General features: G+C 48.4%; 2 protein-coding genes and 2 long non-coding RNA genes across 6 annotated transcripts in view; 3 read left to right on the forward strand and 1 right to left on the reverse strand.

The window, feature by feature from the left end:
- The window catches only part of LOC136480995 (noroxomaritidine/norcraugsodine reductase-like), an 8,706-nt gene extending 2,780 nt beyond the window's left edge, over positions 1-5,926 (forward strand). The window contains exons 2-4 of the mRNA XM_066478396.1: positions 4,802-5,009; positions 5,560-5,666; positions 5,762-5,926. Coding sequence (XP_066334493.1) covers positions 4,802-5,009; positions 5,560-5,666; positions 5,762-5,926 — 480 coding nt within the window. The remainder of the gene's footprint in view (positions 1-4,801; positions 5,010-5,559; positions 5,667-5,761) is intronic.
- Positions 5,927-24,667: 18,741 nt separating this feature from the next.
- On the forward strand, positions 24,668-46,980 carry LOC136484297 (tropinone reductase homolog At1g07440-like). The gene is made up of 4 exons (XM_066481542.1): positions 24,668-25,054; positions 25,134-25,359; positions 45,749-45,855; positions 46,628-46,980. The coding sequence occupies exons 1-4, from the start codon at positions 24,767-24,769 to the stop codon at positions 46,790-46,792; spliced, it is 786 nt and encodes a 261-aa protein (XP_066337639.1). The 5' UTR covers positions 24,668-24,766; the 3' UTR covers positions 46,793-46,980.
- On the reverse strand, positions 24,929-51,474 carry LOC136484298 (uncharacterized). 3 transcript variants are annotated; one of them, XR_010765862.1, is made up of 5 exons: positions 50,925-51,474; positions 46,857-46,991; positions 46,608-46,758; positions 25,215-25,342; positions 24,929-25,059 (listed from the first exon to the last, which is right to left on the reverse strand). It is a non-coding gene; the product is annotated as an uncharacterized lncRNA (long non-coding RNA). The 3 variants fall into 3 exon arrangements; XR_010765861.1 differs by having other exon boundaries at positions 24,931-25,059; positions 25,198-25,342; positions 46,612-46,758; XR_010765860.1 differs by having other exon boundaries at positions 24,931-25,059; positions 25,198-25,342.
- A 14,188-nt stretch (positions 51,475-65,662) lies between these two features.
- Positions 65,663-66,156, forward strand: LOC136484383 (uncharacterized). Its single transcript, XR_010765930.1, has 3 exons — positions 65,663-65,793; positions 65,879-65,971; positions 66,052-66,156. It is a non-coding gene; the product is annotated as an uncharacterized lncRNA (long non-coding RNA).
- Positions 66,157-72,089: the final 5,933 nt, after the last annotated feature.

Here is a 72,089-nt window from a genome sequence, read left to right on the forward strand (position 1 = left end):
TAGAAAGTTAATCTGGAAATTGTGGTATAAGAGAGCTCACGATGCGTCGTCGAAATTATGGCACTATCGTTTAGGCCATATTTCGAAGGGGAGAATAAAAGACTAGTTAAGAATAATATTCTTCCTCCATTAGAGCTCTCAAATTTAGAACAATGCAGAGAATGCATAAAAGAAAAAGTATGTAAATAAAATTAAGAAATGTGCCAAATGAAGCGCAGGAATTTTACAGATCATTCACACAGACATCTGTGGTTAGTTTCCTATAAAGAGTGTGGATGGTAATAATTTGTTCATAATATTCTTAGATGATTACTCTCGTTATGTCTATATTTATCCAATTAAAGAAAGAACAGAAGCATTGGATAAATATAGATATTTAAGACAAAAGGCTGAAATCCAATGCAATTTAAAGATTAAAATAATCAGATCCGACCGTGGGGGAGTACTATAGTCGGCATACCCCATATGGATAAATTCCTAGACTTTTTGCAAGGTTGTTACAGGAGAATAGCAAAGTAGCCCAGTATTCTACACTGGGCGAACCTCAGCAGAATGGAGTAGCTGAAAGACGCAATCGTACCCTGATAGATATGGTGCGCAGTATGATAAGTTACTCCACCTTACAGATGAGCCTGTGGATGGAGGCGTTAAAAACCACCATTCATATTCTCAATAGAGTACCAAGTAAGTCGGTGCCGAAAACGCCGTATGAGTTGTGGACAGGAAGAGTACCCTCACTAAACACTTACGTGTGTGGGGGAGCCCTGCTGAGGCTAAAGGATTTAACCCAAACATTGGGAAGCTAGATCCCAAAACAGTAAGTTGTTATTTCATTGGCTACCTAGAAAAGTCAAAAGGTTTTCGTTTCTACTGTGCAGAGAGACATACAAAGTTTGTGGAAACGAGACACGCTGTCTTCCTAGAGGATGAATTGATGAGGGGGAGCATGGTAGCTTGAGAAATTGACCTTGAAGAAAAACGGGTGTATGCGCCCAATCCAATGATTCATGAGCCAATTTTCTCACTATCTGCTGTCGCTGCACCAGCAGTGCAAGATACTGTGGTGTCAGCACCTGTTGTTATTCCGCCTGTGGCAACAATGAATGACCATAAGGAACCTGTTCTTCAGGATCCTATAGAACCTATTGTCACACATGAGGGGGAGCAACAACAGCCTCAAACAGAAGATGTGCCAAATGTGGAGGCCCCTTGAAGGTCTCAAAGAGTTAGAAAATCAGCTATTCCTGATGACAATGAAGTATACAACACTGAGGAATTTCAAATGGAGGATAATCCCACCTCATTTGAATAAGCCATGAAAAGTGATCATTCATCAAAGTGGCTTGAGGCCATGGAAGATGAAATGAAATCTATGAATGCCAATAAAGTTTGGAACTTGAAGATAATTCCTAAAGGAGCCAAAATAGTAGGTTGTAAATGGGTCTACAAAAACAAAACTTGACTCCCAAAAAAATATAGAGAGATATCAAGTACAACTTGTGGTAAAAGGCTTTACACAAAGAGAAGGGATTGATTACAATAAGACCTTTTCTCCAATCTCATGTAAGGATTTCTTCAGAATCATAATGGCATTAGTGGCACATTACGATTTAGAATTACATCAGATGGATGTAAAGACGACATTTCTCAATGGGGACTTGGAGGAAAAGGTTTACATGGCACAACCGAAAGGTTTTGTCATGGAAGGAAAAGAACGAATGGGATGCCGCCTAAAGAAATCCATTTATGGATTAAAACAAGCTTCAAGACAGTGATACTTGAAGTTTGATCAGACAATAAAGAATTTTGTGTTTAAAGAGAATGTAGAGGACAATTGTGTCTATACAACGTTTAAGAATGGGAAGTTTATCTTCTTTATCCTATATGTGGATGATATCTTACTTGCTAGTAGTGATGTCAGTGTACTACTAGAGACAAAGAAGTTTTTGTCCTCAAAATTTGATATGAAAGATCTTGGTGAAGCCTCGTTCGTTCTAGGGATCGAGATTCATCGAGATAGAAGTAAAGGTGTATTAGGACTGTCACAAAAGGCATACATAGAAAGAATCTTAAAGAAATTCTGTATGCACAAATGTAGTCTCTCACCTGCTCCTATAGTCAAGGGTGACAGATATGGGGATTTTAAATGCCCTAGAAACCAATATGAGATCGATCAAATGAAAGTGGTTCCATATGCTTTAGCTGTCGGAAGCTTGCAATATGTTCAAGTATGTACGCGCCCTGACTTGGCATTTGTTACCGGGTTACTTGGCAGATTCCAGAGCAATCCTAGAACAGAACACTAGAAATTGGTAAAGAAAGTCTTGCATTATTTGCAAGGAATGAAAGGCCTCATGATGACGTATAGAAGATCTGATTCACTCCATATAGTGGGATATTCAGATTCTGATTATACAGGAGATGATAGAAAATCCACGTCGGGATATGTATTTACTCTCATAGGGGAAGCTATTTCATGGAAAAGCTCAAAGCAAACCATCACTATATCATCCACAATGTATGACGGTTTTGTAGCATGTTATGAGGCAACGGGGCAGGTGAACTGGCTAAAGAAGTTCATACCCGGTTTTGAAGGTGGATGACGACATCTATAGACCACTAAAGTTATACTGCGATAATAATCAAGCAGTACAGTATGCTCACAACAATAAGTCAAGTGATGCTGCCAAACACATTGATATAAAGTATATTATTGTGAAAGATAAAGTCCGGAATCATGTCATAAAGTCTTGAGCATATAAGTACAGAAAATATGCTCGCGGATCCGCTTACAAATGGCTTACCACCCAACGTGTAGCTAGCATGGGTTTAAGGAAAGCCTAAAATTCCTGGACAAAAGAAGGCCCAAAGATAAGTATCTATTTCAGAACAGAGTAGTGTGTTGTAGCTGTTAAATCTATCGGCAATGGACCGTGACGATGAGATATGCTCTATGCGCTAATCTGTAATGGAATGAACAAAAGTAAATGATATGAAATTGAAAAATAGTAATGAGATCAAGGGGGAGAATGTTAGTTGATCTCCACCAATAGGCCCAACGGCCTATTGGGCCCTTAGATCTACGCCCTAATCGGGGGCGCCCAACCCTAATATGGTTGGTGGGCCCCTGTCGCACAGCACTATAAATAGAGGAGTTGGGAACTGGGCTCGGATAACGAGGTTGACCGGAGCCGCCATAATCCCACCCACAGTAAACCTAACCCGATCAAAAGCGAGTGCTGCCAGCGACGGGATGCCCCACCGCACCGCCGTCACCTCTGCATCGCCCCTGCGATCACCACTGGGCCATTGGACCTCGCCTTCTCGCCACCACTACGCTGGAGCTGCCACAACACCGGCATCCGTGGACCGAATGGTGACTTAGATCGAGGTACATCAACTGTTTTCCCATCTAAGTAAGAAGCTTTACCCCGATCTATGGTTAAGAGGCACTATGGTGTTCCTAACACGTCCATGCATGATGCACCTCCTCTCATTCCTGTTCTTTTTAACGCATCCTTTCCTGTAGGGGATTAGCTCCTTCAGTTCCCTAAAAAAATTATGTTGCCATATTCCAGGCGCCTGGGATTTGCATTTCTTTAAGGCGACGCATCTCATCCCTTGGATCCGAAACGAACGGTCCAGATTAGCCCCTATTCGTCTTCTTCCTCCAGGCTCCAGCAGCTCTCGCTGCCCACCGCCCCACCGCGGTGCATTAGGGCCTCACCGGAGCTCTGCCGCTGCGGCTATGGCTACGGCCGCGGAGCTTCGGCGAGACCGTACCGGACCCGCGGCATCCTCCCTCTTCCCCTCCACTCCTCCCGCCGCAGCTTTCTTCTCTAACTCCGACGAACGGCCTCGACTCCACCGCCGACAGGACCCCGAACCGGTCGACCACCGTCCCCACCGCCTGGCCTGCCTATCTCCCCGGGGCCCCTCCTTTTTCGAAGGTCACTAGAGTTGGGATAGAGAGAGGAGAAGCTCGCCGGAGTTGGGGAGAGAGAGAGAGGGGAGAAGCTCGCCGGAACCCTAACTTGCAGATCTAGGAGGAGGAGGAGGAAGAGGGGAAGGGCCTACCTCGCCGGCACTGCCGCCGCCACAGGGGAGAGAAGGAGACGCGTGCGCGTGAGGAAGTGGCACGGGCACCGTCAGCTGAACAACCAACACATCTCAGTCGACAAAGATGTAGGAAGAGCGAAAAAAACTAGTGCAAAAAAGGGATTTAGAGATGGGTGTTGAGCGTTTTTAGAGGCCTGCTACTAAGCCCAACTTAAAGTCCGCATGCCGACGAGTGCCATGCTGCCACAGATCTCACTGGAGCCATCGAAGGCGTCAAGCTTGAGGACAGAAAAGCCGAACCAGAGCCACCAACACAGGTTTCTCCATTGTGCTCTGTGCCCTTGGCTCGGTTCTCACCCCTAGAGAGAGGGTGAGAGAAGAGAGTGTGTCAGGTGGGTTACGCCAACTACTGCCATGAGCGCCCTCGGCAGCTTGGGAGTGAGAGAGGATTGCCACCGCGTTGAGTCGGGAGAGAAATGGCGAGAGAGAGATAAGTGTTCGCTTATATATGCATGTTAAGTTTTAGCCCTCATGAGCCTCAGGCTCAATTAGTGAGACAAACCTCTTAAGAAGTCCGCCTATGGTAATGGATTTTGACTTGCGTCGTTAGCTTCAAAAATGAGTCGACCGCCTCTAAAAATCATTGGTTTTCTTTAGAGACTACCTTACCTTTTGTCTACCTCTATTAATGAAACATCTTGTCTATCAAAATCATTTTGTAGTAGTGAACAATGCGGCGCAGACGCTCGTGAAACCGGTGGCGCTGTGCACGGTGGAGGACTTCTCACGTTGCATGGCGACCAACCTGGAGACATGCTTCCATCTCTGCCAGCTCGCGCACCCTCTCCTCCTCAACGCCTCCCTCACCGGCGGCGGAAGCGTTGTCAATGTCTCCTTCATTGGAAGTTTGCTGGCCTACCACGACCTCACCCTCTATGGCACCGCCAAAGGTATAAGCCTTTATAATTTTCCAAATTCACAAGACTTTTCAGATATTCTGATTTCAGAATACAATTATAAGCATAACTTCCAATGTTTTAAAGTAAATAATTATTCATTTTTGTTGTTTTATAAGATTTGACGAAGTATTGTTTTAGAAGACATAATCACATAAATTAATTAAGGTTTTTTGTCAAGATGATGGAAAAAATTGCTCTGTTCGAATTTTGAATTTGCATTCCATTTTCCTTGTTATACTGCTTGGCATACGGCACACCACAAAAACTGAAAAATTCGAAAGTATTTGAATCACACACACACACCTCGTAAGTCCATGTGTATAAATTTACTTGTATGAGATACTCCCTTCCTCCTGAAATATAAGAAATACAGAGTTCAATGTTTGTACCAAATTATAACAAACACCCAAAAGACCCATGTATACCTCATTAGTGTCTATCACCAACATAAATATTGTAATCACAGAGGGTATATACGTCATTTATCTTACCATATGTTATGGCCTTGAAAGTAAATTTGTTTTATTTGCGCGCATGCCAGCCGGAATGAACCAACTACCAAGGAGCCTAGCCACCGAGTGGGCCAGCGATAAGATTCGTGTGAACTGCGTGGCACCTGGGCTGATCATGACCGACAAGGCGAAAGAGGTACTTATACTCTAACTATGGAGACATAATTAATACAGTATATATAATTGCCGACAAGAAATTAGTTGACAATGTAAATTAAATACTCCTAATAGGCACCATCAGAGGCCATGGAGCAATCGTTAACCAGGGCCCCTATGCGGCGGGACAGCGAGCCGGTGGAGGTGGCGTCCATGGTGTCCTTCCTCTGCATGCCGGTGGCGTCCTACGTCACTGGCCAGGTCATCTGCGTGGACGGCGGCCGGACCATTAGTGCCTGATCTAGCAGGTGATTTAGCCGGCAGAGAATAACGTTCGTCGTGTTCTTGTTTCGTCGTCCAATCCGTTTGTCATTTCGCGTTCTGAACTGCAACCTCCGCTGGTTGTCTTATTGATTTTTATTACTGCGTATTTTCTTTTGTGGCACCCCGCTATTGTCTCCATATTTTTGTTATGACAATTGCTCTAGTAGTCCTCTCTCCTAGAATTGCACGCATCTCAAAAGTAGCCCACCTTTTTTTCTATTAGTTATCACACAATACCATGCAGAATCTTACGGCGCACGCACGCTAATCCTACACTATGAGCACCTTTGAAAATTGGACCGACAAAATCTCGAGATGAGATTAATTAGTTATTTCCGCAGGCCGCAGTCGACTAATGCCCATGTCGCAGGTAGGCGAGGACGGCCACCACAATCACAATGGATGCGCCATGGACGCCGCGGACTGAGGCAGCACACTGATAGATCCTGCGTTCTTCTGGCTTGTGCCATGGTCTACAAACTGGCTCTCTGTCTTTTGAAACTCACGATGATGATATTTTTTCTTGAATACGAAAAAAATTTACGTATCATTATAATTAAGAAGAAGAGTTTAACCATACAAACGACACGCTTCTGATGAGCGTCCTAGGTGGTCTTACAGCTGTGATTGCACCTTCCTAACTAGTACACTGTTTCAAACTTGGAATGATGATGATATTGATGCATGTGTTCTGGTGAAAGATCTTTCATTTGGAGCTGCTGAACGAATGCCAAAAAAATTACATTACAACCTGACACGATCATGTTTTCAGCCCTGTTAGATTGATCTCTAATCCCAAACTGGGCCCAACGGGCCTTTGATCCGCGCCCTGATTGGGGGCGTCCAGCCCACTATGGCTAGAGGGCCCCTGTCACACTGCGCTATATATAGAGGTGGGTGCCGGTGGCTCTGAGTACGAGGTTTACCGTGAGCCGAGCTCCCCACCGAAACCTAAACCCTAATCCCGATCAGAGAGGGGCGCAACCAGTGACGGGAAGACACCAGCCGCGTCGCCCCGCTCCACTGACGTCGACGACTTCATTGACCTCTTCACCGAACGTCGCTGCCCGTGCGTAGACTTCACCGACGAACGAGATGGCGGCTTCTAGACCATCTCCCTCTGCGGTGTCAGGTTCGACATGTTCTTCTTCTATTCCTCTCTGTCTCTCTACTCTCGATATCACATTCACAGTAAAGAGAACCTGCTAGACCTAACCCTAGATGATCTTTTCGATCCTAACAAGCCCAACCCAACAAACAAACGGCACAGACAGTAATTATTGACCAGACGGGGACGGCCGAGTTCCAAGGTGAACTATTGGCCTGTCGGTGACGGCCAACCAAACAAACTCCATTATCTTGTTGCAGTCTGGGAGTAGTCGGCCGGCGTGTACTCCGCCGGTGGCTTGAGGATCAGCAGTGCCGCATTGTTCACCTGTACGGGCACTTACTTCGCCGTGTATGGGATCACCGGAGCCGGAGCCCGGAGATGTATGGTTTCACCTTTAGCTTACCAGGTTATCGAGCTTGCCGTCGAAGGTCGCCTTGACTGTGTCCATGATGAGCTTCTCCCGGTCGGCGCGCACGGCGACGTTTCAGACCGAGACGGTGACGCGGAGCCCCATCTCGGCCCACCCCCAGCGGCACTCCTCAGGTCCGCCGTGCTGCGAGCGCACGTGTACACCTGAGCAGAGAACCCAGCCAGCTCCTCCACGATCGCGTGGCCGATCTCCTTGCCGCCACCGGTTACGAGCGTTGTGGCGCCGGCCAGGCTCCACGTCTCGCCGCCGGCCACCGCTGCCATCCTCTATTTTTCTGTCTCCTGTGTGTTTAACCAGTACTACAATGATGCGATGCCACTGCGACTTTTGTGATTGCAGTAACAAATAATTTGAGGACGAAGGGCACCCGCAGTGGTGGATTGACTTCTCAAAGAGAGAGAGCCACCTAAGCCACGTAGGCCCAAAACGACCCATTAAAAAGTGACTCAAACTTCTCAAATGAGGTGGGGACGCTGCATCGACTCCGTCGACACGGCAAACAGTCTTGCCGCCGCTGGGCACCCTGGCGATGCCACGACATCCACCACCGCCCTTAGGCTGGACAGCAGCAGCTCCTCGGGGATGCCACGGAAGCCGTGGAACCGGTCGAACGTCATATGCCCCACGTGCCGCATGTTCATCGGCTACCCGAACTCCATTATCTTGTTGCCGTCTATCTCGATGCCAGCGGTGGCTGCGACTGTAAGACCCCAAAACCTCCCTACCTAAGATGTCACCACAAGAAAGAGAAAACTAGACCATTTAACAATAATTTTGGCAGCATCTCCCCTTAAACCGGAGCAACGCGAAGCAACAGCATATAGAGAGATATAGATCAGTTTCACCAACAAGATATATAACATCATAATACTACAAAAACGGCCCAACAAAAACCATAAGTATAAGCTCCACTTCTAATCATGCTATCACTACAATACATATTATTTTCACATTGGACTGTGGCATTTATGTGCAAAGGTGCTGCTACAATACATATTATTCTTGCTTGTGTTCTTCGTTGCGTAGGAAGGGACTAGCCTTCTTGGTGAGGTCAACCAGATCCATTTCTCGGTTGATAGCCAGAGGAGTTGTGGTGCTAAGATTGCAGTGTTCGATCTTTCGATCTGAAGCCGGATCGATGTGTCATTCTCCGCCATAACGATAGTTACCTCTACCTGACGGAAGATCAGGACCCCCGTTCCCATTAAGTGGTAATCAGAGCTTCAGGTATTACAGTCAGGTTTGTCATTACCCTAGTTTTGTTTTGTCTTTGTCCTATAAATCTAGAAAATTGCCCCACAAAAATATTTGTGGTAATCTTTGTTTTCTCCCTATCCTATCACCCGTTGTGCCGTTGCAATATTTTAATTTCAGTTTGATTTATTGAACGGTCATCTCTCGCATGTCATCTTGTTGGTTGCATCTAGATTTTGTTGTGTGATCTTGGTCTTTCTTTGTCAAGCCCCACCGTATTGGTCCTGTCTGCTGAAAAGAGAGAGAGAAGAAGACGATCGATGATTCTAGTGCACTGCAATTTTGGTTAATCGCATTGAAGGAAAGTACAAATTGTACGTGCTACCTTGCCATAATTTACACACGACAAGCAAGGCAATAGATTTAGTTTTATATCTGTTATTTTTTAATTGCCTTATTTATAGGATATCTTTTTTTACCGTGTCCAACTGCGTGGATATGCCTTTTATCTCGGCCAATAACCTACCTTGATAGCTACGTATCTAAGCTGGTTGGTTTATTCTGTTGCCAACTTGAAGTGCTTGTTGTGCATACGGCATCTATATTTACTCTCCTACCTTAGTTGGATTACATATTTTTATATCAAATCAGGAGACATATCTTGCTGTCCAAAACTTTCTACACGCAGAGTTTCAGCCAATAACCACAACTTCGTTACGACTTGTGCTCTGTTTTGGCTGACAGCTTTAAGTTGTGACATATTGTGATATTTACTCCTGCAGCACTTCTGATTAAAAAAAGGCAAAGGGGTGTAAAAAAACCACACCAAACAAAAAAAGAACAAAAAAAGGGGAAGGAAAGGAAAAGGCAAAGAGGTGCAAAAAAAAGAAGAATAAGGAAAGAGCCGCACCAAAAAAAGAGATAAAAAAATTCAGAAGTGCTTACATTTTTAAGTCCTCGTGCTAAGCTATGTTGTTGCTTGCTTGAACTAGGTCTAGGACAAGTTTAGACCGGCGACATAGACTAGCTTGGACTACTTTTTAATCTTGCAATTTCTGAATTAAATTATTGCTATTCCTTACTACAATATTTTAAGCCTGCCAAGCTCCACATATATACTTCAGATCAGTACAGAAAAAGGTCCTTGCAATCTCGGTGCCACTGCCTCACAGGTATCACGAACCAGCAGCCGGTTGTACCTCCCACTGCTTGTGTTGGTAAGAACTTTGTAAGAGCTTGGTAAGACGCTTCCACTTGCTGTGAAAAGTGACACCACTACAACCACGTAGTCATTTGATAGGGATAATACTTTTATGTTGTCTTTTGCTGTCTTCTAACAATGACAGGTTGTTCGTATCCACCGACTTATGATGGTGTAGGTGCTGATGAGTACATGGAGTGAGAAATTGCCATAGATAACATATTTGCTACCCGCTTTATGTGTCCAAGGAGGAAGGTAAAAAATACAGCTAGTGTTTTTGTGACATTCTGCTTTATCTTGGTGGGAGTCTTTATATCCTTCTAACAAACCTCAAACTTGGAATGATATGAAACTCCTTATGCGAGAAACCTTTGTTAATCCTCCTCCTATTTTGACTTCATATGCTGAGATCCACCATTTAGAGGAAGAGTCTGTTGTTATTCCTCTTGCTATGACTAACCTTCTACAGGATAATATCCATAAATAAGAGGATGATATGGAAGAAATGGAGGAGCTCACAACCTCATATGCAAATTCAGAACCATCACTTCATAATGCACCTAGTACTCCTGCTGAGAACACAGGTAAAGTCCATGGTGCTATACTCATGGAAGGTGATAATTGTTTTAATGTACTAAATTTTTCCATAAACCATGCTATCATAGAGCAATTGTTAGTGGAACCCTCTCTTGATTTATCTCTGTCCCATGATAATTTGCTTGAAGTTCCTTGTGATAAAGATGAATTGGTTGATGATCCTTCAGTTTTACATGTTTTGGAACCAGTCACTTGTGCTGAAAATAAACATGTTATTCATATTGCTACTAAAATTGAATGAGTTCAAACTGTTGTCTTCTTTACATACTTTGGGTTACATTGAATTTGATGTTTTGTATAACTAGATTGTTTGGAGGAGAGCCTTTTTAAATATGCTGATTTGCCTTAGTTTTTTAAACACACATATCATGTTATTGGCAAATATAACAACAAGGGATAATATATGATACATCGAGTATACATTCGTAGTAATATGAATTTTCCTTTTGTTGTACAAGATTATGATCGTTTAGAGGGCAGCCATAATAATACAAACATTTTCTCATGTTCCTCAAAGAAACAAGTTCACTTTCAAGAAGGGGAGCATTGTTGGTTGCTACCTATGTCTGCTAGACCATCTATTCCTACATTGTCTTTGGTTAGTTCTAATCTTTTGCAGGATAGTGTTGACATACATTGTGTGCATTCGGATCATGGAGTCTACATGCTTGCTGAAATTTTTATGCGAGATGACATGGTAGAAACTTGGAAACATGGTCACGTTCCTTCTCATAATTATTTCAGTTCCCTTTGTCTTCGCAACCCCGTTGTCCTTTATGTTGTGCAGGATCAGTTTCAAGCACAATCGACGCCGAGGATGACTTTTCATCAAGAAGGGGAGGATGATGATGACATGACACCCATGCATATGACCATGTTTAGTGCATGGTATGGAGGGGTAGGAGGCCAGCAAGGGTGTCCAAGTCAAGAAGGAGGCCTGAGGCTAATTCGGTTCGAGTCCCCAAGGTGGAGGCCCAAAGCAACTCAAGTTCGAGTCTGTCTCGTCCTTCAGGACCAGTCTGCCTTAAACTAGTCACCCAGGACGCATCCAGACTCCGTTTTCGACGATCCATATATGGTTGGAAAGCTAATTTCATAAGAAAGCCAAGTCAGGTGGTCTAACTTCAAAATCCCTTCAGAATCAACGGGAATCGTCAAAATAAGTCAGCGTCCAGAATCTACCAGGGTGCTGCGACACTATCTTTTGGTCCATTGGACCATGTATCGTGTTGGGGCCCATTAGGGGGCGTGTCTAGGGTAGGCGACGACCCTAAGACCTTTATAATCATACGCCACCGCCGTCATTAGGCTTTAGGTTTTGCTTAGATTAATCTATCAAGAACAGTTTCGTCGTTCATCGGTTTGTGAGACCCCAACTTCATGAGATTAATCATTCATCTGCAATTTGGTTGCTTTCTTTCTTGTTCTTGCTTGTGTTCTTCGTAACGCAGGCAGGGATTAGCCTTCTTGGTGAGGTTAACCGGATCCGTGTCTTGGTTGATAACCATAGGAGTTGTGGTGCTAAGATTACATGGTTCGATCTTTCGATCTGAAGCTGGATCAGTGTGTCATTCTCCGCCACAACGATAGTTACCTCTACCTGACGGAAGATCGGGACCCCTGTTCCCATTACTTACCTTGCTGAGGAGGGACCAACATGGGTGGACATTTCATATATTCTTTTATATCCTCAAACGCCTTTTGTTTATGTCATCCCATTTAAATTCTTGATCATTTTTCAACTTCAACAAAGGAGAAAACGGTAGAACCTATTCTGACAAATTTGAAATAACCTCCTGATAAAATTAATCTTACCAAGCAAAGATTGTAACTCTATTTTAGTAGTTGGGGGCACTGCCTCATCAATTGCTTTCATACTTTTTTGACCAATTTTGATTCCTCTCTCGTGGACAATAAAACCCAAAAATTATCCAGCTGACACTCCAAAGGCACACTTATTGGGATTCATCTTTAAACCATGTTTTCTTGTGCACTCCAAAGTCTCCCGCAAATTAGCTAGATGTTCCTTGTACCTGTTAGATTTTACCATCACATCATCAATGTAGATTTCAACAATTCTACCGATCAACTTATGAAAAATATAATTCATCGCCCTCTGATAAGTTGCACCGGCATTCTTCAAACCAAAGGTCATCACAACCCATTCAAATAAACCAAATGCGCTAGGGCACCAAAAAGTTGTTTTTGCTATGTCTTCCTCAGCCATAAAATTTTATTATATCCTACATTGTCGTCCATAAAACTAATAACCTTGTGCCCGGCTGCTGCATCTACCAATATATCGGCTATTGGCATCGGATAACCATCTATGGGTGTAGCCTTGTTCAGATCTCTGAAATCGGTGCAAACTCTTAACTTCCTATTTTTCTTATACACAGGAACAACACTCGATATCCACTCTACATATCGGCATGGTTGGATAAATTTTGCTTCTAGTAATCTTTTTGTCTCCTTTTTGATATCATCAAGAACATTTGGGTTAAATCTCCTTGGAGCTTGTTTAAACCGATATCCAGGTTTGATTGGCAACCGATGTTCAACAATTAATCGATCTAGACCAGTCATCTCATAATATTCCCAAGCAAAACAATCTTTAAATTCCTTTAATAAATCTATCAACTCTTGCTTATACTTAGGATCCAACTTAGCACTTACATACGTCGGCCTAGGCCTATCTCTAGGACCAATATCTATCTCCTCTAATTCATTGGCCAACGTAAAGCCAGGTCCAAGTTTATCATCTGTACCATCTATTGGATTATCCATTAAAACAAACTATCTAAGCCGACTGCTTGGTTCGGCTGTTGGCTTTCATCACTGATCTTAATGAAGCCTCCTTCCCATAGCTTACCAAGTCTTCTAGCTCCCAATATATTGGATCAGCTATTGCGATACTCACAGAATCATCAGCATGAACCAGCTCAACATCATCTCCATGCCACTGAATGAAGAATTGATGCATAGTCGATGGTACAAAATAATTTGCATGAATTCAATCATGACCAAGGAGTGAACTGTATGAACCCTTTCCATCAATGACAAAAAAACGTAGTGAGTAAAGTTTTACTTCCAATTGTCAACTCAATGTTTATTGCCCCCTGGTCTTGGATGTATTACCTCCAAAATCCTTAAGCATCATGTCAGTTTCAATCAAATCACTTGGTCCCTTGCCAAGTTTGCGAAAAGTAGTATAAGTCATAAGATTAACAGAAGCACCTCCATCCACCAATATTTTGCTCATCGGCTTCCCATCAAGAAAACCTTTTACATATAAAGCTTTTAAGTGAAGATGCTTGACTGGCTTATTGAATATAGCTTGTTGTATCACTATCAACTTGGCAACTATCTCCTCATATTCTGATTCATTAAAATCTGAATAGACTTCTTGATCTACTAGAGCTCTGAATTTTGACAGGAACAGAAAAGCCATTTGAATATTAGCCGATGGTTGACCCTTATCGGCTATTTGTTTAGCACGCCACACTTGAGGTCTACCAGATTTCTGAGCATGCTCTAGCTCTCTATTCCTTAGGTGTTGTACCCTTTTTTCTAACTACTTGTCAAACCTCCTGGACCCCATTGCCCTTCCTGCCAAACATACTCTTCCTCATCACCTTCTCCTTCATAATCAGCCTAGTTTTGATCAATAACTCACTTCCTAAGCCGATCATGTATACTTCTATTTTTTAAGCGCCGATCCATATTTTTATGAGGATACTCATTTTGAGCATGGATAAACCGGTGGTTGGCTTGAGATTGCCTAAACTCCAAATATTGCTCACTACACTCTAGACAATTATTTCATGTAGGCAATTTCAAACCTTCATTCCAACAATGTCTGAAGAAAGGATAATTCCAATGTGATTCAGCTTGTTTTCTTTCATACCTCTCCTCTTCTTGTTGACGCTGGTATTCTTTCTCTTCTAACCAACGCTGATAATCCTTTTCCTTCTACCGTTGCCATTTATTCAATAAAATTCAAGATATGACATGCAGCCTTATCGCCCTGTTTCTTGACATCTCTCGCTGCTCATATCGGTTCTTCTGTTGGTCACGACGTCTTTTAATTTCTCTATATTCATCAGCCGATATTTGCATCTCTGGATCGACGATTCCTATTTTTTTGCCCTAGTTGATGTTAGGACTTTAGTCTTTCCTTTGAGCAACTTAACTTCAACCATATTCTGATCTCTTGGGAAAGGATTATCGTCAACTTTCATCTTCCGAGGTGTATCAAATTTAAGCTTCCCTTGCTGAATAGCCCTCTGTATATATTGTCAGAAAATTCTTCACTCATTAGTAGAATGAGAAGTAATGTTTTGAAATTTGCAGAACTTCTTATTCTTCAACTGATTAGGAGGTAACATAACATGATTGGCGGGCAATTTGATCTGTCCTCTCTCAAGCAAGAAATCAAAGAGCTTGTCTGATTTTGTGATGTTGAAATCATAGCTCTCTTCAACACCTTTTCCCTAAGAATTTGACATCATCACTATCTTCTTACCCCAATTCTATTCAGCAATAGCTAGCTGATCATCAGTCAGATTCAATGAAAAGCACAAATTTCTACTTTCTCGGAACCTCTAAAGAAACTCAGCACCTGATTTATTAGTTCTTTGCCTTATGGTTGTCAAATCTATGATTTTCTTTTCTCCTGTCCTAGTGTAGAAATATGTATGAAACTTCTTCTCTAGGTCAATCCAATTGACAATGGAATTAACTACTAAGGATGAAGACCAATTGAAAGTTGGTCCTAACAGGGACAAGGAGAAGAAACAAACTCGATAAGCCTCTTCAGTGGATGTTTCGTCCAACTATGTAAGATACCAAGTAACATGTTCTATTATACTTGTGCTATCGTGCCCAGTGAACTTAGCAAATTTTGGGAGCCTGTAATTTATAGGAAGAGCGACCAAATCATACCACTCTGGATATGGACGTTTGTACGAAAAGGTCTACCCTTTTGGTTTCAAACCGAACTGATTCTTCATCATCTTGGTCACTCTGAGCAATAAGTCATCAGCATTTGAATCTGGATTTCTTTGCAATTGTTGGCCCATCTATGGATTAAAATTTTAGGTACCCTGATACCCTGGATTTATAATCATATGAAGGGTATTGTAATCTGTGCCATAATGATATCCATGTGGAATTTCTATCGGTTGAGTCCTTTACTGATTTGCTGCTTGGAGTCTCTGATTGTAAACGTTGGGATCAGCATCTCTACGAATCCTTTGAACTGATGGCACTATTTTTTGAGCCGACGATGGTATTTTGCCTACTGTGCCAAAATTAACCATTTGATTCTGAACTTGCCCCGTCGGCTGTTGCACATATTACACTAACGATCTAGGATTATACTGTATTTGATTAGTAGTAGTACCCTGAACTTGCTCAGACGAGCTCTGAACTGCCTAGACATCATCATTACCAGCTAGTGCAGCTTCTTGATGGCTAGTACTAGCTTGATTAGTCCCCTAAGTCGACGGATGTGGAATGTTATAGTAAGCCGGTCCAATTTGATCAATTGGATACCCATAAAACACCTCCTTCATGGTATTGTGGAATGTGTTTAAGAAAGCAGTCTTATGGTTCAACATGGTGTCATAAACAGATTTGTTTACAGCATCTATGAAGAAATATCTATCATCAGCTTCATCTATATTTGACTGTCCATGCATCAAAACTCTCGGTAGTGGATATTTCTGGATAACTTTGTTGTCACATGTCTTGGTGTAGGACAGCAAACACTTATTCTGAAACTATTCTATAGCTTTGCTAATGACATCATTATCCTCATCAGGTAAGTCATCATAAGGCACCATAAGAATGTCTCTATTGTTGTGAGCTACCATGACGATTGTGGGGTTCCACTGGGCGTGTCAGAACGCGTTACGACGTGAAAATGTGGTAGACGCACCGGTGGACACGCAGCAAGCCAGAATGGATCCGGAGACCTGCTTGGCTTCAATGTAGGACCAGTTGATCCTACGAATTTCTGAAGGCGTGCTAGTCAATTAGACCGGCAATTGATAAGGAGAGAAAGTTTATTAGTAATTTAGGGTGGAACATGCTGGTTTTGCCCAGACAGTTCCAAGTATGCCGCTTCGGGGGTAGCCAAACAGGAAAATCGACTAAATAGCCGATACAAGAAGAAATCGACTGTTAAGGACTGTGACGCTTGTGGGTCATGATTGATTTATAATAACAAGCACAATGCACCTAGTTTTTAATGATCCTTTCCCTTATTAATATGTACGCATCAAAGATACATTATTGGCTAAATTAGATTTAATCAATACATGGTGCGAAGCCAATGAATTCGATAAAAAGGGATATACCACACAAACAATCGACTGTTTAATATAAATAGATCTACAAATCGTCTAGATCTAATTTGTTACCACCAATAGTGAGGTTTGACCGAATCGATAGAGCTATGATGATGACAACAATCTAAAACTAGAAAGTCCATAAAACCGACTATATATCAGCAGGTACATGAAAGCGTGTCATATCTGTGAAAGCACGGGCGAATCGGCTAGAATAGCCGATGCATGTAGAAAAATGATTATAGCATATGAACAATCGACTATTTAATATGAATAGATTTATAAACTCATCAAATCTAACCTATTATCTTTAACAGTGGGGTTCGACCGGATCGATGGTAGCCATAATAAAGATAAGATATTAAACCTTTAAAGTAAACAAATCTATTAACATTTAACAGAATCATGAAAATATACTATGAACGTTACAGTACGGGCAATCGGCTGTTTTGCCGATGCAGGCATAGCAAACAGCGAAGGTCATGCCTAGCCGAAAGCAAATCTACCAACTAGCATACTCTGATTTAAAGTGCTAACATTGGGGATCGACCGGATCATAATAGCCATAATAGCGAGCTATAGACCAGATTCAACTAGCTAGTAAACCTACTCAAGATCAGACATGCCTTGGTCGCATACTATGCATGATCAAGGTCAAAGTAGAACAGTCGATAAAACATAATCCATCTTTTAGATCCAGAAACATGATATTCTCCTGTTGAAAAGTTATGTTTGTGCTTATATTTCTCTTGCACTAAATTGCGACATTACTTGTTATCGGCTGAGTGTACAGTTGTTTCTAAGGCTGATGTGATCAAACACATGCTATCAATGCTGATATTAAATGGGAGAATGGAAAAGTGGAATCTTGCATTGTTAGAATTTGACTTGAGGTATGAATCGGCTAAAGCAATCAAGGGGCAAGTAATAGCCGATTTTGTCACTCAGCATCATAAGCTGAGTATTGGCTATGTAGAGCTGATACCTTAGACGTTATTCTTTGATGGATCATCATGAAAGCAAGGTGGTGGCATTGGCATTGTTGTTGTTTCACCTCGGAGGGCAAGTTTTGAGTTTGCTTTTCCAACTAAACCAATGACTACCAACAATCAAGCAGAATATGAAGCTATTCTTAAGGGACTTCAACTTCTTCATGAAGTAAAGGCTGAGTCAATTGAAGTATTTGGAGATTCACAGTTAATTATTAATCAGTTGATCGGCCTATATGAATGTAAAGATGATATTCTAAGGGGATACTATGATGAAGGCCAGAGGTTACTCAAGGAGTTTCCTCATATTTCTCTTTAGAATATTCTATGAGCATAGAATCAAGAGGCTAATCGGTTAGCTCAAACTACGTTAGGTTATCGAGTGTTTCAAGAGATCTTAAGTAGTGAAACCTTGACTAATGATTGGAGAGTTGAAATAGTCGATTACCTTAAGAATCCATCACAGAAGGTTACCAGGAAACTAAGGTAAAAATCGACTAAGTATGTTTTGCTAGATGATCAACTATATTACAAGGCAATCGATGGGGTATTGCTTAAATGCTTAAATCAAGAAGAAGCTTAAGTGTTGATGGGTAAAGTACATGAAGGGATATGTGGAGCTCAACAATCGGCTTATAAGATCAAAAGGATTATTCGCAGAACCGGATATTTCTGGCCGATAATACTAGAAGATTGTTTTGAATATTATAAGGGGAGTCGGGATTGTCAATGTTTTAGTAATATTCAGAAATCACCTGCATCGGCTATGGATCCAAGCAATCAATTCCAATTAATTTTTTGGCTTCACGACAACCCTTAGGAGTAGGAGTACTGTAAATCTCGATGATTTCTTCAACAAGCAGGGCTGCATCGATCCAGTCGACCTTCGGCTTGTCTATGAGTATCATCATGGCTTATACTTTTGTTTGTAAGCTGCATCAGTCTGGCCAACCTCTTATGAGCTTTAGTATAAGTTAGTTATCGATCCTTATCTAGTCAAGTACGGCTGCCATCGATTAAGCTCGACTTCTCGGATTAGACTAAGGTCAAGTTACCGGCTCTACCTAAGGGTGGCGTTCTTTGGGTAGATTCATTAAGTTATCGATCTTGCTGATGTTCTTATTGTCATTAGTTTCAGCAATATCAACCTGCCCAATCGAGATCGATCAAGATTGGACTCACATCCTTTTAGTCCATCGTTTATTTTGCTATATTGCGATATTTTTTTTACTTCAAACGATGAATTATGTTTTATCGGCCGTTCTACTTTGATTTTGATCGTGCATAGTATGCGGCCAAGGTATGTTTGATCTTGAGTAGGTTTACTAGCTAGTTGAATCGGGTCTATAGCTTGCTATTATGGCTGTAATGATCCGGTCGATCCCCACTATTAGCACTTTAAATCAGAGTATGATAGTTGGTAGATTTGCTTTCGGCCAGGCATAACCTTGGTTGTTTGCCATGCCTGCATCGGCTAAGTAGCCAATTGCCCGTACTATAATGCTCATAGTATGTTTTCATGATTCTGTTAAATGTGAATAAATCTGTTTACTTTAAAGGTTTAATCTGTTATCTTTATTGCTGTTAAGGATAATAGGTTAGATTTAATGAGTTTATAAATCTGTTCATATTAAATAATCGATTGTTCACATGCTATAATCCTTTTTCTACATGCATCGGCTATTTTAGCTGATTCGCTCGTGCTTTAATAGATGTGGCCCGCTTTCATGAACTTATTGACGTATAGTCGATTTTATGGACTTTATGGTTTTAGATTATTCTCATCATCATAGCTGCATCAATCCGGTCGAACCTCACTGTTGATGATAATAAATTAGATCTAGACGATTCGTAGATCTGTTTATATTAAATAGTCGATTGTTTACGTGGTATATCTCTTTTTATAGAATTCATTGGCTTTGCGCCACGTATTGATTAAATCTAATTTAGCCAATGGTGTATCTTTGACGTGTATATATTAATAAGGGAAAGGATCATTAAAAACTAGGCCCATTGTGCTCGTTATTATAAATCAATCATGACCCACGAGCGTTACAGTCCTTAACAGTTGATTTCTTCTCATATCGGCTATTTAGTTGTTTTTCTTGTTTAGCTGCTCCTGAAGCGGCACACTTGGAACTGTCTGGGCAAAACCGACATGTTCCGCCATAAATTTCTGATTAACTTTCTCACCTTGTCAATTGCAGGTCAAATTGACTGGCACGCCTTTGGAAATTCGCAGGATCCACTAGTCCTATGTTAAAGCCAAGCAGATCTCCGGATCGTTCTGGCTTGTTGCGTGTCCCTCAGCGCGTCTACCATGTTTTCGTGCCGACATGCGTTTACCTCATGGAGAAGATCCTGTCCTAAGTGATGGTGACCTTGGTCTTCTCATGTCGAGGAAGACGTGGGCACAGGTGGCGGCGGTGCTCCAACATTGTCGAGGAAGACGAGGCCACTAGCATGCTAGGGACGGCATCGGGCGTTGAAGAAGAGGATGGCGCGATGGCTATAGATGGTGGCGTGGGTGGCGGTGCAGCTCTGTCGACGTGGAGAAAGACGATGGCATCGAGCATTGATGAAGAGGATGGCACGACGCGTACGGACGGCGATGCAGGTGGCGATGGAGCTCCGTCGGCGTCGAGGAAGACGACAGCGTGGGCGTGGCTGGGATGGCAGTGACAGTTAGCGGCAAACGTCGAACACCTAAGGTGCGTAGTGAGGGAGGCGCTCACCGTGTAGCGTGATGATGCCGCTGTCCATGCGCTCCTTCAAATCCAAGCTATGGGAGGGGTGGGAGGGGGTGTGGAGGACCGGGGGTGGGAGACATTGGCGTGGAGGATCGTGGGGTGGGGGACACCGGTGTGGACGACCGCAGGGTGGGGAACGCCGGGGTGAAGGACCGCGGGGTGGGGGACGCTAGGGTGGAGGATGGCGTCACGGGTCTTCCTCGCTAGTGCGGGTCGCACGGGGATGCGCGGATGTCGGTGTTGAAGAAGAGGACCGGGGGTGGGGGATGCGGCGGTGGTGGACACGGCGGTGCTCCGTCGGCTTCGAGGAAATGGATGGTGCGGGTTTCAAATTACTTAAAAAAATTTCAGCCCGTACCACCGGCTTATATACTCATGGCAGATCACTGCCGGTTCCAGGGGCAAACCGACAGTGGTGACATAGCATCACTACCAGTGCTAAATCCAACCCGACAGTGATGTGCACTACCATAGCCGGTTGGAGCGCAATGTTAATAAGATAAAAATAACCTAAGCTAATGAATTCCCTATCCTAGAGCAGTAGTTAAAGTCGCGCACTCACGACTCCGTGACCCGCGTTCGAATCCCAAGCGGGCCAAACTTTTTATTTTTTTTCTTTTAATTTTGAATCACTTAACTGCACTATGTATAAATAAATAAAAATTAAAAACTACTTCTAATGCAATTACATAACTAACGCAGTAGTCAAGGTTATACTCTCTGGAGCCCAAGACCCGGGTACGAACCCAGGGTAGGCCAAATTTTTTTAATTTTATTCTATTTTTTAATATAAACTAACTACACTATAACTAAATAAAAAAATAAAAAACTAAGCCTAACAAAATTACTATTCTAGCGCAGCAGTTAAGGCACTACGCTCTGGAGCCGAGACCCAGTTGATAACTCGTGCGGGGCATAAGTTTTTGAATTTTTTAAAAAAAAATGTATCTATCAATGTCGGTTTTCTTTTTAAAATGAAACCAATAGTGGTAGCTGTCATCCCTGTCGGATTCTTCCCATCACTGTCCATTTTTTTAAGCCAATAGTGATGATTATATATATATATATATATATATTCTTTTTTAAACTAAATAAATTTACGCATTTATATTCCTATTGCACCTATGTCAAATGGCTTCAATTTTTTTTTACAATTATGTACATCCAAATTATGGCCCCACATAAGATCTTAGGTTTTTCTGATTATTTTCTTTATTATTATATTTTTCTTTGTGCTAAACAGGACAAAAGAGGCCCAATTACATGTTGGGCACACAAGAATTTTGCATCCACCTTGACTAAAATTTTGTCCCTAGGACACAAAAGACCCTGTGGAAAAGTTTGGCACCATTCCACATCATTTTGGGTAGGCTCAGTTCATCCTCTAATTAATCGGTGACGTCGCGCGAAAATTCAATTAAACAGTAGAAAGTACCAAACCATCTCAGAAAAATCCCAAACCTGGTGGTTCCTTCACCCATGGCACGTGCAAGCCTGAGAAAAATTTTGAGACTAATACAACATCGGAATGCATATGAACCATAGAAACATTGAGAACATATGTGTTTAGTCATTGTAACATGAGACGACTTCTATAGGTTTGTGAAGCAGGTATGTACCGCCTATGTCCAAATGACTTCAAATTGTTTTTGCAAGCATCTATACCCAAATTATGGCCCCATACAAGATCTTAGGTTTTTTTTGATCATTTTTCTATTATTATATTTTTCTTTGTGCTAAATGGGACAAAAGAGGGCCAATTATATGTTGGGAACACTAGAATTTTGCATCCACCTTGACCAAAACTTGGTCCCTAGGACATATAAGACCCAGTGGAAAAGTTTAGCACCATTCAGAATTATTTTGGATAGGCTCAATTCAACCTCTAATTAATCAGTGACATCGAGTGGAAATTCAATTAAATCGGAGAAAGTACCAAACCATCTCAGAAAAATCTCAAACTTGGTGTTTCATTCACCCGTGGCCCGTGCAAGCTTGAGAAAAACTTTGAGACCAATATGACACCGGTATATATATGAACCACAGAAACCTTGGGAACCTCGGTGTTTAGTCATGGTAATATGAGACAACTTCTATAGGTCTGTGAAACAGGTATGTACCGCCTATGTCCAAATGGCTTTAAATTTTTTTTGCAAGCATGTACACACAAACTATGGCTCCACACAAGATCTTAGGTTTTTCTGATTATTTTCTGTATTATTATATTTTTCTTTGTACTAAACATGACAAAAGAGGTCGAATTACATATTAGGCGCACTAGAAGGTTTGCATCCACCTCAATTAAAAATTGGTCCCTAGGGCACATAAGACCCTGTGGAAAAGTGACATCATTCCGGATTGTTTTGGGTAGGCTCAGTTAAATCTCTAATTAATTGGTGACGTCGCATGAAAATTTAATAAAATCGGAGAAAGTACCAAACCATCTCAAAAAAATCCCACATTTGGTATTCATTCACCCGTGGCATGTGCAAGCTTGAGACCAATACGGCACTAGAATTTGTTGTTCTTGTTCCACAGCACATGAATTACATGACAAACACAAGCCGAATTAAACTTAAACCTTACAAATTAAACCTAAACAAACACTAATTCGGAGGTGGATGTGCAGCACCATACATTTGCATCCAAACATGGTAATTGATGTCACAGATGCTGTACCCAGAGCCATCGATAAAGACCAATGCTCGTACGATTACACTCTCTCGTGCCTCAAAAGACCCGTGACATGATCGTCCATATATGTAACCTACTCAACAACCATTGGCCCCGTTAGTAAATCCTATATTGTACATATTTTCTACCAATCTATTCATATATGTGGCACGAAAACCAAAAACGATAGGTAACGAGGGACAGAAGAGTAGGCGTCCTCCTGGGGAGACGTGCGTGGGGGCTGTGCTGCGTGAAGCGCGTCGCGTCTGCGTGAAGCTCTGCTCTGTGCTATCTTGGACATCACCCAACCTCTCCTTTTTGGGTCCACAAAAGCCACGTGCAAGACGTCCTACTATTCTTTGCAGCGAGTTGGCGTTGGCCCTTCCACTTGCCCAGCCATTTGATACTGTTCTCTATTATTCAGGTTTCTGCTTTTCAGCTGGATGGAAATACGGAAGTGGCAAAATTACTCCTGGTGTTCCGGTAGACCGCCTGTTCTTATCGATGCAGGTCCTCAGATTTAATATTAGGAGAAGTAGCGTCAAACCTCTTGAGTCCGGTGAAGCTCAAACAAGATCTACGACTCAAGATCTCTAATCCTCATAGTCACAGGCCGATCAGACAGTTGAGGAATGCGCCAACTGTGTTATCGGAGTGCACTAACGAGGATCCAGATGTCTTCATCGTGGCCATGTCTACGTCATGGTCCGGCGTCTCCAATGGGGTCATCACCGCCTGTGTTTTCTCCAGCAGAAAGGCAGATCATCTTCTTGAGAGACAGATGCCCAAGATGATAGGCTTTCTTATGGGGAGTCATTCTGTTGACTCTTTTCTAGTAGCTAGCGAGCTACACCTCCGTACTTTGGGATGTACATTCCTAAAACTTTGTATACTGTTCTAATCGTTATAATATATGTGTTGTTGTCAAAAAAAAATGTTGAGCAGACAAGATCAACTCAGCACCATTATAGTATACTAGTATCAGTTGGTGTTTAGTGGGGCTCAAATTATCTATCCACAATTCCTATTCATCAGTCGCATGGTTTTTGTGTTGAGTTCAGGCGACGTTGTGTCCATCGGTGGCTGGTATCTGTGTTGTGTTTTTATCGAGTTCGGATGTGAACCAGCCAAACAACTTACTCCGAAAAGTCCTGACAAATGATGACTGAGATTCGGTCTGTTAAATGTTGCCTGAAAAGAAGCAATATTTGAGGCGGCAGGTCTCTTATTTGTCATTTGCAATGACAAAATAGGCTCAAATTGTTAGTACAGCTGTAGTGTATTGGAATCAACTCAACAGCATTATACTATTTGTCACTGGCATCGCAGCATTTTCTTTCTAGAACAAGAACATGGTGGAACATTTTTTTTCTTGAACAACTGAACAAGCACATGGTGGGACAATTTTTTTTGTCGAACAAGAACATCATGGTGGCCCGTATTTCATTAAAAGGTACTGGCATCGCACCGTTATAGTACAAGTTGAAGTTGAACACACAAGATACACAAAAACAGAGGATGGCAGCGGCGGCCGGCGGCGAGAGGTGGAGCCTGGCCGGCGCCACAGCGCTGGTCACTGGAGGTAGCAAGGGGATCGGACACGCCATCGTGGAGGAGCTGGCCGGGTTCGGCGCACGGGTGCACACGTGCGCCCGCAGCGCGGCGGACCTGGAGGAGTGCCGCAGGCGGTGGGCCGAGAAGGGGCTCCGCGTCACCGTCTCGGTCTGCGACGTCGCCGTGCGCACCGACCGGGAGAAGCTCATGGACACGGTCAAGGCGACCTTCGACGGCAAGCTCGATATCCTGGTAAGCTGAAGGTGAAGCGAAAGCATTCATCAATAGCTGTCAGCTTGACGGCGTAGTCCATCTGTGCACGTACGTACAGGTGAACAATGCGGCGCTGCTGATGCTCAAGCCGACGGCGGAGTACACGGCGGAGGACTACTCACGGATCATGGCGACCAACCTGGAGTCGTGTTTCCACCTCAGCCAGCTCGGGCACCCGCTCCTCCGGAACGCCTCCGTCGCCGGCGGGGGAAGTGTCGTCCACATCTCCTCCATCGCGAGCTTCGTGGGCTTCCAACAGGAAGTGCTCTACAGCGTCACCAAAGGTAAATAGTTTTCTTTCTAAAAAAATGTTATATATGTGACAAATCGTTTCAGAAAAGAAATCAAAGGACCAAATAGAATAGGGTACTAGAGTCCGGACAAACTAGAGGCCGGATGAATGGATATCACCATGCGGTTGTTTCCCCTTACAAGAGGTCGGAAGGAGCCCCCTCGCGTCGTCTCTCTCGGCGACTCGAGGGGCGACGCCTGCCCCGCCGGCACAGCGCCTCTCCCAGCCAGCTCAGCCGCAAACCGCTGCGACTCCCCGGCAACAATGGCTGTAGCGGCGGCGGACAGCAGGCGGCGCCCAACAAAGCAGCCACCCGCGTGCTTCTTCTCCTTCCTCCACCACATCTCTTCTTTCCAACTACAAAATTTTATCGACCTGTTCTTTCTCCGGCCAGATCCCTGCTTCTATGGGCCAGATCCGTGCTTTCGGTCACTGGATCTATGGTGTGCGGCCCGGCAACGCGACTCCCAGCCGGCTGTGGCTCCACGGTGGTGGCGGTGCGTGCGCGCGTCGTACAACGTCCTGGTCCGCAGCTCCGCGCGCAAGCTGCGGCTGCTGGCCAGGGAGGGGCTCGGGTGCAGGTACACCTTGGCCACTGGGTGTCCCAAGGCGCGCCGTCCGCCGGTTCCTGCCGTGGGGCCCCTGCTCGTCGTCGCAGCGTCTGCTGCGTCACGGGCCTGCTCCTGCAGGGCTCTGCAGCAGCCCTGAGCGGCGGATGCGGCATGGCGCTACCCCCTCCACCCTGTGCGGCAGACGCGGCAGCTGCAGCTGCCCTACTGCTCCCGCTCAGCTCGTTGCGCGACCCCCACATCTGGGGCAGCGAACACGAGCAGGGCCCGGCGGGGCTTCTTTTGGTCGAGCAACGCCCCTGGCCGGGATGTGGCTGGTTGGGGCCAGCCTGCGGCGGCTAGTTCTAGCACGGCGGGTCGGGGCTCTGGCTGGCCGAGCCGTGGCCAGCGAGAGTGGCGACCGGTTCGTGGCTGACTGGCAGCGTGGTAGACGTCTACAATGCTTCAGCTACTACTGTAGGCATATGGAATCTATGTAAAAACCCTGCCTGGCTGTTACTCTAGGCCAGCAACGATGACGCAATTGGTGTCGTATCCCTTCCTACAGGCGTCGCTGAAGATTTTATTTTCTGCTATCGCGGAAGCCTTTTCGAGGTTGCTGCAGCAGTTGGACAGGTCTCGGGGTGAAAACCCTTATGAGCCTGTGTGTCCGTGAACGTCGCTTCCCTTCTTGAAGACATCCATACAAAGCACACCTGCTCTCGTCCGTGCACGGCGTGTCTGTCGGGGACCTAATACCGGGGTACCCAATGAGGTGGAACTAATAACCATCGAACGTTGACGCTCCCGGTCAGACAAGAACGCTACTACGCTTCTTACCTGCACGATGGAAGATTGGTTCCGCCTCGCCCGACGTCTGAGGGCTGGCTGCGCCCCGACCGATGACTGAGGGCAGGCTCCGCCTCACCCGACGGCTAAGGGCTGGCTCCGCCTCGTCCGACGTCCGAGAGCGGGCTCCGCCTCGCCCGACGACTGCACCCTGCTCCTTCATGATGACGAGCAGGAGGTAAGACATGACACTCAGGTCAACCGCAGTACCGAGGATCATGCCCTGCGCGCCTACAGGAAGGTACCGTCAGGATACGACGGGACGGGCGCTTTAAGCCCTTTTCGACCTGACAGAGCCCTAACAATATTGTAGGCGCCGACTTTTGTCCTACAGTGTTGTAGGCGCCGCCATCAGCCCTCGGGCGCGGATACTAACACATGCATATGACAACCGCTACAGTCCAAGGATGAAATCACATCGTCTACAGTAAGAGACGTATAGTCATTTCCCCGTCTACTCCCTGTAGAGTCATGACTCGGCGCCTTAACACACCGCACCGTCCGCCGGGGGAGGATGGGACATGACCACTCGCTGAAATGAAGCCAGAGCCCGGCCCTATCAGGATCAACGAAACATGCAATCCCTGGCCTGGTCCGCCATGTCAGCAGGGCAGGCTCAAGGGAAAAGGAAGACCCAGTGCCCTCGAAGACCTTCTCTACCTTTGGTTTTTTCCTCTTTCTCCCATTTGTAACCCCTGCTCCCCCTTGGTCTATAAAAGGGAGGGCAGGACGCCCCACTAAAGGGACAGATCAATTCCACAAACAACACACAGTTAAGCAGCAACCGAGCTCTTGGCGTCCTTACGACCTTTCCATCAGAGACTTGGGACATGTCCCTCTCTCGACCGTTTGTACCCCTACTACGAACCTTTTTTGTACTAATAACATGAGCAGCAGCAAACTGGACGTAGGGACATTCTGCTCGAACCAGTATAAACCTTGAGTCCTTTAGTACACCATCCGTGCCTAACGCGCAACAATTATAAATTTACTAGTTGGTATTTGTTCGAAACACCGACAGTTGGCACGTCATGTAGGATCCTTTGCGCGTTCCAAATCAAGCCTCGGATGGCTAGCCACGCAATCAGCTGGGTCCCAAGCGCACACGTGCGTTTCAGTGACCTGGACTTCATCGTCACGGTGGGAGGAGAGTTGATGTTGGCCCATGCTGCCATCCAATCTCTCCCCACCATCGGCTTCAACTACAAGAGGCTTGAGCGCCAGCCCGGTGCCTCCCTTGGACCCCAGCCGTCCAGGGAGGACCTGCGCCGCCTCACCCTCTGCCCGAAACACTCCGCGCGGAGCGCCCCGACGGCGCTTCCGTTCGGTCTCCGCAACGCCGCGGCGATCGTTAGCCACCTTGTGGCACAGCGGACGATCTCGTCCCCTATGAACAACGAGTTCGTGGGGATGATCGAAAGCATCACGGAATCTCTCCATGGCCTCCTCGTGGAGGGGCCGGGGTTGGACTCTGACTCTGACTCTAGTAGGGGGAGCCATCACCCCTCCTGGGAATGTTTCATGGCGGGTACCCCCGAGGGACACGTCGAGAGCATTTCCACAGAGGGGGCAACCTCGTCAGGCAACCCCGGTGATGGAATTGAAGGGGGGACGGTGACCCCACCTTGCGTAGGGGTGGAGTAGCTAAGAGCCTGAAAGCAGGAGATCATGAAGCCGGACTCGCGCTTGTGCTGGAATACACGGAGGTCGATCGGGAGATCGAACGCCGTGGAGACGGTGGGCGCGCACGCGCTGTGGCCCGTGACATGAATTGAAGGATCATCGCCGATGATGAAACCCTTCCTCACTTCGCTCGGGCAAGCCAGAACATCGCCGCTGCAAGGCCTTGCTCCATGGCCTTCCAGAGGCCGCAATGCCCGAGGATCATCAGGCCCACCATAAAATTCGCATGTTACTTGAGCGTGCGGCGGCGCAGTAGGCGGAGAGCTCGTTGTCTCGATGACGCGAGCTCGACACCAGCCAGCGTACGCCCTCGGTGCGCCCCGCCAGGGACGCATCAGTCCACCAACCACCACAAGGCGGCTGGCAGCATGCTACGATCCCGATACATCAATGTCTCGGGACAATCGCGACGCACGCAGCATCCTCGATGCCTGCAGACGCACCTACAGCAACCCAAGGGAAGGAGCCCGCCGCGGCTATCATCCTCATCGCGGCGGACGCTACGACAACGGCGAGGATCGGAGCCCGAGCCCCGATCTACCAGGCCCTCAGGCCTTCAGCCAGCACATCCTCAACGCCGCTTTCTCGCCAAGGTATCGACCACCTACCAATATCCCTAAGTACTCTAGGGAGACAAACCGTGGACTTTGGCTTGAAGACTATCGGCTTGCCTGTCAAGCCGGTGGTGTAGATAATGATGACTTAATTATCTGCAACCTTCCACTGTTCTTGGCTGATTCGGCATGAGTGTGGTTGGAGCACCTACCATCCAACGCAATCCAGAGTTGGGCGGATTTGAAAGAGATCTTTGTGGGAAACCTCCAGGGCACATACAAGCGCCCTAGGAACCCATGGGACCTCAAGAGCAGCCATCAGAAGGCTGGTGAGACCCTCCATGGGTACATTCGACGCTTCTCCTGATAGTGCAACGAGCTCCCTAATATCGTCGACGCCAACGTGATAGGAGCCTTCCTGTCTAGGACGACCTATGAGTCTTTGGTTCATAAGCTGGGATGCAAGGGCCCGTGAACCACCAAGGAACTCCTGGACATCACCACCAACCATGCCTTAGGAGAAGAGGCGGTCAGAGCGATCTTTGATCACCTCGAGGGCAAGGCAAGGCGGGACGAGGGTGCCGGTGAAGGCACTTCCAATCATTCCGCCAAAAGGAAGAATAACAAGCAACGGCGTGAGGACTCGCTCGTGGCCGCTGTTGACCGCAAGGGTGGTCAGAAGCCCATGGAGGGCACTCCGAACCACTTTGAAAAATTACTCAAGGGGCCATGCCTGAACAATGCTTTTCCTGTTAAGCATCTTCTCAAGGACTGCAGCCTCATGTGGCAGTTCCTGTCTAGAGGCTCCAACAAGGGGGAGCAGGGGAAAGACCCTCCCCCCACTGTGGAGGATGTCGAGGAGAAGGACGATGGCTGTCCAATGCTGGACGGCTGCCTTATGATCTTCAGAGGATCAGTGGCCTATGACTCCAAACGCCGTCAGAAGGTCGCGCGTCGTGAAGTCTACACGGCCCAACCGGCCACACCTCCCTTCCTCTGGTGGTCGGAGTCCGCCATAACCTTCGATCGGACTGACCATCCGGAAACCGTCCCCCACCTAGGGAGATATCCGCTTGTGGTCGATCCAATCATCGGCCCAAAGTGACTCACCAAAATGCTGATGGACGGGGGCAGCGGCCTTAACATCATGTACGCCAAGACGCTCGACGTGATGGGCGTCGACCGAATGCGCCTCCGCCCATCCCGAGCGCATTTTCATGGCATCGTGCCCAGGAAGCAGGCCATGCCACTCGGGCAGATCGATCTGCCCGTTACCTTTGGGGATTAGTTCAATTATAGGTCTGAGACCCTCACCTTCGAGGTGGTTGGGTTCCCCGAAACCTTCCATGCCATCCTGGGACGTCCATGCTACGCAAAGTTCATGGCCATCCCCAACTATATATACCTCAAGCTAAAGATGTCAGGCCCCCACGAGGTCATCACCGTCAGCACCTCCTTCCAACGCGCCTACGAGTGTGAGGTCGAGTGTTGTGGCCACGCCACAATAGTCGTCGCCTTTGGGGAACTCACCGCCCTCTGGGAGGAGGTTGACGAAGAAGCACTCGACACAAAGAAGTCGACCAGGTCGTTCGAATCGATAGAGGGCTCCAAGGAGGTCCTCATAGATCCCAACAGCTCCAAGGGTAAAACGGTACACATTGGTACCACACTTTCCTCCGAATAGGAAAGCGCGCTCATCGACTTCCTCCGAGATAACAAAGACATCTTTGAGTGGAAACCCTCGGATATGCCAGGCATTCCGAGGGAGGTCGTCGAGCATACCTTGAAAATCCATCTAGGCTCCATGCCGGTGAAGCAATGCCTGCGTCGCTTCGACGAGAAGTGCAGGGCCATCGGTGAAGAGATAGCAAAACTGTCGGCTGCCGAATTCATCAAGGAAGTATACCACCCAAAGTGGTTAGCTAATCCCATTCTTTTATGAAAGAAGAGCGGGAAATGGAGGATGTGTGTTGACTATACGGGTCTCAACAAAGCATGCCCAAAGGATCCGTTTCCTTTGCCGTGCATAGACCAAATAGTCGACTCTACCTCGAGGTGCGAAACCCTCTACTTCCTTGATGCGTACTCCGGCTACCATCAAATCGCGATGAAAGAGTTCGACCAGCTCATGACCTCTTTCATCACCCCCTTCAGATCGTTCTGCTATGTTTCAATGTCGTTCGGACTGAAGAACGCTGGGCTACATACCAACGCTATATGCTTAGATGCTTCGGGGACCTCATCGGGCGGACCGTTGAGGCCTACATTGATGACATCGTAGTTAAGTCCAAATGGGCTGACCACCTCATTGCCGATCTTGAGCAAACCTTTGCGAAACTCTAGGAGAATGGCATCAAACTCAATCCCAAGAAGTGTGTTTTTGGGGTCCTGAGTGGCATGCTGCTCGGCTTCATCGTCTTCGAGCATGGCATTGAAGCCAACCCAGAGAAGATTTCAGCCATCACAAGGATGGGCCTGATCTAGAACATAAAGGGGGTTCAGCGAATCACAGGGTGCCCCACCGCCCTTAGTCGATTCATCTCGCACCTCGGTGAACGAGGTCTCCCCCTTTATCAACTCTTGAAGAAAGCCGACCGCTTCAAGTGGACGTCCGAGGCCCAGAAGGCACTTGACATGGTCAAACTGTTTTTGACAAGGCCCCCGATCCTAGTTCCTCCAAGCGACGAAGAATCCCTCCTGCTATACATAGCGGCCACCATGCAAGTGGTCAGCGCCACCCTGGTAGTAGAGCGGAAGGAAGAGGGGCACGCCCTCAAGGTGTAGCACCCTGTGTACTTTATAAGCGAGGTACTATCCGACTCCAAGACCCGCTACTCCCAAATCTAGAAGCTCCTGTACGCCGTCCTCATCACCAAGGGGAAGCTACGCCACTACTTCAAATCACACACTGTGACGGTTATGACGTCGTTCCCCCTCGGCGAGGTCGTCCAGAGCCAGGACGCCACAGGAAGAACCACAATGTGGGCACTTAAGTTGATGGATCAAGGCATCACGTATGCCTCCCGAACGGCGATCAAGTCCCAGGTGTTGGCTGACTTCATCATGGAATGGGCCAAGGTCCAAACACCACCGATGGTCGTCGATCAAGAGTACTAGACGATGTACTTCGACGGGTCACTGATGAAGAAGGGCGCCAGCATGGGGCTGGTCTTCGTATCACCCCTCGAGGTCCGCATGAGGTACATGGTTTGGCTCCATTTCCCTCATCAAATAATGTGGCTTTGTATGAAGTGCTCATCAACGGGCTACGAATTACCATCGAGTTGGGCATCCGACGCCTCGACATCCGGGGCGACTCCCAGCTGGTCGTCAACCAAGTCATGAAGGAGTCGAGCTGCCACGACACCAAGATGGCTACATACTGCCAAGAAGTCCAACGGCTAGAGGACAAATTTGATGGCCTTGAACTCAATCACATCCGAAGGCGCCTCAACGAGGCAGCCGATACACTTGCAAAAGCGGTGTCCGGTCGAGAGCCGGTGCCAATGGGTGTCTTCGCCAATGACCAACATAATCCCTCAGTACGCTACAAAGGGTTAGAATGGGCAGACGATGGTTCGTCTGATCTAGCCTCGAGGGTTAACCAACCAATGACTCTATCTGGCCTCGAGGTCATGGAGCTTGAAGAGGATCTAGAAATAGAGCCCGACCCTCTAGATGACTGGAGAACACTCTACTTCAACTACCTCCTCCATGACACTCTGTCGATGGACAAGACGGCACCTCAATGGCTCGCACGTCGCGCCAAGTCCTTCGTTCTTGTAGAGGGCGAACTCTACAAGCGAAGCCACACCGAGATCCTATAGCTCTGTATCCCCGTCGAACAGGGGAAGCTTCTGCTAAGTGATATCCACATAGTAGTCTGCGGTCACCACACCACGCCTAGAACCTTGGTTGGGAACGCATTCCGATAGGGCTTCTACTAGCCCACTTCAGTAGTCGACACCGAGCAGATCGTACGCACCTGCGAAGGGTGCCAGTACTACGCTCGACAAACTCACCTCCTGGCCTAGGCACTCCAGATGATCCCCATCACGTGGCCCTTCATGGTCTGGGGGCTTGATCTGGTTGGGCCACTCAAGAAGGTGCCCGGGGATTACACCCACTTGCTTGTCACCATAAACAAGTTTACAAAATGGATCGAAGCTCGGGCAATCTCCTTGATCAAGTCCGAGCAAGCCGTGCTGTTCTTCCTCGACATCATCCATTATTTTGGAGTACCAAACTCCATCATCATGGACAATGGCACACAGTTCACCGGCAAGAAATTCCTTTGATTCTGCGATGAACAACACATCCGGGTCAATTGGGCCGCCGTCACGCACACCCGAACAAACAGGTAGGTCGAGTGTGCAAACGTCATGCTCCTACAGGGCCTCAAGCCTAGGATCTTCAACCGGTTGAACAAGTTTGGCGCACACTGGGTCACCGAGCTCCCTATGGTGCTCTAGGGCATGAGAATAACTCCCAGCCGAGCCACCGGCTACACGCCTTTCTTCATGGTCTACGGTTCTGAGGCCATCCTCCCAATCGACCTCGACTATAGAGCACCAAGAATCAGAGCATACGACGAACAGGGAGCCGAGGCATCCCACCAAGATGCCATGGACCAGCTAGACGAAGCCCGCGACGTTGCCCTCCTCCGCTCAGCCAAGTACCAGCAGGCGCTGCATCGGTACCATAGCCGACGGGTGTGGGACCGAGCTTTCAACATCGAGGACCTGGTTCTCCGCCTTGTGTAGGGCAACAACAACCGCCACAAGCTCTCCCCACCCTAGGAGGGGCCGTACGCCACCGCAGAAGTACTGTGGCCATGCGCCTACAAGTTAAAAACCATCAACGGCGAGGTCTTCACCAATGCCTGGAACATTGAGCAGCTACGTCGTTTTTACCCTTAAATAAATGCATACCTTCTCTTGTCAGTTTTTGTCATAAAAAATCCCCGATCTTTAGTGACATCCGACCCCTGCAAAGTGCGAGGGGTCGAACCTCACTCGGGGCTGATATAAGTACGTTTATCTTGCAAACACTCTCTGCGTTATCTTTGCAAACATTCTCTGTGTTTTCCCTCTTTTCTCATGGCAAGTCCTAAGGGCTAGGATTTCAGGAACAAAATCTAAGTATAATTGGTAGGACTGTGGGAAACCCACTCCCCAGCGGCTACAACCTCATTGTTCACTAGCGTAATCAGAATTGGCTCGCCCGCACTCCGAGTTTTTTGCGACCTTAACTATGAGAAGGGTTGGAAGGCACCAAACCTCTTTTACAAAAAGAGGGAGAAGAGCTGAAAAATTGTTTGTCGTAATGAAAGTTGAAAACTTGTTCATTTTTCACACAAATTCATCGCTTACAAAGTGATTTCATCACAAAAAGGTCTGATGTATTCATAAATATAAAAGACTGTTCACTCGGGGGCTCCCCCACAACTTATTCGATTACAATTTCTGACTAGTTCCACTATGACTACTACTATGGTCTTTGCGCCACGCTCTTCATCAGCGACGTCCTACAGCTCTATGGGATCCTCGAGGGCATCATTGTCTGCAATGTCGAGCACCACGTCGGTGACCGTGGCACCTTCGCTAGGGCATCTAGGAACTATGCCATCATGATCAGCCATAACCCTGACAATGGCACCTGGACGGGGGGCGCTTCCCGCCGAAGAAAGGCCGCCATGGCTGATGGATGTCTTCGACATCTCATCAAGCTTCATGAACTGGCCGATCTGAGCAGCCGCAAGGATGAAACCCCCCATCGACGTAGTCCCGGGTGGCTTCCCCACCGACAAGACTTGCTCGGAGAAGATTCACCGGAAGAGCTTCCCGCATGGCTCCATCCCGACAAAGGCCTCATGGACAACGACAAAGCCGACGACGCTCGACACCCTCTAGTGCGCCTCCTCCTTTGGCAGCAGCAGCCCCTTCTCGACAAAGGCAGCCAGCACCATCTCATCTACATTGGATGACCTCAAGCTCGACATCGCACTCTGAATTCACGAAGGGATCTGTGAGTTCTCCTCTCCCTCGCATTACCCTCTCTCACTTAGGAATCATTGTGACATACGAACGTGCTTAGCAAGAAGGAGAAAGGAGGAGAGGTAGCGGCTCAGCAACAGGCAAAGGAATGGGATAAGAACTCCTCTCCCCCTCCATATTTAAGGAAGAGGCGCAGCGGTTGAGGAAAGGCGAAAGGTTGGGATGAAAAACTCTCTCTCTTGCCCTATTCAATGTAGATGGGAAATCAATGCTGATGGGAATCCAAGGGGATGCGCTTGGACCGATGGGACATGCTTTGGTCGATGAGAAGTCGCCTGGTCAAACAAGACATTGCCTGGGCATGGCCCACCACTACCGCGCGCCGGGCATGAGAATCAGGGCGCACCCGCATGCAGGTGACTCTTCGCTTCCCCAGGCAGGACCTGGAAAGACCCGACAATAGAACCCCATCAAGGGGAGCCCATCGGTCCTCCTGGGTTGATTTGAAGGCACAGGTAAAATGATGAACGAACGACCGCTAAAAGATAAGCATCTCTGTTTATTTACTTTGCGTGTTAATTTCATTACCGAGCTTCTGACCCTAGCAACGGTAGGGGCACAGACATCGCTCAGGGCTGTTGAGAGTGTCTACTTATTTAGACATCCTCATTGCCTGACCCCTCCTTTCATTTAAAAACCGGAGGCACGGTGTGCGGGTGTAAAACTTTGAGTAAAATTGGACGAACCACTAGACCCTATGCCCCAGCGGCTATGATGTTTTTGTTCACCAGCAGAATCGAATTCAAAGTTCCCCGTACCCCAAGCTTTAGCATCCGCCTTCTCAAGAAGGGTTCGAAGGGGTCCGCCTGTAGAATCTCCTTCAAGGAGAAGCTGTTAGGTTGCTTAAAGTCAATCGAACGACTTGAATCGCCACCGAGATATGGAAACGAAAAATTGCGATGCTTGTGCAGGTTACACCGGCCCCATTGCGAACGTTGGACTCAAACACCACACGAACATCCGGTAAGAGCTTCCCGTCGCTCATACCACCAAGGTAACATTACCGACCCCCACTTTCGTTTCAATTAAACCCATACATCCAAACGATGCATATGCGATCGTCGCATCTCAACGCTTCGTGTCGCGCCAGGAAACGGCACTCGCCTCATTCGATATGACTGACCAAGGTTCAAAGGCTAGCCCAGAAAGGGCTTGAGGCCACCTCACGTCAAATAGAGCCAAGGGAGAAAAACTAAGAGGAGCCCCAGCGGCCTTGCCCGACCCCACTCAGAAGCGGACAGGGACATCTCGACCTTTCTTGTTTGATTCTAACCTCGAGCCAAACCCACAAAATCTCTATCAAGGAGAGGCCAATGGGCCACCTGAGCCTATTGAACGGCTCAGGCATCTACCAAGAGGCGGGTTAAGAAGTAGTGAAATGCCACATGAGGGCTCTACCGCCCCGTCAGCTAATGAAGTACCTGGATTCCACATGAAAACATACCCGTTAGTGAGCTCATTGAGCACGACACTCGAGCCGTTGAGGTAAGTGTCGTCAACTCAGCCCCTCTGGTTGTGGAACCCGAGGATGGGGTGATGTGCGAAACACGGCCAACCCCTATCAGACCCCAAGGGGTTGTGGAGCCGCTCGATCCGAGATCGAGAGACCGAGGTTCGAAGGCTAGCCCACGGAGGGTCCAAGGCCGCCTCGTGTCAAACAAGAGTTAGGGGAGAAAAAGCAGATGAGCCTTAGCAGCCTTTGCCCAACCCGCATTGAGGCGGATAGGGTCATCTCAACCTTCTAGTTCAATCCAGCCTCTAGCCGAGCCCATAGAATCCCCATTGAGGGGGAATCTATTGGAAGGCAGGTCAAAGAGCAATGGAACACCACCCGGGGGCTTTGTCGACTCTGTCGCAAAGCAACGAGATCGCATTCTGTCCGAATATCCCCCATAGCGAGCTCATCAAGCACGTCACTTGAGCCTTCGAGGTAAGTGATGTCGCCTCAACCCCTCCAGTTGCAGAAACCATGGACAGGGCGACAATCACAAGATGAGCCAACCCTTGACCAAATCACCGCCACGCGTGGGGGCTCAGGGAAGGCCAGCCCAGCAATGAGACCAAACGCACGGTCATGGAACAATTGCCAAAATCCTAAGTAAGGGGTACGTGCGAATACAAGAGTAAGTTTGCCACCCTCGCTTCGGTCTCTAGTAACATCCTGCCCCAGCGACCGCAAGGGGTTAGATCTCACTCGGGGGCTGATAAAGGTATAAATACCTCCTTTTTTTGAAACAGTCATTGCATCAGACTGCTTCCTCGTGTTAAGGTTAGCAGCAAGGTTTGTGGGAGCAGATAAACGACCATGCCTGGTAAGACTGTAAAAACCCACGCCCCGACAGCTATGGTAACTTTGCTCACTAGCATAATCAAAATTTCCCCCTTATACACCTCGGGCCCTATGGTCTTAACCAACGGAAGGGTCGGATCGCATAAGCTTTTTTTCTCAATTACAAAAGGGAAGAAAGTAAGCTCAAATGAACGAAATAAGATTTCGAAATGAAATTACAAATCTGTCTGCAGACACAAAAGTACCAACACTTGTCCACATATTACGAATAAATGTTTATCAAACTTATTCAACTAACTACTTCCTCGGAGGGAGAACTATGTCTTTTAGCCTATTTGCCAAGTTCTGCGCAATGGGAGTCACCACCTTCTCAATCTCATCCAGCTTAGAGTTTTCGTAGCCAGGCGCGAAGCCAAGGCTCATTGCCTCCAAGTTAACTTCCAGATCATAATGAGAGCGGGTAATAGCAAAGGCTTGGGTGATCCTGGTGTGAAAGGAATCCTCTTCAAGCTGGTGCACCCACGCCGTGATATCTACGGCATGGGCCACAAGTGAGCCGATTTCCTCTGGCCATGCCACCCCTAGGTCATCAAAAACAACCCCGACAGCAGCGCGTAGGAGATCGTGCTCATCACTCTCAGCTTGAAGAATCCCCCGCACCTCAGCGAGCTCCGTGCCCAGCCTGGCAGAGACGCTCTCGGCCTCTAGCCTTTGGGCCACCACGACTCCAACATCTGCCCAGAAGGAGCTGACCCCCTGACGCGCCTTGTCACGCTCTCGGATGGCCTGGGCGTGCTCCTCACAGGCCGTCTCGCTCCCTACATAGCCGGGTGATCACTTCGGCATTCTGATTCGCCCTCTGCTACAGGGCCGTGAACTTGTCCTCGGCTTCTAGCTTGAGGTTTCGCTCCCTCTCCAGCTCTTCTAGGAGCTTGACGGCCCGCTACCTAGCCTCGATGTCCTTCTAGAGCAGCTCGTCTTGCTCCTTTGGGACCCTGGCGGCCACCTCCTCGTCCTGCTGCACCCTCGCCAACACATCTTGGAACATCCCATGGATCTCCTCTGCGTCCCGACGCACCTCGGCTTCCTGCTGTTGGGCGGTAGTGAGCTGGGCGCTCACAACTCCGCGCAGCCAGGCCTCCTCGGTGAGGCGGTCCCAATCCACCTTCTGCCCGTGGAGGAACTGGGACTTCTCCTAGCTACGAGCAATGAGGGACTAAAAAGAAGACCAGTATCAAAAATACGAAAATACAAGAATACGTGAAGAAAGAAGAAAGCGAGAGGAAAGACCAAGCGGATACCCAGCCAGTGGGAATGATGATGTCACGCAGGATGCCCCTGGCTTGGCTCAAGGCATCCATCATAGCTGAGAACCCGACATCGAGACTCTCCCGCTCTATGCTCTTGGTAGCATCGTCGAGCGAGAAGAGAGTCGACGTTGGGTCCTGAGGAGCCATCCACTGGAGTGGCGGCTCACCCCACGTGGGTGACCCCCCGCTGATCCTCTCCACCACCGCCACAACACCCGGGGACCCTTTGGCCATGTTCCCCTCCATCCGACCTCCCTCGGGCGCCGCCGCCTGGGCCGCCGGTGGCATGGATTGCGCTGCTCCCTCGGACACGACCGTGGCTGCGTCCGGCCGTGCCTAGCTTGTCACGGTCGTGGCCACCTCCGCTTGCGATGCCGGGGCCTCGGCTTGTGGCACCGCGCCCACCACAGAGGACGCCACAAAGAGCGGGCGGCAACTCCGTTCGCCCCAACGTAGGCGGCGGAGTCACCTCCACCGTCATCTACTCGGCGACCCTCGAGGGCGCTTCTTTAGCCCCGACGCCTGCTTGACCCACCGAGGGCACGGGCGCCATCGCTGGCGGCGCCTGACCGGCCGACAAGACCACAACATTGGCTCCACTCCTGCCCAAAACAGGAGCGACGTCGGGCGATAGCACCTATTCCAACTGAAGAGCAACACTCTTCTTGGGCGCCAGCACCAAAGAACGGCCCCATCGCAAGATTCTGCAAAAGTTAAAAGGCATAGGTCACATTGAAAAATAGAAAGGCAGAAAAACAGGAAGAACAGAGGAATCGGAGACTTACGCTGGCGTTGTTGGGCGGTAGGAACATTTTGGGGATGAACCCCCACATTCCTGCTCCAACTCATCTAGGCGGGACTGTTTCGAGCCTGCCCCCTGCTCCCGGGCAAGGGGGCTCGTCTCCCTTGTCTCCGAGAGCATGGTGGTGGAGCCACCCCTCTCTGTCGGCACCTCGGGCGCGGCGGTAGATCCGCCCGCCCCTCTCAGCTCATGGGGCACGGCAGGGGAGCCGCCCCCCTCCACCAGCACCACCAGCGTGGCGGCAGATCCGCCCGCCCCGATCAGCTCGTGGGGCACGGCAGTAGAGGCACCCCCTCCACCGGCATCACCGGCATGGTGGCAGATCCGCTAGCTCCCACTAGTCCTATGGACAGGCCGATGGTTTGGGACATCTCTGTCGGCCTCACGGACTCACTTCCCTCCGCATGGAACGGGAAGGGTCCCTACATGGATGAAGCGGTACCTGTCAGCGTATCCTAACCCTCCAGGACATCCCACTCCACATTGTCAAACCCCTCCTCATCGTCATTGTCACTACCTGTCTCCTCTCCTCGCTCCCATGCTTGCTGCTTCCATAGCATCTTCTTTCTCTTGAGCTCCCTCGTCCTCCTATCCCACTCAGTCGCAGTGCGATTAGCCGTCGCCATGATCCAGTCCTTTGGTAGCGGAGCTGGGCTATCACCAAAGATGAGTCTGTTTGGCTAGTATTGCGATCTCGAGGTCAGCATCAAGGGGCCAGGAATTCGAGTAAAAAGGAGGCACGGGGAAAGAGAACTTATGAAATCGATGAACCCTAGTTCCGGCCGCATTGGGGGATGCCCCGGCACCGGATACACGAAATCAAGGACAACGTCGGCGCTATCCTTCGAAGGCTCCATTGCCTCCTTGATGTGCTGCGCCACTTCAAAGGGGGGAGCGCTTCATCGACAAGCGCCGTCCCTTCGAGCGATGCTCTGGGCCCCATTAGGTACAGGGGAAGCGCGCGGCTCATTAGTGGTGCCACCCTCCACGTATGGTAGGCGTCGATGATCCCCGATCCCTTCACGCCCCTCTCCTTTAGAATTTGGAGGACAGTGAGATTGTCCTTGATCCTCTTCTTATCTTTGTCCGAGATACCCCACTTCCATGACCCCAGGACCTCTTTGATGATGCGCTCAGAGAATGCTAGCAAGGGGGCGACAACGTCGTCCTTGATGTAAAACCATTGCGAATGCCACCCCTTGTTGGAGGTCGACAGACCCATCGACGAGTATTCGTTCACCCGTTTGTTGCGCAGATGAATGCCGACACATCCCATTAGCACGCTCAGATCTTGCTTCCCGACCCACTTCTTCAAAAGGTTGACGGCAAAGAGATACCACCATAGGTTGAAGTGGGGACTAATCCCTAGGAACCCCTCGCACAAGGCAACAAATGGCGCAATGTGCTAGACCCCATTGGGTGTAAGGTGTTGCAACTCCACCTTGTAGTAATCCAACAACCCATGGAGGAACTTGTGGGTAGGTATGGAAAATCCCCGCTCGTGAAAGTGGGCGACAGACATGACATACCCCTCAGGCGGCGATGGCTCGTCCTCAAAACTAGGCAGCCGCCACTCCTCGATGGTGATCAGCGGGCGAAGGAGGCCACGGCGAACGAGGCCCTCCAGACGCTGAGGGGTGATGTCAGATCTGCACCACGGCTCCATTGAACGATTGGAAGGGGAGTGGATGCGAGCTTGACGGCGGTGGCGTTGCGAACGCGAGCTTGACGATGGCTGCGATGCAGGTGCGGGAGGCTTAGGCGATTGGCGGGGGAGGTTGCAGGTGCAAAGGCGAGGAGGTGAAGTACGGAACCCTAGGGGCAAACCCCTTGGTTTTATAGGGGCAATGGATGCGAGAAGAGCAACCGCCCACCTAGGACTCTGAGCCTGCCATGATACACCACCATGTCATGTCACGGATCCCTATGCTTTCCCACCAAAATTGCGTCGGACGTTTCGCCTTCCCGAGCAGACTAGGACTCTTTTCCCATAGAGGGAATATGGGTCAAAAAGCTTTCCTCTGGCCCGCCCAGGCCCAGGAGTTCAAGGGCTGGCCCAACAGTCCTGACGACCGTCCCAACGAGGGATGGGCCCATAGGCGGCCAGAACTCAGGCACAAGAACCTCAAAGGAGTCTCAATCCGCAAACACATCTCAACCGGGCTAACCCTAGATGAATCCATGCGAACAGGATACCAGGGCTCCCTTTGAACTATCCAGTTGTCAAAAACACCAGATCTAACAGCCATACCCACGAAGGGTCCGAATTACCCCCCGGGCGATTCTATCCGAATCACCTGGGGGCTCTAGGGCTACACCCGATGGGTACGCTCGCGCGCACCCTCTAGCGAATCGAATTACCCTCCGGGCGATTCTATCCGAATCACCCGGGCTCGGGGGCTACACCCGACGGGTGCGCTCGCGTGCACCCTCTAGCGAATCGAAATACACCCCCGAGCGATTCTACCCGAATCACTCAGGGGCTCAGGGGCTACACCCGTCGGGTGCGCTCGCGCGCAGCCTCTGGCAGTCAAATCACCCCCCGGGCGATTCTATCCAAATCGCCCGGGGGCTCAGGGGCTACTATCGGGGAGCTAATATCGGGGTACCTAATGAGGTGGAACTAATAACCATCGAACGTTGACGCTCCTAGTCAGACAAGACCGCTACTACGCTTCTTGCCCGAACGATGGAAGATTGGTTCTGCCTCGCCCAACCCCCGAGGGCTAGACTCTGCCTCGTCAAACGGTTGAGGGCTGGCTCCGCCCCGAACGATGACCGAGGGCAGGCTCCACCTCACCCGACTGCTGAGGGCTGGCTCCACCTCGCTCGATGTCTAAAAGCGGGCTCTGCCTCACCCGACGACTGAGGGTAGGCTCCGCCTTGCCTGATGTCCGAGGGCTGGCTTCGCCTCGCCCGACGGCTGAGGGCAGGCTCCGCCTCGCCCGATGACTGCACCCTGCTCCTTCATGATGATGAGCAGAAGGTAAGATAGGACACTCAGGTCAACCGCAGTACCGAGAACCATGCCCTACACGCCTGCAGGAAGGTACCGTCAGGATACGACGGGACGGGCGCTTTAAGCCCTTTCCGACCTGACAGAGCCCTAACAGTGTTGTAGGCGCCGACTTTTGTCCTACAGTGTTGTAGGCACCGCCATCAGCCCTCGAGCGTGGATACTAACACAGGCATACGACAACTGCTACAGTCAAGGAAGAAATCACATCATCTACGGTAACAGGCGTATAGTCATTTCTCCGTCTACTCCCAGCAGAGTCATGGCTCGACGCCTTGACACACCGCACCGTCCGCTGGGGGAGGATGGGACATGACCACTTGCTGAAACGAAGCCAGAGCCCGGCCCTATCAGGATCAACAAAACATGCTATCCCTGGCGTGGTCTACCATGTCAGCAAGGCAGGCTCAAGGGAAAAGGAAGACCCGGCGCCCTCGAAAGACCTTCTCTACCTTTGGGTTTTCCCTCTTTCTCCCATCTGTAACCCCTGCTCCCCCCTTGGTCTATAAAAGGGAGGGCAGGACGCCCCACTAAAGGGACGGATCAATTCCATACACAACACACAATCAAGCAGCAACCGAGCTCTTGGCGTCCTTTCAACCTTTCCATTAGAGACTTGGGACCTGTCTCTCTCTCGACCGTTTGTACCCCCTACTACGAACCTTTTTTCGGTACTAATAACACAAGCAGCAGCAAACTGGACGTAGGGACATTCTGCTCGAACCAGTATAAACCTTGTGTCCTTTAGTACACCATCCGAGCTTAACGCGCAACAATTATAAATTTACTAGTTGGTGTTTGTTTGAAACACCGACAATGTCCTTGTGCTCTTCCTGGTTGCTCCACACATGCTCCCGTCGGCTCACGACATGTCCCTGTGCTCTCCTTGGTTGCTTTCCTTGACCATCTTGTTATTGGTCTGACTACCCTCCTACCCCTTGGCCTTTGCGCACACTACTTATTGTCAGGTGCTCGCCATCAACGGCTTGCTCTATCGTCCTTTAGTTCATCTGTGTACTTTGCCTCGTCATATGCTAGGCTGCGGGGACCTTGATCTCTTCTCTGGATCTCCTCATTCTCCTCCTGGCGCTCCTCCCCCTTTGAGGCTTCCTCCCCCAAATGGCGTTGGTCGGCGTCGGTTGGAACTCAGATGCCCTCACAGGAGATGCAACTCTCGGTTGTCACCAGTTTGTACCGACTGAATACCTTACAACTTCCTGATTGTCGTCTGTCGAACCCAACTCGCTTACAGCTGCTTATGAATTAGAGATCTTTAGAGTCTGTCTTTAGTTGTGGCATAGGCCGGGAACGTCGTACTCGCACTAGCTTCGGATGTAGGCTGAACCTGTAGCTGAACCATGTTGTTTGTTGTTTGTTTTGTTTTGTTGGCGTTGTATTCCTTCTCTCTTCCTCTATATCATGTACTTCTGTAATCTTCAAGGCTCGTCCCTGTAATAGGTGCCTTGCACACTCCATTACTGGCTTGCCAGAATATGTGGAAAATATATTGAGGTGGAGCCTCTCAGCTTCCCCGGTGTTTACCTCAAAAAACATTTGGAAATATATCTCAAAATTTACTCAGAACATCTCCTTTCTAGCAAATACATTACCTCATAGCCACAATGTGACTATATAACCTTATAACAATGCTAGGAAGGCCTAAAGATAACGCGAAAGTAAGAATAAGTGAAAAACAACACTTAAGTGTTAAAGTCCACAAGTTTCACAAAAAGTCTAGAAGTTCCAAACAAATGTTCGCAAGTTTTTCATGTCCAAAAGATAGGTCTGGAAATTGGTCCAGAAGTTACGGACTGTTCAGAAATCAACCTTCCAACAAACTGAAGAAAATAAAATACAAAACTTGATCAAATAGGCTCCAAAAATTGTGAAACTTTGGCACACACCTTCCCTAACATGTAGAGATGATGTTCCCAAGAGATCTTGCTAAAAGGATTAACTTTGTTCATCAATCTCATGGACTTTAGAAAAAACATAAGAAAAAGGAGGAATTTTAGAAAACTCAAAATTTTCTGGAGCTCATATGAGGATTTAGTGGAGAACACCCTATAATTACTCACCCATGTTATAGCATTGTATTCCCCCAAAAATCCTATGCAAATCGCAACCAAACATGAAGAACAGAATATCACAAAAATAGGCTCAAAAACCTAGAAAAAGGAAAAGTTAAGAATAAATGGGAAGGGAATGGATTTTGCTCCAAATCATAGAAATGATGCCATGGATTAAAAGCTCAAATCTAGGTGCAATGTTGTTGCTAGTCACCACCCTTCATGCTCCCACTAAAATGTACGGAAAATAGAGCAAGAGGTACCCACTCTCTTTACTCATCTTTAATTTCTGCATTCTACTTGTGCTCTTGGCTAGGTAAGAAAAATGATTTAGGATCTCAAGAGCTGTCTCTCCTAACCAGACACATCCATACATATTGGTCCATTGTAAAAGACTAGAATACCCCTCGAACCAAATACTAGATATATACCACTGTCGTGCAAAATGCTCTAGATATTTCTTCATCCATCCGATGGACCTGACGCCTTCACAACTTCGTTTTGTGTCGATGCAAGATCTGTGATGATGCCACACGTCCTCTGATTCTCCACCCCAGTTTTGAGGTTGAAATCGGGTGTCTTGAGGCAGTAGTTTTGAGGCCAAAACCACAAAACAACTAGAGTCGTGTTGCCTCTATGCAACCTCCCCGATGTCCACGAGTATCCCGCTTGTTGTTAGACCGTCTGATCGCCAAGTACTCACACTCCCGCCTTGACTTGGTCTGGTCACTTCCTTGTCTTCAGTCCACGGTGTGTTCATCTCTTTCGTGCACCCACTTGTTCTTGTTGTCATGCCCACGTGCCTGCTATCCACGGTCTATCCTTCTACCTTGAGTCCCTTGGTCTAAGGTTCTATGTACATCCTTCACTGCCTATGGTGCATTGGCCTGAATCCCTCGCTTGACCTTCCCCATCGGCATGGACCGCCATGACATGCTTAACACTTGCACGTCACAATCCAAGAGACATGTTGCAATGCCACGAACTCGCCTCTGGTCAGTCATAAGCAATAACAACTTAACTACAAGGACTGAATGTGCATAACAATTACTCATCATACACAATAATAATGGCACATCTAAACCTTGTCATTTTAGAATAAAATTTTCAAATTCAGTGTTATTCTCACTCTAGTGTACACATATGCATATATTTATATATCTTGGGGTTGCCCTTGCATTCATGATTATGTTTATGCATGCAGGAGGAGTGAACCAGCTAACGAGGAGCCTAGCTGTTGAGTGGGCCCGTGATAAGATCCGTGTGAACTGCGTTGCACCGGGTGTGATCGTGACAGACATGGCTAAAGAGGTACTCCATGGGTCCTAAAAGGATTGTCATTCTTGTTTTATTTTAGGAGTCAATCCATCTCAACTTTAACAATTATATATAAAAAAGTATTAATATTTATGATGATTAATAAGTATTATTAGATAGATAATGAAATATAATTTCAATTCTTTAGGGGTACAAATGATGATACTATTTTCTATGAACATTCAAATTTAACAACGTTTGACTTAGTCCAAATCTAGAATAACATTGTTTCCAGACAAAGAGAGTAAGTATATATTTTCTTGTGATCTAACCGATCAAATGTATCAAACATAATGTTGCCGAAAAGGATGCAACACTGGACTTTGAGGATAGACTAAGCAGGAAGCTAAAAGATGCAAGTATCTATATCTATTATCAGTCATATCCATCACCAGTTCAGGGAATCTTGGTGTGGTGTGTGGTAGGAGTAGCCGTGCGGTGGATTTCTTTAGTCAGTGGCTCCCACAGAAATGTGATTACTCATCACAAATGAATTCAATTCTCGCTTTTCAAGAAGTCAATCACCGTTTAAACTTTGACTAAAATTATATAAAAAAGTACTAACATTCATGATATAAAATAACCACCATTAGGGTTTAGGGTTTATATAAAAAAGTACTAACATTCAAGCTAATACTATTTCATATAAACTTGATCAAACTTGAGTTAGTTTGACCAACACGGATTCTGTAATTGCATTCTTTTGTGGAGGGAGTGATTACTTTAGAATGGTAAGAAGTACATACTAACATATGTGTACATGCAGCTACCGGTAGCGCTGGTGCAGCAAGAGTTGTCACGCGTCCCGATGCGGCGGCTTGGTGAGCCGGCGGAGGTGGCGTCCCTGGTGTCGTTCCTCTGCTTGCCGGCGGCGTCCTACCTCACCGGGCAGGTCATCTGCATCGATGGAGGCCGCACCATTAGCGCCTGATGGATGGACGACAGCCAGCTACTGAAGAATAATATGAAAAATGTGGTCCGGAACTGATACAGACGGGTTTGTTTTGCTCGGCCGTCATCGTCAGGCGCCAATAATTCACCGTGGACAGTTTATCTGCTGGGAGCTTGGAACTCGGCCCCGTCACCGTCGGGTCAATAATTACTCTCTGTGCCGTTTGTTTTGGGTTGGGCTGAAAAACATGATCGTGTCAGGTTGACGGTTGTACTGTAATTTTTTTAGGCATTCGTTCAGCAGCTCCAAATTAAAGATCTTTCACCTGAACGCTTGCATCAATATCTCATGAGACAGCAAGCCAGAAAAGATGAAAAACAATGATCCGGAACTTGAAGCGACGTAAATATAAATTACGAAATATAGTAGTAGATTCTAAGATTCTAAAAAGTAATTCTGGGCCGTCTCTTTCGGTGGTTTTTGGGCCGTAGACGAGCGTTGGGCTTCTGCTTACCACGTGGGCCGTGACGCTGTGCGGCTTACATTACGGCACAGTCCAACTGAAGAAGACATTGCTTTTGTTTGTCATGTGGACGTGGTGGTGCACCAAGTTTTGGATCGGTCCCGAATACCATAGCCCACACAGGGCTATAAATTCATTGTTTTTATTTATTACCTGGACGGTCAAATTCTTTTTCCTAAAGCAAATCTTGTCTACACGTTGCACCATCCATCGACATTGATTTCATTTTTTGGCTATAAAATCGATAAATCATGGCAAATAGCTTGTTAGGGCACCCAATACAGAAACCATGATAGTTTTCCCTTCCCCTCTGCGCGCTCCATGCAACAAAGTCCCGCGCTCGCCCACGTAGGGGAGTATCGGGTGTTAGGGCACTCCCAATACAGAAAACCATGATAGTTTCTCCAGCCCTCGTGCGCCCCGTGCGACGAAACCCCGCGCCTGCACACATAGGGGAGTATTGCGTACGCCTCCGTCACTAACATCGCTGCCGCCAAAATCGCTCCTGCACACACACTATTTCGGCCACGCCTCGTCCGACACGTGCTCTCGTCAGTCTCCCTCCCTCTGTCTCCCATATCTGAGAGAATGAATTACGCAGCGACTCCATTCGCAACGGTGTGATATTCAGCTTCCGCACTGGACCGGGACACTGTAGGCTGACGCTTGGACGACCAAGAAATGGGATTGTCCCCGAGAAACACCGCATAACCCGTTGTGGATTTGCGGGTGTCAGGACAGCCTACTCAATCAGCATCCGTGTAGACAATAAGATCAGCCGGTGCGGTCCGGTACAGGTGAGGTCATGCATGTGAAGACAGACCTGCTGAAATGGCATATGCATTATCTGGGCAGGTGAAGGTGAGGTACTGAAGAGCTCCAGCTATACTGCGATAATGGGTGGGGTCGGTCACCGAGGGCCCATCAGCGGAGAGCTTGGAGTGAGTATCCACTGGGGTGCTGCAAGGCTTGCAGTCACGCACACCTGCACGGTCTAGAATATCCAGCATATACTGTCGCTGGGAGAGGAACAAATTGTCATCTTGGCGCTCAACTGTGGCACCCAAGAAATGATGAAGAGGCCCCATGTCTGTCATAGAGAACTCCCTGTGAAGAGCTGAAATAATTTGCTGGAGAAAACTCGTAGACGAAACCGTGAGAACAATGTCATCAACATATAGGAGCAAGAAAGCCATATCAGCGCCGCAACAGAAAATAAATAGGGTGGTGTCACACTTAGCTTCAACAAAACCGAGGGAGGTGATGTGAGAAGCGAAGCGACTGTACCAGGCCTGAGGGGCCTGCTTCAATACATAGAGAGACTTGTTCAATCGGCAGACATAGTTGGGTCTGGAAGAATCAACAATTCTGGTTGGCTTAACACAGTATACTGTCTCGGTCAAGGTCCCATGTAGAAATTCATTCTTCACATCAAGCTGATGAATAGACCAAGAGCAAGACAGTGCCAAAGTGAGTACCACCCGAATAGTAGCAGGCTTGACGACATGGCTGAAAGTCTCATCGTAATCAATTCCTGGACGCTAAGGAAAACCACGAACAACCCATCGAGCTTTCTAGCAGTCAAGAGAGCCATCACACAGGAACTTGTGACGGAAGATCCATTTCCCTATAACAACATTAACACCGGACGGTCGAGGTACCAAGGTCCAGGTATTATTAGCTTGTAGTGCATCGAACTAGGCCTGCATGGCGGCACGCCAGGCCGGATCGGAGAGGGCGGTGCGAACGGATGGCGGCACCGGGGAGAGGACCGCCGTGTTGAGGTTGAGGCGGTCCACTGGCTGGCAGAAACCAGCTTTGACATAGGTGCACATGTCGTGCTCATTCATCACTGGGACAATGGCCTACGACGTCGTGGAGGAAGTCCGGCCAGTTGTGTGCCCGGCGCCGCTGGCAATAGCCTGGGACGAGGAGTCCACAGGGGCAGTGGCACTAGGCACGGAAGGTGGCGTCGGTGATGAGCCAGCGGGCGGCGGCGGTGACCTGGACGACCCTATGTCGGAGGAGGGGGAGCCAGTGCCTGGCCCAGCCGAAGGCCTAGACGGGGAGGTGTGCAACTATGCTGAGGCAATAGATGGCCCAGCGCCTAAGGAGGGCAAGCTAGCGCCTGGCCCAGCCGGAGGCTCGGCCGAGGGGGCGTGCAGCCGTGCCGAGGTAGCGGGTGCGCGCATAGCACGAGGGGCAGCGTCCATACCACCAGGAAGACAAGTACCTGCATGCACAGCACTTGGCCCAATGGGCAAAGTGGAAGGAAGAGCGCCTTATCGAACACAACGTGTCGCGAGACGATGATCCGATTGGAATGAAGATCGAGACACTGGTACCCTTTGTGATCAGTGGAATAGCCAAGGAAAACACACAGGGAGGAGCGAGGTGAGAGTTTATGTGGAGCTGTGGATGATAGGTTTGTGTAGCAGGAACAGCCAAACACTCGAAGGTGAGCGTAAGAAGGCTGGATGCCATGAAGGGCAAAGAACAGAGTGAGGCGGTCGAGGGTCTTTGTGGGGTGACGATTGAGAAGATAGGTGGCAGTGTGAAGAGGATTGGCCCAATAGACCGGAGGAAGACTAGCCTGAAACAGAACGGAGCGCACAATATTATTAAGTGTGCGAAGAGCACGCTCGGCGCGACCATTCTGCTGAGTGGTGTACGGGCACGATATAAAAAAAACTACACCATGGATAAGGAAGAATGTTTGGGCCGAGGAGTGATCGAACTCGCGACCGTTGTCGCACTGAACTGCCTTGATAGGGGAGCCGAAATGTGTGCGCACATATGAGAAAAAATTAGATAGAACGCCGAAGGTGTCGGATTTGAGGCGAAGAGAAAAAGTCCAGGTGTAGTGAGTGCAATCATCGAGAATGATGAGGTAATATTTATAGCCTAACACACTAATAACTGGAGATGTCCAAAGATCACAATGTATTAAATCAAAAGAATGCAACGCATCAGAGTTTGACATGCTAAAAGGAAGACGCACATGGCGGCCTAATTGGCATGCATGACAAATATGATCATTGTGGCGCTTATTACTTGAAATAGCATTGGGACTAATGAGCTTGGATAGAGCCTCGTGACTGATATGACCGGTGTTCGTCTAAACGGTTGTTTAAACGGCCAGTAAACGGTAACTGTTTTGTTTAGGGGGTAAACGGAAATTAAACGGTTGACCGTTTAAACGGTCAAAAAACGGGAAAAACGGCATTAAACGGGCTAAACAACTGTTTAAACAGCCGTTTAGGCGAACACTAGATAAATCTAGTTCAGTTTTGTATGGATAAATTTGTATACTTAAGTTTATTATATTTATAAATATGTACACTTGATATGTTACATGCATAAATATCTATATTTGGTTCTTTTCACATGCATAAATATATATACATACCAAAATAATTAATTTTTACTCGGATAAATATGTATAAATGCTAGAATATTTGATTTTTTACATGCACATATATAATTATATGTATTTTTTTTAAAAGTACAAAACTGTTTAGACCATTTAACTTCGTTTAAACACCATGTAAACAGCCTAAACGTTAAACGAAGAGCGACCGCGTAAACACCGTTTACCGTTTAGAAAAACATTGGACATGACCAAGGAAAACACCGGAGTCTGCATACCACTCAGTCGAGGGTGGCGGCGTGAACGACATGGTGTTGAAGTTGTTGGCGAGCGATGACTAGTCCCAAGACCCCTCTTGCATCGGTGTCCAGGAGGATGGGGGCGCGGCCAAAACCGGAGCCGCGGGTATGACGCCCCGTAGCCAAAACCTGGCGGGGCGCCGAGCCTTGACGAGCCGATGCTGGGCATCGATGGCGCAGGGTAGTAGTACGGTGCGTACGGGTACGGCTGCGTCGGGTACTGCTGGTGCTGGGGCATGGCGGTGAAGGCGGCCGGCGGCGTGGAAGGAAGACGAGCGGCGCCCCAGATGCACCACTGGGACCATACGGATGCGGCCACAGCGGCACCGTGCCGGCCCACGGGTTGGCGAACGGCGCAGGTGGGCGCTGGAGACAGGGCGCGCTCGGCGTCTGTCTCGCACATAGTGGAGAGCGAGCGGCGCGGATCGGGATCGGGTAGAAGGAGCGCGGCGTACGCGCAAGCGGGATCGGGGCCGGCGAGTGAAGACTCGGCTACGGCGCGTTTGGGGACGCACGAGCGGCTGCGCGGTTGCGCGACGCAGGAAGGACGAGGGAGCAGGGGATGCGCACGGTCCGTGGAAGGGAAGCGCGGCTGGGATGGCGCGCGCGGACTGAGCGGATCACGCGAGCATGAGCGGGCGGCCTTGGAGCGAGCTGGCGAGCGGTGCCACGTCGCGTGGACAAGCGGAGCAGAGGAGCGGGCTCAGCGCTAGGCGTGCGTGCCGCTGGGTGCGTGCGATCGGGTCAGCACGGGGATGAGCGGCTGGGGTGTGTGCGGCTGCATGCAAAAGCTGGAAATAAATGGCTACGCGCACGGCTGCATGCCTGCATGCGGAAGGCGAGTGTGCGGCCGTGGATAATCGCGGGCGCATGCGTTGGAGTTTGGACCAGCCTCGGCGGGATCGAAAGGGCGGCCTTGGATTGCGGGCGTACAAGCGGGATGGAGCGGGCGCGCAAGCCGGTCGGCGTTGGACCACGGCCTCGGCGGGATCGAGCGAACGCGGGCACGCAAGCCGGGCGGCGTTGGACCGCGGCCTGGGGGGATCGAGCGAGTGCGGGAACGCAAGTCAGGCGGATCGGCGGCGCTAGCTAGCGGACCAGCGGCAACAAGCCACCTGGCGAGGAACTCGGCGGCAGGTGGAAGGCCCGGTGAGGTGCTCGGCGACGGGCAGTTAGGTGGCCGGCGACGGAGCCAGCAGCGGCAGGTGGAAGTCCGGCGAGGTGCTCCGTGCTCGGCGGCAGGCGAGTAGGTGGCTAGTGACGGAGTCAGCTGCGGCAGGTGGAAAGCCCAGCGAGGTGCTCAGCAGGCCCACGGGCGGGTTTACTCTCTAACAATATCTTGTTGTTTCTAATCGAGGTCCGTCCCCATCCACGGTGAGCTAAAATCCGTCTCCAAATCTCATAGAATGAATCGATCAAGGAAGACAAGTTCTTGGCGAGGCTGTGGTGTTCCTAGAACCGGAGCTGCTGCGACTCGTGCTATTGCAACTCGCCATGCAGATGCCAATGTTCTTGCTGCTCGTGCTGCTGGGACAGCTGCTCAGAATACTGGTGTTCCTAGCACCGGTGCTCCCCTCAACCGGTTCTTGGCCCATCTCTGGATGGTGGACAACAGCCTCTGCTGATGCCTCCATTCATGATTCATCTTCTAGCAAATGGTATGGTGCTACTGATTTTTTTTTTTGAAGACATCACCGGAGGGGTGAGAGCCCCACCTGAATGGATTTTCCATTTATTCCGGCGAGCCGGTGGATGGAGGGTGCCAAGGCACCTACAGGGTCGAGGACCCGTAGTCATATTTAGATTACAAATGAGGAGGTAGGAGAGCTTAGTTCATTACAAACATTGCGCACCACTTGTCAACTATCCATCGATCTTCGACTTTTAGGCGGCAGCTCCAGAGGCGACATGCTTCTTTGGCAGTAGCAAGCAGCCGCCGAAGGCAAGGCTGTTGCTGACGGAAGACGACGTCGTGCCTATGGTTCCAAACTTGCCAGCAACAGAGGAGAATCATTGTAGAAAAGAGCTTTGATGGCACCTCATCCGGCCTGGGCAATTCCCAGAGCCTGTTGACAGGAGGGATAGGCAGGTCTCTCCATCCAAGGTGGTTCCAGAAAGATCTAGCGACCGTGCACTGGAAGATGAGATGGTCACATGTCTCAGCGGATTGGCCGCAGAGTTCACAAATGTCGTCATCCAGGACATGCTTGTTGTGGAGGTTTGCTCGGCACTGAATTCTTTCATGGAGCAGCAACCAACCGAAGAACCGAACCCGGGGGGGAGCACGGCTTTTCCAGACGAAGTTGTCGATCATACTGACTTGTCCGGAGTGTGTCGAGACACGGTATATGCTGCCGGTGTCCAGCCTGTTCGCCGTGCAAGTAAACTTGCTGGAGCGTTCGTCTGGCTGCTGTTGTAGGTTGATGGAAGCGATGATAGCCTCGACCTCAGCCTTCTTGCTGCATGCCTGGGGAGAGAGTCGCGGCACCAGGATGGTCGCAAGGCCGCGAATGCATACTTCCCTGACTGAAACATTTGGCTGAGTGCAGTGACTGAGTAGGCAGGGAAATTTGAGTGCCAGCGTGGTGCCCTCTGTCCATGAATCCCACCAGAACGTCGTAGATGCACCATCTCCAATGACGACCTTGGTTATACATCTGTATGCTGGCAGTAGAGATTTCAGGCCATCCCAGTGGTTACCGTCATTGGCCCCCTCCAATGTTGATAGGTCTGTGTGTTGCCGTGCCTAGGCTGCCCATGCTGACTCTTCTGGATGGTGTAGGCGGTGCAGCAGTTTAAGGAGGAGGCAGGCGTTCTGTGTAGCCAGATCGCGCACCCCCAATCCTCCTTCAACTTTTGGCTTCTGGGCAACCTCCCATCGTACTAGGCATTTGCTTCCTAAGGTCTTATCTGTTCCAGCCCAGAGGAAGGCACGCCGTTTCTTGTCAATGGCCGCGATCACTCCCGGTGGGAGGGCCACAGCTTGCATCATATAGGTTGCAAGGCCGTCAAGTGCCGAATTGATGAGGACAAGCCGCCCTTTGTGGTTCAGGTGGGCTGGCTGCCACCCAGCAAGCCGACGGTCCACTTTGGAGATGAGCGGGGTGAAAGCGGCGAGATTCAACTTGACATTGGACAGAGGCAAACCTAGGTATACCTGTGGGAAGGACCCCTTTTGACACTGTAGGATACGCACAACGCGCTGAAGGCGGTTCTCAGGAACATGCATGGGCACTATAGTGCTTTTGGAGAAGTTGATCTTAAGTCCAGTGGCCAGTGCAAAGTCATCTAATGTTGTCTTTAGCCGCCTGACATCAGTCAGCTCCGCACGGACTAGCAGTAGCGTGTCATCTGCATATTGTAAGACTGGGCATGGACCGTCAATGGAGGGGTGACGGATGCCCGAGTCTTGTTTGATCAGCTGCTGTAAGACATCAGCCACCAGAAGAAAGAGGTATGGGGACAGTGCATCACCTTGCCGCAGCCCCCTTCTGCACTTGATCCATCTTCCTGGACAGCCATTGATTAGGACCGAGGAATGAGAGGTGGTGAACAATTGGGTCATCCATTGAATCCACGTTGGTGGGAACCCCCTGGCATGTAAAATTGCGAGCAAGTTGTCCCAACTAACAGAGTCAAAAGCCTTGGCGAAGTCTAATTTGAGTACCAAAGTGGGACACTTTTTGCGGTGGCAGTATTGGACGAGCTCTGTTGCATAAACAAAGTTCTCTGAAATTGATCTGCCTTTGATAAAACTGGTCTGGTCGATGTCAATCAACTGCTGAACGTGCCTTTGCAGCCTAGTGGTAAGAATCTTGGTGATAATCTTGACCGGGCAATTCTGGAGGGAGACCGGCCTAAAATCTTTCGGAGCTGTGGCCCCCTGACATTTGGGCAGCAGAACAATGTATGCCCGGTTGATGCGGTCTAGATCCACCGTGCCGTTGTAAAAGCTTGAGAGGAAGCTGAGGATGTCGTCTTTGATGGCAGTCCAAGCAGTCACATACCAGGCTAGGCCGAATCCATCAGGTCCAGGGGCGCTGTTGATGTTCATTGATTTAACTGCATTGAGAGCTTCACCTTCAGAGAAAGGAGCCACCAGGTCGGCCAGAGCAGCAGCATATGTCACAGGGTAGACTGTTGCCACATCGAAATTCCATCTCGTGTCGTCAGCCACACCAAGGATGCTGGTGTAGTAATTGGTCATGGCCTCAGACTTCGCCGCATGATTGACCAGAACTGTGCCATCCACAGTTATTGCCGCAATCCGGTTCAATCTTTGGCGGCAAGATGCACGAGCGTGGAAGAATTTGGTGTTGGCGTCACCTTCCTTGAGGCTTTTCATTTTTTTCGGCTGCTTCCAGTAAGCCGCTTTCTGGCTGAGGAATAGCTGTAACCGGTTTGAGCACTGGTCCCTGAGACAACGTTCACCTGGACAGAGTGATCTGAATTCTTCCAAGTAGTCAAATAAGCAAATGAGGAAGTAGCAATTATGGCATATGAATGGGGGGGAGCGATGCTTACGCAGCCAAACCTTTGATGCTAGCCGAGCCGCCTTGACCTGTGCAACCATGACATGAGCAGCATCCCCAGTGCGAGAGACAGACTGCCAAGAAGGGAGAACAGAGTGTAGGAAGGAGGGGTCCAGGAGCCAAGACCTCTCCAGTCTGAAAATGCTGGGCTTAGGAATATTAGTTTGGATGGAGGCAAGGATTGGAGTATGATCAGAGGTTGGACGGTGGCCGGAGGTGAGAGTGGAGCCAGGAAAGACGTTTCCGAACTCCGTGGTAAAGAAAGCACGATCCAGTCTAGTGAGTGTTGGCTCAGCCCTTTTGTTTGTCCAGGTGAACAGTTGGTCTAAGAGCGGCAGCTCGATCAGCTGCAGGTCATCAATCATTTGGTTGAACCTGGAGGCTAAGCTAGAGTTAAATGAAGTCGTATTCTTATCCGACGGTGCCCGGGTGAGGTTGAAATCCCCAATAATTATCCAGGGGTCGTTAATGGTGCTGGCAACGTTGCTCAAGTCGCTAAGGAACTGATCGGTGAAAGCATGGTCCGCAGGGCCATACACGTTAGTCGGGGCGAGGTGAAGGTCAGAAGTGGTTGACTGTAGGACCACAGTTATAGTGTACGCCGAGAAGTCATGGTGAACCAGGGTGAAGAGGCTGGAGCACCAGGCAGTAACCAGCCCACCACGAGTATCATTGGCCGGTTTAGCACGGAAGGCATTGAGGTTGGGGGGCATGAACGAGCGAAAGCAGAAACTGTCTACGACGTTAAGCTTGGTTTCCTGGAGGCAGACAAGCTGTGGGTGGTTCTTGTCGATGTTGTCTTTGACAACCACGCGTTTGTCAGACTGGCCGAGGCCACGCACATTCCAGGAGAGCACCACAAAGTTGTGATATGAACGATTCATGGATTCAGACTGAAACAACCAACGGCCGCTGAAGGCAGCAACGAGTTCCTGAGAGACAAAACAGACGGCGAGAGGTAATTGCACGAACGAACAGAAACTAACACAGCAAGGTTCAAAGGCCTAAGAAAAAAGGACGGTGACGGAGAACCACAATGACCGGTAAAGGCAGTGGCAATGCCAACCAGCCGAGCCGCAGGCGCAGCATCGATCATGGGTAGTGACCGGTGGTCGCCGCCACCGCAATAGCACGCCTGCTGGGGCCGTCAAGACATGCGGCCTTGGCCAGACGGGAGAGGTCGAGCGCCATCAGAGGATTCTTCTTCTTGAGGATGCGGCAGGCAGAGACCTGCGCCTTGAGCTCAGAAGAGCAGAGTACAACGCTCTCCGGAAGAGCCTTCCTGTTGACCGCCTTAGTGGTCATGTCGACGAAGGAGCCAGACTCCCGAGCAGCAAGCCTGGAGCTAGCACGCTGAGGTTGGCGCCCAGCAGGAGCGCGACCGCGGCGAGGCTGCGGCAGGCGATCAGGAGCAACCGGTAGGCCCGAGGAGGCTTCAGGGGCACCAGAAGGACCCGGGCGCCCGACCGGGCGACGACCGCGGCGCGGCTGGAGGTGCTGGACCGCCGGGGACGGCGGCGGCGCGGGCGTAGTGTTGTCGACGTCATGCCAGGGGAGAGCGAGGAGCGGATAGGAGCAGAGAGGCGTGGAGGGCACCGGGTCCCACGGCTCCAGCACCGTCAATAGGAGGATGACCGGGAGGCGCGGCAGCGGTGCAAGCGAGAAAGGGCGCACCAGGCCGTAGAAGAACGAGTCGAAGCCCGGGAAGCCAGGGACGAGCCGCAGGTTGCCGAAGGGGCGGGGCAGGTCCCGGGCAGGGGGACGCACAGGGCCGAACCGCGGGAGAGGGGTGTCCGGCGCACTCGCGGGCTCGCGGGGAGGCGGTGCCGTGGGTGGTAACTGGGGTGCTGGTGGGTTGGCGCTAGAGGAGGCTACACGGTTGATGGGGTCAACGGTGGGGGACTGGAGGACCGAGGAGGAGGGAGGCGGCGACGCGGGGCGAGAGGGAACATGCAGGACGACAGGGACAGGCCTCGCCACCCCGTGCGAAGCAGGAGGCGGCGACCCGGGGTTGCGCGGGGAGCGTTTGACCGCCCAACGCAGGCGCGTCGAGCGCGGAGTTCTACAGTTGCGAACCATGTGGCCGTAACCACCACAGCGCCGACACTGGACAGGGTCGCGGCAGTCCTTGACGTGATGGTCGACGGCGAGGCAGCGGTAACAAGCGTTGGGGCTAGCACGGAAGCGTCTAGGCGCTGTGACGGGAGTAGGTTGAGGCGGCTTTAACACTGCCTGGAGGAAGGAGGCCGGCTGGACGGGCCTCGGTGCGCCGCACAGTGCAAGGTTGTTGGCACGGTAAATGCAGGGGTCGCCATTGTCAGCCGCGCCGCCTGACGTGGCGTGCATCGGGAGAGGGAGCAAAGGGGGGAGAGAAGGGGAGCCGGGCGTGCACAGCTTAAGCAGGTAAGGGCGCCGCGACGACGCGTTTTGGGCCGCCCTGGCATGAATGCTCTGTCCCCCAGACTTAGCAAGCGAAGCAACCGGATGTGAGAGGGTTACAGTGGGGGACCGTTGGGGCGCATTGAAGGCGGGCCCAGCCAAACGATCGGCCGCGGCCGCCGCACGCGCTTCGTCGCCATGGACGTCGATCTCCATGGATCCCAAACGAAGGTGACCACGCAGCGCAATGAAACGAGCGACATTCTCGGACGCGACTAACACGTGGAACCAGAACGGTCGAATGGATCGTGCTTTCAAGACCACAGGAGGGGACGTCAAGCAGAAGGAGAGAATATTGGAGACCTGGTTGGAGTTGAGGGTGGTGGGGGCGGAGGAGAAGGAGGGTGTAAGCCAGAGAGTACCTGGCTTGGGGAGAGGGACTCCCAGCAACAATGGCGCTGCCGTGGAGTAGAAGTCGCGGAGAAGCAGCTCCTGGAAGCGGTGGCCCGGCCTCCCGGCGGGAGCCTAAGCGGCAGACTTGAACGCAGCACGGGGAGGGACGACGTCGGGTTGCACAGGACAAAGCGACGGGGGCACCTCAGGCAATGACGGCGTAGCTGGGGTGGTGGAAGAGAGGGGGTTGGGCTCAGAGGGTGAAGGTGGCGGAGGGGTCTGGGCAGACGGCGGCGGCGGCGGCTGCGCGAGGGGCGTCGCCGCTGAGTCGCCCGGGTCGAGAGCTTCGGCCCAGAGGCACTCCATCACTACGTCTTCTACCCTTTGTTTCTACTATGGTTTGCTACTGATTTCAATGAGGAAGCAATCACATCGACTGTTTAAGCATCTATAATCTTTCAAATTACAAGGCACGATTTGACTCGGTGCGGTCTCCAAGATCACACTTTGAAACCGAGAGAGTAAGTTGCAGTCTTTTCTTCTAGAAACTGCCTATAGAACCTATGCATTGGGGCAAATTGGGAGTGCCCTAGGTGGAGCAGGTATTCGTCGAATCTACACCCATATACATGTACACTACTTTTACTTGTGCCGTTGTACGTTAGTACTAAATTAGTCTATAATACAAGTATATATTATGGACCTGTTACTGCTGATTTAGCTAATAATGATTCATGATGGGAGTTAACTATACCTAGTACTGTCATTCTAGAAGGCCACTGTCATGGATCTCACAAGGATACAAGTGAGTTTGTTGCAAAGATGAATGCACCCGAAGATAGTGACGGCGGAGCTAAGCTAGCGATCGCCCTGCCATGTTATACTTATATTATAGAGTACTTTGTCTATCAAGAGTCGTCGTATTTTCGGCGACATACATACCATTATTTCAGATGCATTGACACCGGCAGGTCAACGCTGCATTTGGCTTTCTTAAGTTCTTTTTGTCAGATGTAAGGTGTGTATCTCAAACTGACAAGGGAGGAGTGGTATGTGAGTTCCCAAAAAAAAGGGAGTGGTATGTGGAGGCCTGGAGGGCACTCAGAGTTTTTTGTCTCACTTGCTTATATGCAATGCTTTTGCTGTTGTGTGCAGAGACTTTTCAATCGTGAATGAATTAAGTTTTGTCCTCACAATCCAATTTTTCAGTACTAATTATGAATTTCCGGGGTAGTTGATGTTTTCGTTTTGCATTGACAAACCCAATTTACAATTCTAATCCCTTTTCTCTGTGAACAAAAGTATAGACACTAATGTCTATTCCAAGAATGACATGTAAAACTTACAAAGGAATTGTTGCATAAGCACACATATCCTAATCATTTTGGTTTAGTATCCCATAGAGTTAGTGGCATCTATATATATTTGTTTACAGGGATTTTTTTTATATTTTTAACACATTTTTTAAACTATTTTTAAAACTGACACTTTTTATTTTTTTTCAAACTAACACTTTTGGACGCGTCTGTTTGCACAATGCAGCTAATTCACGCTGCCGCGCCATGCATGGAGGCGCGGCAGGGGGCATTCAACGGCTGCGGCGACCACTGACGTGGCAGATCTGACGCGCCACACGTCACAGCTCGACGGGCCTGCGCGCCACGCATCACGGCGCGGGGCTGCCGCGTCACGCAACACGGCGCGGCAGCCCCTTGTACCTGGCCTCGCTTCCCTTTCTCTCTCTCTGTCTCACTCGACCCGGTTGGAGAGAGGAGCCGTGCCCTAAACCGCCCTATGCCCGCCAGCCGCGCCACCACCACGCCGCGCCCGCCGCACCGCGCCCAACGCCCAGCCAAGCGCCCCGCCCAGAGCCCGCGGCCGCGCCCGCCCGCCGCGTCGGGCCTAGAGCCCCGCCTAGTGCCGCCCCCTACACCCGCCCAGAGCCTAGCGCGCCCGAGCCCGATGCGCCCCCACCCGCTGCGCCGCCACCACGCCGCACCCGCTCGGCGAGCCCGCCGCCGCCCAGCCCGCCGTGCCCCGCCCAGCGTGCCCGCGCCAGACGCGCCCCGCCCCGCGACCCCGGGTGCCGCGCCCGCCGCTGTGTTCCAGTCCTCCCTGACTTCATCTCCAGAAGTAGGCTGCTGCCGGCCGGCCATTGCCGCCGGCGGTCATCTCCTTTCCATTGGTGGATTGTGGTGACACATAATCTTTGTCGAGGTAATGCTCTTCTGCATCTCTGTCAATTTTTTTTTTGCTAGGGTTAGGATTCAAATTTAGTTTGACTAGATAGAGATTTATACAATTAGTTAGCAAAGATATTTAGTGAAGTTAGTAAATATAAGTTATGTATAGTTTTGCAGTTAGCTAGATATGTATAGTTAGTAAAGTTACTTAGTATAGTAAGTATATGTATTAATATTAGTGTGTTTAGTGTAGTTAGTTAGTATAGTTAGTTAGAATTGTTGGTATAGGTATTAATATTAGATTAGTTAGTATAGTTAGTTAGTATAGGTGCAGTCGGTTAGTTAGTACGCACGACAATTTCGATGACTTGATGAAGTTTCTGAAACACTTTTGTAGATGGATTGTTGTGTTAGAGTTTTCTACGGAGGAAGTGTTAGGAGAGAAGATGGTATGTTTGAGGATATGGAAGAAGAATTGGAATGGTTTGATGAACCTCCTAGCTTCAACGACCTTTGTGTCCGTTTGAATGCAAAGTTTGGCGGTGATTTCACACTTAAGGGGTGGTTTGATACTGGGAAGACTAGGGCACACTATGTCTTGATGCCCTTGCGCGACCCTGCTCACTGGTCCCGCTACAATAGGGTGCTCCAAGGTTCCAATGTGCCCATGGCTGAGGTGGTGGTGGAGAATGGGTACAGGATGCAGGGTGTCCAAGGTTCATTGACGGTGTTGGAGGCAATGAGCAAGAATTGGGGGTCGAAGGGGAAGCAACTAAGGGTAACATGGATTTAGATGGTCAGTTGACACAGGAGCAGTTTCATTCAAGTCAAGTTGGCTGTATAAGCAATGACTTCGATGTGAAAGAGTTCGAACTGGAAGAGGAGGAGTAGGAGGAGGAGGAGGAGGAGGAGGACAGCATCGGTGATGTAGTTAGCAGTGATTCGGACGATTCAGATGATGACCAGGGAGGTAGACATGCTATGCTCACACCGGTTGATGCCATGCTAGTACCTATTCATGGTATGCCATTACCAGTACCAACTGAGGTTTTGCATAGTATCCAGGTTCAAGGTAGACAAGTCACAGATTTGCCAACAGATGATACCCCCTATAATTCATGGGGCAGAATTAGCGAAGCGTGGCAGTATGTTCCACCACCACCTTACACAGCGACTGAGCTTGAGCAACTAAGGTCGATGAATGTACCTTTTAGGGGCATTCCAAACTATAGGGATGTCAGCATGACGAATATGGCAGTTTGTGACACCGGTCTCTAGATGTGTAGGAAATCATTGTATGACCATGAGAAAGAAATTCTTAGTAAGGGGATGATATTCAATACAATGTCAGAGACGAAGCTCTTTCTTCAGGATTATGTTGTGTATCACCATAGGCCGTACAACGTCACTCATTCGGACCAGGAGTTGAGGTACCATGTAATATGTAAAAACAATTGTATGTGGAGGTTAAATGCACGAAAGAGAAAGAGTGATGGCTAGTGGAGGATAAGTAAAGTGGTCGAACCATACAGTTGCCTAACAAATAGGGTGAAGGAAAATCATCAGCAGCTCACTGCACATTACCTTGCCCATCGTATATTGGGGCTCGTTTATGACAATAATGGCATTTCATTGTCTTCTTTATAATAGTCCATATCTAGATTTGTTAAGTATGATGTGATGTACGGAAAGTCTTGGCGTGCTAAGCAAATTGCCCTGGCAATTCATTGGGGTAGTTGGGAGGAAGCGTACAATAGGGTGCCCCGCATTTTATGTGCAATGCATTACTACAACCCTGGCTTGAAATGGTTTGTGGACATCCGAGGGATGTATTTTTGGGACCCGTTGAGGCATGTCCTCTATCGTGTGTTCTAGTCGTTCACGCAAAACAAAATATGCATTCCAATTTTATCGGCCAGTCGTACTTGTTGATGGCACTTTCCTGACAGGAAAGTATAGGGGCACCTTGATGATGGTTGCTGCTATTGATCTTGAGGACCAGATAGTACCCATATCTTTTGCTTTGGCAGAGGGAGAGAACAATGAATCATGGTCATGGTTCATGCGGCTTCTACGTGTACAAGTGCTTGCCCCATCTCACACTATATGTTTGATCTTGGACCATCACCTAGGGCTTCTTAATGCTACAACTGAGCATATAGATGGGTTCCCACCCCTAGTGCACAGATGGTGCATAAGACACTTTGCCGCTAATTTTTGACGGCATCAGAGGAAGAAGGAGGTATGTGACAAGGTAAAGGCTCTATGTTGTGTACGTACAGAGCACCAGTTCAAGGAGATAAAGAGAGAACTAGACAAGATGCTAAATGAAGCAGGAAAGGCCTGGTTAGAGGCGCAGATGGAACAGAAGACTCAATGGGCGTTAGCATATGATGAGGGAGGTTTCAGGTATTGCATAATGACCACTAACTCCTCGGAGTCTTTCAACCGTGTATTCATCGGAGTTCGATCGTTGCCTGTGTCTAGAATTGTTAAGTTCTCCTTTCATAAGAGCAACGAATATTTTGTCAAGAGGTGGGAACTTGCGTAGAGGAATATAGCTAAGTAGGGGTGTTTTGGAAAGGATGGAGCAGAACATTTGAATGAGGCCGAGGAACTAGCCAAGCAGCACACCGTCAAGCCGTATGGACCCTGCCGCCATATCTTTAGTGTATGAGGCAAGGGTGGCACAAGTTTGGGCGGTGAACGTTATGGTGGATGAAACTACCGAGTTGATATTGAAAAAGTAGAGTGCAGTTGCAACATCCATCAGATCATGCATGCCCCTTGCTCTCATATGATCACGGCCTATAGGGTTCGCGGGTATAACTATGAGGATCTGCCATATATGCCACCCTTGTATCTCTGTTCGAACTCCATTAGTATTTGGGAGAGGAGCTTCGAGCCATACCTTAACCTAACACAATGGCCACCTTATCATGGTTATGACTACGTGCTGCATCTGGATCTAATGAAGGTAGGCAAGGGTAGGAGGAAGAAGAAGCGACTCAAGGGGGACATGGACGCTATGAGAGGGTACGGCGAAGACATGTACGTAGGGGGAGACTTCAACGAGACCCGTGGCAGGAATCTTTGCTCCGTTTGCAAAGAACCTTGTCACAAGGCCAGCAGGCATAGAAGACAAGGGCAGCAGGTGCATATAGCATACATTTTATTATATTAATGTTAATTGTTTGCTATGCTATTTAAAACTACTATGTTTATACATTGGAACCTTGGAGCTATGTTTATTATCATATATGTTTATTCTCTAATTTTGCATAATAGTTTATTCCTTTTACATTTACTTTGTTTTTTACGCACTAATGTTCCATCATATTATAGTACTCTTAATGTTTGTTCTAACATATCCATTTGAAATTTGAACCAGGATGGGGGATCATCATCCGCAGTACCCCATTCTTGAGGTGCACTACGACAAGGACCACTGTGCCAAGCACCTGTCAGAGCTTCAGGAGGACTTGGTACCTCTTAGACTACGCACGCACCTGCCGCACCGCTGGGACGAGCGATACCAGCCATACATACAGCGTGCCGGCTTCCTTGATATCATTCCGGTCTTCAACACTGGGCTACCGATCCTCAACCCTGCACTTCTCACTGCTGCTGTCGATAGGTATGATTTGATATACGTTTGCGATAGTACAAAGCATTAATTTGTCTCATTGTTTGAATTAAAAAACTTCTTGTATTGAATTAAAAACCAATAGGTGGAGGCCAGAGACCCACACCTTCCACCTTCCGTGCGGCGAGATGACTATCACGATGTAGGACGTGAAGATGATACTGTGTCTGCGGTTGGGGGGGGTCTTTCAGTGACTGGGATCCTTGATAACAATCACTAGATGGACTTGGTGGAGCAGTTCTATGGAAGAAGACCACCCGAGGACGAGGATGCTAAGAGAGCAAAGTAACAATTCTACGTTCCAAACATTTACCATTTTGACACCAGCACATATTTTGTAAATTATTTTGCTATTTAGATGGAGGGTGTAGTACATAACTTTTATAATGCGTATTGTCTTTGTCTAATTTAATGTTTGTTTTTGTTCCCTCAGCTCTCATGTAACATCTGGTGTCAGCTCTAATTTAATGTTTCAAAATATTTCAGGAAAACATCCAGTGTTAGTTCGGTCTAGATAATAGAAAACTTCAGGGCGCCGCTGCACCCAAATACTCTAGAGCAGGAGATCGAGAGGTATGCTAGGGTGTGGTTGTGGCACTTCTTAGGTGCCTTCCTGTTTCCCGACACGTCGGGTAACACCATCAGCTGGGCCTTCCTCAACATACTGAGCCAACCATGGGAGAATATAGGAGCATACAACTAGGGTAACGCGGTCCTAGTATGGATCTATCGTCAGCTCTGCGTTGCCTACCGACGCAGTACAGGAGGTGCCAACCTAGGAGGATGTTTCCACCTACTACAGGTTTGGTGTTGGGAGCGATGGCCAGTCAGGAGGCTCATTGTTCACGGTTTACCTATAAGTGCATCGATTTTTTATTTTCCTCAAACTTGATGCCGCACTTGTGACTGACTATTCTATTCAATGCAGGCATGGAATCACGTGGACGTAGGACTAACTGCTCTATACGTCTGGCAAGAAGCAGAGGTAGTTAGAGGGAACCCGAAGCGTCGGTATAGGCAGTACTCGAACACGCTAGAAGTCCTGACATAGCACCAGGTAACGACTACTTTGACACTGCTAGTCGGTGTTGTTGCTTTTTTATTATTCTAAAAACCTAACTGTAGTTACCTAACTTTCAGGTGAATTGGTGTCCTTGGTCTAGATTCGAGCTAGAGGGGTACCTGAGTCCACGCACTGAGGAAGAGTCGGACGAGTGGCTTTTTAATCGGCCACTAATTTTCTTCCACGTGGTCGAGATGCACTACCCTATAAGGGTGTATAGGCAGTTCGAAAGATTGCAGCCATGCCCACCGCCACTGTACACAACCAACAGAAAGTTGCACGGGTGCGACAACTAAAACATAATAATTTAGAAGTCATGTGCATACATACAACCACTAACTTACGTTAAACTTGTAGGTACGATCGAAGGAACAGGTACAAGGAGAAGAATTGGGCCGTGATGCACACCACGTTCATCCACGAATGGGGCAGTCGGCAAAGGGTCTTGATCGCTGAGATACCACCGCACGACCAACGCAACTTTGACCGCTACCTCCAATGGTTGCATAGGAGTACCCTGACACATATGCAGCCCCCCTACACTAACAAACCAATTGATGAGGACGAAGACGAGGATGACATCACTGATGCATATGAAGAGGCAACAAGGACGGAGACATAGCTTTAGAGAGCCCCGCTACACAGATACCTGGTAAGAAATTTGAATTTCAATACAATTGCACGTCGGTGTTCCTATGAATTGTAGTGATACGAACTTAGCTCGCTTGTGTATGCAGACATCAAAGTTGATAAGTTTGTCCAACGAAGCAGCCGTGCGACTTCACGAGACTAGAGTGGAGCCACACGGCATTCTACGCGTCTTTGTCGATGTACGTTATATTCTCAAAGCTATGATAGTGGTTAAATGGTTCCCATAACTCATTCATCCATGTTTTTTTTTTGCAAAAAGTGAGGAGGAGCTGCAAGAAGCTGGCACAGAAGCTTAGCTGCGTGGATACTCTATGGGAGATGCCCTATGACTCGGACCTATCTAGTTCCTTACACTCAAGCACTATGCCGACACGAGCAGGTTCCTCCAACAAGACGGCTGGTGGGACCTCTTATGTTCGTACTCTCGGCAATGCAGGCAAGGGTCCTGCGGAGCACGATGTTGAGGAGGACGAGGATGAGGAGGACGAGGACGAGGAGGAGGACTACGATGAGATTGGGATGTCTCAGCTTAGTGATTCACCATTTCCTACCCAGTTCGACGAACAGGTACTTGAAACAACCCTTGGTCATATATGTCACAATTACTTAAACATTGTAAGTAACGATGCCTATATTGTAACTGCAGGGTCCTAGTTACACTCAGTAGTACTACCGGGTGTACCGCCAGCGAGACCGTACCGACGTTGGGTTCACCCCTAAAGTGCTGCCTTCACGTTCGAAGAGGCAGCGACGTCCGCGGTACCCATATACTCCTAAGTCATAGGAGTTCTTTAGGATGTCATGATGCACTTGTACTCGGACACCCATATTCTAATGGAACATGTAGTATGTCGAGTAATGTCGAACTTATGTATTGATGAACTTGTGTGGTAGTTATTACTTGTTGAACTTATATCGAACAGTGGTATTGTCGAACTTGCTATGAACTTGGGACGTGTACAAGTTAGTATTGCTGAACCTATGTATTGATTGTCTTGTGCACTTAACCTTCCTGTTGACCTATTCGTTAAACTAACATGATGACATAACAGAAGTGCCTTGTTCCATTTGCTGCCGCTTTGACCGCCATGCCATGGCTGGGGGCATGTCAGCCTTGCCGCACCATGGCTGCTAGCGTGTCAGCCTTGTCGCACCGTGGACGGTGGCGTAGCAAACCCGTGCTGGGCAATGGCCAGACTCCGTTCTGAGCGCGTCAGCAGCAATAAGATTTTGATGCATATAATTTAGGGGGTTTCGAAAGATGGCAATGGTGAGAACAACTTTTTATTTATCTTTTTTAAAAAATAGAGCATAGACATGACACAAGGTCATTAGTGATTGATACAGTCTTCTAGATAATGTTTGCACAAGATGGGCAGCAAACTAAGACCCAAAATTAATACCCGAATGTGTGACAATGACAAAAGCAAAAGCATTATATACCGAGAACGTAACAGATACATGCAAATTGCAGCATTGTAATACCATTTTTTGTGGCGAAAGTTTTATGAGATAACACAATGTCCGTTACAAAAATTAAACAGTGTTGTTACATGGGTACAATACATAAATAGTTCAAATAAAACACAATACAGCACCGAGAAAGTTCTACTATAATTCAAATACTAAATCTAAAACATTGAACTAGCACACATATACTAATCCTCAGTCTGAAACATACTGAGTAAGCAACTCGTCATCCGAGTACCAGTCCTCTACCACAACCTCGTTGCTGTGGCTAGGCTCACCTGTATTGCCCTGATCTGCCTATCGCCTGTAGTAAGCTACCTCCGCTTCACCTGCGGCCTCTGCGCCCTAAGTCAAGAACGCGTCCTCCTCCATCTGGATCATGTGTCTAGGCACACTTGCATTACCTTGATCCGACTGTCACCTGTAGTAAGCGGCCTCTACTTCATCTGTGGCCTCTACGGCCTGAGTGAAGAACGTGTCGTTGTCCTCCTCCTCCTATAAGCCCGCCTCTGCTAGAGCGATGAGCTCGCTCAGTCTACCAGTATCGTCCTCAGCCACCTCCGCCTACAAACCCGCCTCAGCAAGAGCGATGAGATCGCTCAACCTGGCAGTGTCGTCCTCATCCTCGTCCCCCTCATCAGACAACACAATCGGAGATTGAACGGTGCGACCAGCTCGCGTTCTGTGCTCATGTAACTTCTTTTCCTCAAATCTTGCATGGGCCACCTCTGCGGCATGGTCCTCGCTACATCCAATCCCTTTATGTATGAAATGCAACAAGTTAGCAACGCGATTATATTACATTTAAATGTAGGCAATGAAAATAACAAGGCTTCCAATGACTCACTGGCACACAATGCAACAACATAGTCGTTCAAGACCTGCATCCATACTCTTTCCTCCTCCCTTGCCTTTTTCCTTGTCCTCTCCTTCTCCCTTGCCTTTTTCCTTGCCCTCTCCTCCTCTAACGCCCTCCGTCTCTCCAATCCCCATTTATCAAGCCCAACATCGATCGGGTTACGAATACCGCGCTGTCTAGCAAACTCACGCATCTTGTTTTTGTGATGTTTAACGAATAGGTTGACGTAGTCAAGTCCATATTCCCTCTTCCATGCAATTACTTGCCTTCCCTTCAGTTCATCCAAGAACTTAGCTTGACCATCATAACATTCCCACCTGCATTTCCTAGTACTCTGTTCAAACAAAAAATTATATCATATATGTCTTTGCAAAAGAAACAAAATACAATTTCATGTTTAGCACAAAAATAACCAACCTCATCATAGTCAACCATATAGCTGCAATAATGGCCTATTCCAAGCTTCAAAGGGACTAGACCGTAATTGGATTTAACACCACATTCGCACTTGATTGGAGGTGCTTTGTAAATTAACATTTCTTTCTTCTTTTCCTTTGCCTTTGGTGGCTCCGGCCATTGATTCTTAGGACCGTAGAGCCACTCATTGAAACGACACTTCGCAAATCCATAACGCTACAAGAGAATACATTAGTACACGCACACATATAGAGATAAACATTTAAACAGATACACTTTCCACTTCGTGTTTGTTTGGACACACAAACTCCAATGTATTCTCAGGGTTTATCATAGCTCGATCTCCGTATTTGCACATAGGAAGTTCCTCGAGTCGTCTAACTGTGGCTAGGTACTTCTCCTTAGCCATCATTGGCGGGGGTTAGGAGGGTGGAACCCACCGCTGGAAGTGCTCATGGATGTCTCCCTCTACACCAATCGTCGAAAAGGAGGTACCTAGGGTCAAACCTGTCTGCACCATCGATCCACTAAAAGAAAAAGCACCTCTCATAGGCCTACACAACAAGATTTCAACAAAATATTAGTAGCCTACTTACACAAATAAAGAAAAAAAAGATAGTGGAAATAATTACTTACATTAAAACGACTGCATGTGTAGAAGCCATGCACCGCTGTGTCTGGATGTCTCGATTGAAACACGTTGGCCGAGAAACCACAGTCACTGTTAGGGACAGGGAGGTTAGGAGGGACGGGGGCATCTTTGCTAGACGCGTTGGGGTATAATTCTCGAGGACGACCCCGTTTTCGCCAAAACTTCTCCCGATACATTTCTTACATCTAACAAAACAGTTGTAATTTAACAAAAAAAAATCAAAACATCATAAATTAACGTCAATGAGAACCATTTGCATTACAACAAATAAAATATAACCTATACTTTGGTGCAAACTCTATCTTAGATGCAAACATGAAAACTATATAAAAACTATACTTTGGTCAGTAAAAAATAAAATTTGGTACATCAACAGTGTGTCTATATATTTATTCACATATAAAAGCTGAGATGCAAACTCAAACAAGCAAAATTCATATAAAAATTGACCTTAGAATTCTAACTACTATGTCAATCCTAATCCTAATTCTAATCCTTAACAATGTCAATCCTAACAATGTCAATCCTAATCCTAATCCTTCAATCCAACGTTCTAACAATGTCAATCCTAATCCTAATCCTTCAATCCAATGTTCTAACGAACTCATATTTTCCTCCATACCCTAACTACTCATTCAAATCCTTCGATCCACCATGAAGGCCGAGGAGGAGCTTCATTACCTTGACAAGGTCGAGGAGGAGCTTCGAGGAAGGTAGGGAGGGGGCCGGCAAGGGAGGGAAATTCGGCGGCCGGCCGTGGTGGAGGCGGGAGGCAATGGCGCAGTGGTGCGGGCTGGCAGGCGCGGTGGTGCAGGCTGGTAGGCGTGGCGGCGGGGGCTGGGCGGCACGGAGGCGGCTGCTGTGCGGCTCGGAGTGAAACAGAGAGGGAGGAAAGGTACTAGGCCGCAGGCCTCTATTTGGCACGTCACAACCGCGCCCTGATCGGTGGCGCGGCAAGGCCTGCCACGTCAGCGACCAGCGGGCGCGGGACGTTGCCACGTACGCACCCCTGCCGCGCCACCATGCATGGTGCGACAAAGTTGTTTCGCCGCGTCGTGCAAACAGGTGCGTCCAAAAGTGTTAGTTTTGAAAAAAAAAATAAACAGTGTCAGTTTTAAAAATAGTTTAAAAAAGTGTTAAAAATAAAAAAAATCTTTACAGAACGCCCCCATAATGTTTTTGAGGTTCTGTTGCAGACATACATGCTTGATTCCTTGGGGGGGGGGGGGGACTCTATGTCTTAAGAGTTCAGTTTTTCTATCCATATTTCCTGATGGGTTCATACGCCTGATGACAGGCCCAGGAGGGGCCCAGGCTGGCCACGCGGGGGGCCAAACTGCTCCACCAGGAGGGGGGACGCGCGTGACCAGCGGGGCAGCAGCCTCCCGCCGCGCCGCCAGCACTCCGAGCCTGTAGGATCTAAAATAAATGAAAGGAAATAGAGGAAATATAAATAGAGTCGGTTTAGGAAATATTGGATAGGATTTAGAGAAGTCCAAATCTATAAGGATTTTCCCTCATTAGTTTACTTGAGATGCAAGTCCACTCGGGACTATAAATATAGGGGCGATGTAACTATTCCTATCTAAGCAGAAATAGAACGAGAGCTCTTCCCCTATCCCTTCCCCTTCTCTGCCTCGGTCTTCTCTTCTCCCTCTCCAGTGCCGCCTCCCCTCCCCTGTGCCACCACCAGCCTGTCTACCCTAGCCGCCACCCCCCCTCCCCCAAAGAGGGCTCTTACAATGGGCAATCATTTCACCCATGTTAGTTAGTTAATTTACCAGACAATCATAGTTTGATTATCTAGGTATTTGAAAATTTGTTGTAAATAAGTACCCACCGAAGTATTTCCGCTGATATGGACAGCCAAGCAGATCCTTGTTTCAATTTATCTATTCATAATTTTTTATTAAGACCATAGGATATTATATTTGATATGCATATAGCCGTCCCAAGATTCAACCCAATAGATCTACGAAATAAACGCGGGAAAACAACGAACATAACCTCTATATATATTAACCTTTTATAACAACTATATATATCTTAAAAATGGTTGACAGAGCCAAAAAGGGGTACAAAGGAATATGGTGATTTTCTGGTTCATATATATATATATATATATATATATATATATATATATATATATATATATATATATATATATATATATATTTCTATAAGACTTTTGCTATTTGTTTGTTGACAATTTTTTTGGTACTACATTTGTCAGATTTCTATACGTTTAGTTCACTAGTAGAGAAATGGGTTGTAGTCCCGGTTGGGAACTGGCTTTAGTCCCGGTTTCCCAACCGAAACTATGAATCCGGGACTAAAGGTCCTGGCCTTTAGTCCCGGGTCACATAACCGGGACTAAAGGTCCATCCTCAGGAGAAAAAAAAACAAAATTGTAGGGAGATCTCTCTTGCGATGTGTGAGATTCAAACCCAGGACCTCTTTCTGGGAGGACTCTATGTCTTAAGAGTTCATCGGTAAACTATAGTTTTTCTATCCATATTTCCTGATGGGTGTCATACGCCTGATGACAGCCCAGGAGGGGCCCAGGCTGGCCACGCGGGGGGGGGGGGGGGGCAAACTGCTCCACCAGGAGGGGGGACGCGCGTGACCAGCGGGGCAGCAGCCTCCCGCCGCGCCGCCAACACTCCGATCCTGTAGGATCTAAAATAAATGAAAGGAAATAGAGGAAATATAAATAGAGTCGGTTTAGGAAATATTGGATAGGATTTAGAGAAGTCCAAATCTATAAGGATTTTCCCTCATTAGTTTACTTGAGATGCAAGTCCACTCGGGACTATAAATATAGGGGCGATGTAACTATTCCTATCTAAGCAGAAATAGAACGAGAGCTCTTCCCCTATCCCTTCCCCTTCTCTGCCTC

This window comes from Miscanthus floridulus, chromosome 9 (assembly GCF_019320115.1).
Source record: "Miscanthus floridulus cultivar M001 chromosome 9, ASM1932011v1, whole genome shotgun sequence".
Lineage (NCBI taxonomy): Eukaryota > Viridiplantae > Streptophyta > Magnoliopsida > Poales > Poaceae > Miscanthus > Miscanthus floridulus.

Bases quoted from the DNA above. Each gene is read 5' to 3' on its own strand.
- LOC136484297 (XM_066481542.1), top strand. From the start codon at position 24,767: ATGGCAGCGGCGGCCGGCGGCGAGAGGTGGAGCCTGGCCGGCGCCACA. The intron at 25,055-25,133 runs GTAAGCTGAAGG...ACGTACGTACAG, and splicing joins ACGGCAAGCTCGATATCCTG to GTGAACAATGCGGCGCTGCT. The intron at 45,856-46,627 runs GTACTCCATGGG...GTGTACATGCAG, and splicing joins TGACAGACATGGCTAAAGAG to CTACCGGTAGCGCTGGTGCA.